The following is a 70,797-nucleotide window of genomic DNA, read 5'->3' as shown; positions in this document are numbered from 1 at the left end:
CCTTCAGAAGGCATTCTCGGCATGCCCCACGCTGAGCAGGATACCCTAACTCTGGGCTCCCCTGTGCCCTTGCTAACACCACACTGGGGCACGTATCCTTTTGTGTGTTCATGCCTGCCGTCCCCATCAGATGGAAAGCCCATTGAGGACATGGACTGTGGCTGACTCAGCTCTGTTTCCCCACTGCTCCTTCCAGGGCCTGGCTCCTGGGAGGCACCAGCAAATGTTTGCTGCATGAATAAAGGGGTGATCATTATCATTGTTTTGCTCAAAACTCTCTATGGCTTCCGTCTCAAAACTGAAGCTAAGCCTATACCCTTTGCTCTTTGCTCTATGCCTCTTTGCTCTTTCCTCCACTCACCCCCACCACCACTCTCCAGCCGCAGTTTGCGCTTGCTGTTCCTCTGCCAGCAATGCTCTTCTTGCAGATCTGCAAGCTCACTGCCTCACCTTGGATAGGTCTTTGCTCAAATGTCACCATCTCCTCAAGGCCTTCCTATCCACTCCACTGTTTTGTGTGGTCTCAGCCTATCGATAACCAATGTTGTGTCTGGACTGACCCTTGTAGTTCTCACGATTGCAAGATGCCCTCAACGATAACCATCAGGAAACTTTAAAAAAATAAAGTCTTTTTTATTGGGGGCCACAGAGCGAGATCACAATGGAGGGTAAGAGTACGGATCTCTGGGTCCTGCTTTAATCAGGGTGCGGGGGTGGGGTACCTAGGGCTTCATGGGCTTGCTTTGTGAATTTAAAACATGAGTGGGGAATTTAAAGCATGAGAAGAGGAAAAGCAAGCTGCTGGGTGATTTTGATTTACGGAAATCAACTGAGATCTCTAAAACAAAGGAGCCTGGTGGAGGGGGAAGGCAGCCTGACTCTTTATCTAGTCGTGTGGCTGGCAATCTGTTTACTGAGATAGCCATCTTTGAAGCAGATGCCTTGGCAAGTAAAGCTTAAGTCAGGCACTTGCATTACAAAAAAGAGAAAACCCAACTGTCAGGGCTTATACTACACTACTTAAATGTTGGCCTGTTTCCATCCCCTGATTTATTACCATCTGATATACTATATATTCAACTTATTTTTTTCCTTTCTTTTTTGGCCTCTCCCATCCGGGCAGGTGTTTGCTCACTGCTGTCACAGATAAAGTGCTCAATAAATATTTGCAGAATGAATGAATGCATGAACATACAGGTCTTGAAGTCAAAGACGGTTTCCAATGGGGCCTTAATATTTCTGCCAGACTGTGCCTCTCGTTCTTGGTGGGCTCAGATCAGGGAGACCAGGGAGGAGGTGGCAGGAGAGAGCAGAGCTTCCACCTGGGCACCAGAGAGAGGCCTTACTTTGCCATCAATGGCCACCTGATGCACAGGTGTGGGTACAGTGACCTCTTGCGGCCAAGGCCTAGGACAGCATCTTCCTAGTTTTCACATGGGGCCCTCATGTCACATATGAGGTCTGAACAGTGCTTGAAACAGAATGGAATGGATGGAGATGGGCTGTAAGTATAACATACACACTGAATTTCAAAGGCTTAGAACAGAAAAATAGACCAAAACATCTCATATTTTTAAAATAATGACATATTAATATTGTAATATCTTGGATATTTAGTTCAGATATATTTATTTGGGTCAAGTAAAATACATTATTAAAAGTTTACCTGTTCCCCTCTCCTTTAAAAAATATGGCTTCAGAAAACTTAAAATTACACATTTGACTCACTTTATGTTTCTATAGGCTAGTGCTGAACCACAGCCAAAATCTAACCAACCACCCACCCACCTCCCAGTGTGGAGGGACAAACTCCAGCTAGGTGACTTCAGGCCAATTACCTGGCCTCAAGTGACAGCCAGTGAGATTGTGGTGTGGATGAAGTCAGCCGGGGCAGCATCCACAGTATGCACAGCACTCAGAGATAAGCATCCTGATTACTGTAAATGAGAGAGCCCATCAAGGGAAGCGGTTTTGCTTTACCCACTCCTGGCAAAAATGACACATAGTGGGTCCTAAAGGAGGGTTAGGACTCTCCCGAGCATGCCCAGAATCTGGCAGAGTACTAGGCAAGCAGCCCTCTAATTTCTACTGGCTCTGGAATGGAAGGTTCTCTCCTCCCTGACACCAGTTCTGGCCTCCAGCCCCTCCTCCCTCAGACCTAGGAGTCCAGGCCCCCAGCTCCTCCTCCCTCAGATCTAGGGGTCCCTGCCTCCTACTCCCTCCTCCCTCACACCCAGGGGGATCTAGGGGTCCCAGCCACCAGCCCCACCTCCCTCAGACCCAGGAGTCCAGGTCCCCAACCCCTCCTCCCTCACACCCTGGAGTCCAGGCCCCCAGCCCCTCGTCCCTCAGACCTAGGGGTCCCTGCCTCCTATTCCCTCCTCCCTCACACCCAGGGGTCCCTGCCCCAGCCCCTCCTCCCTCGCACCCAGGAGTCCTGGCTCCCAGCCCCCTGCTCCCTCCTCCTTCCGACCCTGGCCCTGGTCCCGGCCTCAGCTTCTGCGGGGTCAGCGGGGTCAGCGGCAACCGGTCCCGTCCGTGCCCCTCCCGCAGTCACTCCCGCAGTCACAGGGAGGCCTGGGCGCAGCGCCCCTCACAGGCCGCCCCGCACTCCCCGGCGGCGGCGGGGCCCGGCGCCGAGCCCGGGTCTCTGGGAGGCGGGGGCGGGGGCGGGGGCGGGGGCGGGGGCGGCGGCCCCGGCGGCCCCTCCGCGTCGCGCCCCTTGCCGATGGCCAGGCGGGGCCGGCCGCGCTGCAGGCCGTCCAGGAGGGCGCAGGCCTGGCAGAGCGCGCGGCTGGCCAGCGCCCCGCAGCGGGAGCAGGCGCCGGGGGGCGGGGGCCGCGCGGCCGGGGCCAGGGCCAGGCGCTCGGCCGAGTGCACCAGGTCCAGCGCCGCCGACGGCCGCGCCGCCTCCAGGAGCTTGAGCAGGTGGCGCGCGTGGCCGCGGAAGGCCTCGGGCGCGTAGACGCACTCCTCGGAGAAGTAGTCGAGGCGACGGAAGTGCGCGTACAGCACCACCTCCTTCTGCGAGGCCAGCTGCAGCGGGCGGCAGCGCGGCAACGCGCCCCCCTCGCCCCGCGAGCCCAGGCCCCCGCCCCGGGCCAGCCGCCCCGCGTCGCCCCGCAGGAAGTTCATGAGCACCGTCTCTGCCATGTCGTCGGCGTTGTGGCCTGGGGGAGAGAGGGGGAGCCGGTGAGGTGGGGGCGCCACGCGGGGCAGCCGGGCGGGGAGACGGGGAGGGGCCCGGGGTGTGCGTGCGACCGACCGGCCGTGGAGACCCCAGACCCTGCGCGGCAGCCAGAACCCGGGGAGACCGGGAGGGGGCCCGGAGACCAGCAGGGAGGGCCACACGGGGCCATGGAGACCCCTGGGCGCCCCGGGACAGCCAGGTGGAGGCTGACGGTGGTCACAGTGAGAAAGAAGAGGGAACACACACAGGTTCCCGGGGAGCAATTCGGGGCGCCCTCATCTGGCACCCACTTATCGCCATCCCCGCCCTGTGCTAGTTGCCTTTTCAGGAAGGTAGTAAAAGTGCTTTAGGCTACAAACATTTCAGTCTCAGAAGTGTGCTTTACACTGCACAGGAGCCAAAGCAGCATTTATTTATTTTTTATTTTTTTAAAAGATTTTATTTATTTATTCATGAGAGACACAGAGAGAGAGAGAGAGAGAGAAAGAGAGAAACAGAGACACAGGCAGAGGGAGAAGCAGGCTCCATGCAGGCAGCCCGACGTGGGACTCAATCACGGGTCTCCAGGATCAGGCCCTGGGCTGAAGGCACTGCTAAACCACTGAGCCACCCAAGCTGCCCCAAAGTAGCATTTAATAGTTAATGGAGACTCTCAAGTGAGCCCTTGCCCCAGTGCCTCTGGGAATGCACATCACCACATTCAGAAAGACCAGGAAGAAAGTTAGGGAATATTTATACAACATTCCCCATAAAACAAGTTAAATCTCTATTTATTCTGCATCTTGTTATTTTATATTGGATAGTCCAGACAGTAGAACACTGGTTTTAGGGTTTCTCTAATTGGCCATAACCCTCTTCAGGGCCTTTGCATAAGCTGTTTCCTCTGCTCAGAATTTGACCCTCTGTCTGCCCTTCACTGGTTACAGGGTGGCCTACAGGTCTTGGCTCACTCTGGAAATGCTTCCTAACCCCTACTCTTCTCCCTTCCTGGATACACCTATTATAAGCCACCAGAGTCTATGTGATTTTCCTTAGTAGCACTTCTCAGGTTCTAATTATACATGTGAGAGAAGAGCAGGAAGAGATACCGTCTAGTGCATCATCACAATGGCAAACGTTTCTGCAATACCTACTGGTTTCCGGTCTCTGGTCCAAGTGCTGCACACATAACCTATCTAATTCCCAACAACCCTAGGACCTCAATATTATTAACAACCCCATTTTATACAAGAAGAAACTGAGGTTAGGCATTGCTCTGGGCTATATAGCTTGTATCTGGTACATAGTAAGTGGTCAAGAATTATGTGTTGAAGTGATGACCAGGAGAGAGTAAGGGTCATCAGAGAGGAGAGGCCGACAGAGAAAAGGAATTCAAAGACAGGTGAATTCTAGACTACAGTTGGCTTCTGATGGATGGGACCACTTCACTCCCCTCCTTTTGTGAACAGGGACACAAAGAATGTCCTATTTTTAATGTAGGGAACCAAGCCCCTGGAGACTACCCCTCCACCCTGTAGTTGCCAATGCCATCGATTACAGTGACTCAGAAGCTGGCTGCGCCCATGCCAGGCATGCACGTCCCCTTCTCCATGTGCAGCTCCTCCCCCCAGGGCACACCCAACAGCGGCTCCTTCACCACCTAAGGGCTAGCCCCTCACTGCAGGGCCCGTGCTCACCTGTCACGATGTGCGTGGCTCCCACGAGGCGCGCCCCTTCCTCCAGCGCACGGCGCCGCAGCACCCCGCAAAAGGTGCAGCAGGCGCGGCTGCGGCCGGAGCCGGCGGTGCTGCGGGCCACGGCGTCCATCGTCCAGCCCCCGAAGAGGTCCGCGTAGGCCACGACGGTGAGCGGGAGGTCCCAGAGCGCTGCCTGGCGCCGCACGGCCGCCAGCGCCGCGTCGCGGTAGCCGCCGATGCCCTCGTCCACGGCCACCAGGCGCAGCGAGACGCCCAGGCGCGGCGCCAGTTCGCGCAGCACGTGCGCCAGCACCGTGGAGTCCTTGCCGCCGGAGGCGCCCACGGCCACTACGGCGCCGGATGGCAGCAGGCGGCCCGCCTGCACCGTGTGCAGCACCTCGGCCTCGAAGGCGGTGCAGAAGCAGGCGCCGCACAGCGCTTGGCCAGAGCGCGGGCGGCGGAGGGCGGCGCGTGCCGCGTGGCAAGAGGAGCACTGCGGGGCGGGCATCGCGGGTTCCCGGCGGGCGGGAAGGAGTTGGCTTCTCCTGGACAGGGAGAGAGTGGAGGCAGGTTACATGCGGATTCCGATTTGTGGGGTTGTCGCCTCCAAGGAGGCTGCCAGCTAGCTGCCCTGCCTAGGGCCAGGCATGTGAAGGTAGAAGAGGCTTTTTCTGGAAGTTCTGGCTTAAGGAGGCTTCTCACAATGCATCCCATTGTGCATCAAGTAGAGAAGGAGTCTAAGACTTGGTATCCGGGGGAGAGACAACCATGATACACTCAGAATTAAGTTGTGTCCTCTGGGGGTATAGCAGTTGCATATTAAGACACCGTTTCACAGTTTCCAGGGAGGCCCTCTTTGAGAGCCGGAATCAGAGGGACACGGTGGAGACCTTTGATCTGGACTTCCAGGGCTGTTTAGAGAGCCTGGAAGGAGTCAGCAACCCTAAGGACAGAGGAGGCCTAGGGGGTTGCAGCTCTGCCCAGGGGAAGGCGAAGAAACAGGAAAGATCAACTGGATTTCACTTTGGGGTGAGGGGGATGGGATACTATCTCCAGGAGTGAGTCCATTGCATTCTCTGCAGGACAGGGTAGTCACCTCCTCCGGGGAGACACAGAGGCAGCATGGATCACATCTCCAAGGACACCAACTGGGGCTGCTTCTGTTCCGGAGGTGGTGTGGATGCGCCTCTAGGATTGGACTCAACTCTGCTCTGGTAGCAGAATCTCCCACAAGCTTCTGTGGACTTGTCAAAACATGGATCAGCCCATCTTTGACCCCTTTCTGTCCCTCTCTTCCTACATCGTTCCTCCCCAGCCAAACTCCAATCCTCCACCCACATGTTCCTTGGTTCCACATGCCTGGTAAACCCATAAAAATCCATCAGGCTCAGTACCCCCACCCCAAGCCACTACCGCCTCCAGCCTGGCCTAGTGCAGGGACATCTGAGCAGGTCACCCTGCTTCTAGGATTTGTCACAATATGTGGAATCACCTTATGTGACTTTATTCACTGTCTGTGACTTCCAGACGCAGGGCCAGTGCCATTCAGATGTCTAAAAGGCATCTCAAAATCTGGATTCCTGATTCTTCTTCCCACACCTGCTTCTTTTGCAATCAAGAGCAGCTCCATCCTCTCAACTGCTCAGGCCAGAAGCCTTGGGGCCCAGGACCCTGGCCTGTTCTTCTTCCATCACTCTTCTCACTCTCCCCGTGGGTGACTCCAAATTGCAATGTCAAGTCCCAACCATTTATCCAACATGTCTCACTGAGGCATCCTCTGACCTCAAACCCCAAATGCCATACAGCAAACCCTGTCTGACTGCAGCTTCTATGCAGACCCAGAAACCAACACATCTCACCATCTGCAGAGCTGCCACCCTCATCTGAGCCACCATCTCTTCTCACTTTAGGAAAAGCCAGTGGCCTGTGTGGCTGTCTGTGATCTGGTTCCCTTTTTCCCTGACCTCACCTCTCCCTATCCTCACTCATGCTGCACTCTACTCTCAAATGCTCCAGGACATACCTACTGCAAGGTGTTTGCACGGGCTCTTCCCTCCACTCAGAGTACTCTTCCCTGTCACTGGGCCAGCAAGTAGTCCTTAGGAGCCATCAGCCGTGACTAGCAGGGGCATCTGTCACAGGTGCCCCTTGAAATGTTTTCTCTTTTGACTACTGATTCAACCCTCCCTCTGTTGTGGTTTATCTCCTGCTGAGTCTCCAGTCTCTTCTGGAGCATCCTCTTCATGGTCCTTGGGTCCTGCCCAGCCCATTCTCCTTGTGGGTGACTCTGAATTGTAATGTCCATCTGGCTGGTCCTCCAAATGCCCCACTGAGAATCCTGGCTAGGCCTTTTCTCAGATCCCCAGTGCCCACAAGGGCCAGCTTCCCATTCCTCCCAAGCAGAAATCTGTTCTTTTCCAGCTGTTTCCTATCTCCTGAATGCTACCACTCAACTTCTACCAACTCCTTCACAGGACAGGACAGGACATAAAATCATAAAATCACCTTGGACTCATCCCTCCTCTTGCCCTAAATCTACAGTCACCCAGTTCTGGGGGTCTGCCTCCTGAAGGCGGGAAGACCCTGGCAGGTGTTGAGTCTGTGCAGGTTGTCAAGAGATTCATAGGCCATGATATGAAGTTTGAATTTTATTCAGAGAGAGATAGGAGCCACAGAAGGGTTTTGAGCAGGAAAGAGATACAATCTGACTTATATTTTTAAAGGATCTCATTGACTGCTGTGAGAGGAACATACTTTAGAGGGCAGGAGCAGAGGCAGGGAGGTGACTATGGCAACAGCCAGTGAGAGTTGCAAGTGGCCTGAGTGGGGGTGGTAGCAGTGGAGGTGGGAAGGAAGGGTGGGACTCTGGATCTGTTTTGAAGGTAGAGCCCACAGGATTTGCACAAGACTTGGATTGTGATGAAGACTCAGCTGATGAGAAAAGATGAATGGAGACTGACTTGGAGGTTTTGGCTAGAGCCCCCAGGAGGATGATGGGCCATTTCCTCAGGAGGGCACCAGGAATTCCATTTGGATATACCAGGTTTGAAATGTCTGCTAAAGCATCTGTCCAAGATTTTATGGATCCAGCCTGGGTGGGGAGTCCCCTCCAGGCTCACAGAGCCCCTAGTCGGCTTCCATCCCAGCCTGACCACAACTCTATCCATCATAGTGGAAGACCTGTCCCCTTCGGGGTACTAAAGGCAGGGACTGGGTCTGCCTCCTTCTATCAGAACAGAGCTTTGAGGGCACACTAGAGGCCCCGATGGCGTCGGGGTGGGCAGGGAGATGGTGGAATCCCCGCCTGGGGGGAGGGGTGGGTGGGCAAGAGACAGGATGTAACGCAGCGTCCAAAGGAGGGATCCTGGCCAGAAGGCCTCTGGGACACAGGCGTTAGAGAATCACGGGGGCTAGTGTCACCACTCCCCGAGTCTGTCAACCTCACATGGCACCGCAATAAAGAGCGGCGGCCTTCGGCCCATCCGCCGCAGGAGTTAGTACTTACCTGGACAGGACGCGGTACTAGGACGTCCAAACGGTCCCACACGCGGAAGTCTGGCACGGAAGTGGCTCCAGAGACTACGACTCCCAGAAGGCTTTGGAGGCTGTCTTGCCTACTACACCCAGAGCCCCATGCGGCAACTCCGAAGCACCTGAGGCTGCTGGGCCTACTGGGACTACAACTCCCAGCAACCCTTGCAGTTCCTTCCTCGGCTTGCTAATGTGTACTGCCCTGTTTCCTTTGGGCGCCTGCGCAAGGCCTTGGGACCCGTCAGAACTGTGAGGTGGTTGCTGGGTGGGTGGGTGTGTCTTTGCTGTGGCCGTACCCTGTCACCGTCACTGTGCAAGACACTCAAAAGACGAAGCAACCGTATTCGGATCATTTGCTTTTGTGGGATTATTATAGGCCTTAAAAGCTATTGTAGGGCATTGATTTCTACCCTCGGAGGTGTCATCGCAGATGGGAATGGAAGGTGGGAGTGAAGTGGCTGTTGGCGAGTGTGAAAGGAAGAGGTTGCGCATGCGCAGGGCAGAGTCCGAGAGTCGGGGCTCGGGTGGATCTGTGGGTGCCCTGTGCAGGTGGTTATGGTGCGCATGAGCGTGTCGAATGGGGAGAGGGAGCACTGGGTGTCAGGCGAGATCTCTGCGCATGGCTCAGCTGTTAGTGACTTGGTGTTGGGAGTGGGGGTGTCTCTGGACGTGCTCCTGGTTCTGGGTAGTGGGTGAGATTGAGATCCACTGTGCAGGTTCCAGTCAGTGAACCGGGTAGTAGTACACACTTCCCTTCACGAGGGGGTGGAGCTGGAGGGTGGAGAGCAGGTGAGAAATGACTTGACAGGACCAGGAGACCCTAGAGACCCTGACTTCCGAGACTGAGGGATCCAAAGGCTTAGACCCCAGAAAACCCAGGAGTCCCTATGGCCAGTGTCATGGAGACGCAGACCCTTCTAGACTATTACTGAGAAATTCCACTCTAAAAAATATACCTAACAAAAGTATATATTCATATCAAAGACATGTTTGTAGCAGCACTCTTCCGAATATTTCCAGACTAGAAATAACCCAGGTATCCCTCTAACGTAGGAGGTTTGTGTAGTATACGGCATATGCACACAATGAAATTCTATCAGCAGTAGGGATAAATGAATTTCTGTTATATGTGTGGGTGCCTCTCACAATAAAATGTTAAGCACAAGAAGCCAGACACTGTGGGCACCTGGTGGCTCAGTGGTTGAGCATCTGCCTTTGGCTCAGGTCATGACCCTGAGGTCCTGGGATAGAGTCCCGCATTAGGCTCACTGTAGGGAGCCTGCTTCTCCCGCTGCCTGTGTCTCTGCCTCTCTCTGTGTGTCTCTCATTAATAAATGAAGTGAAATATGAAATGAAATGAAATGAAATGAAATGAAATGAAATGAAAAAGAAGCCAGACACTGAAAGTTCCCAACTACATAAAATTCAAAACAGAAAACTAATTGGTGATGATAGAAGGCATTACAGTGGTTATTTTTCTGGAGGGGAGTAACTAAGAATGGGTGCCGGTGGGACTTCTTGATCTAGGTGGTTATTCCAGGAATGTCATCATCATATGAAAATTAATCAAACTTATCTTTATAATCTGAACTGTTTTCTCTATGTTTGTTTTGCTTCAATGTTTTGATTTAAGAACAACATAAGGGGATGGGTGCCTGGATGGTTCAGTAGGTAAGCATCCTACTCTTGGTTTCAGCTCAGGTCATGATCTCCTGGGTCATGGGGTCAAGCCCTGCATTGGCTTCTGTGCTCAGTGGGAAGTCTTCTTGAAAGATTCTCTCCCTCTGCCCCTCTCCCCTCTTTCCCTCTCTTTAAAAGTAAAGGTTTTTAAAAAGATTTTTATTTATTTATTCATGAGAGACAGAGAGAGAGAGAGAGGCAGAGACATAGGCAGATAAAGAAGCAGTCTCCTCGTGGGGAGCCTGATGTGGGACTCGATCCCAGGACCCCGTGATCATGACCTGAGCTGCAGGTAGATACTCAACCACTGAGCCACTCAGGCATCCCTAAAAATAAATAAATCTTAAAAAAAAAAAAAACAACGTAAGGGGATATTTCACTCAAATATATGCTAATTAATTTTAAAATTCAGATGACATATAACACTTATAAGAAAAACATAATTTACTGAGCCAGTCTCAAGAAGAAATGAAAACCCCAAATAGCCATGTATCCATAAAGGAATTGATTCAGTTGGAAACATCTTTTCCAGGGGGAAAAAAGTTCCGAATGTGCAAGGCAGAAGTAACGACAATTTTTCACAAATCTTTTCATTATGAAGGGCCCATCAGCTAGTGTGACTTTTGGAAGTCTGTGGTGTTCTCCTGCAGAGTAGGGAAGTGGTATGGGCTGATCTCCAAGAAGCTCTCCATCTCTGGCGACTGTGCGTCTGAAGTTTCACTAACGAAGACAATTACTATCCTTTTCATACCTACCCGCTGGCTTCCTTTTGTGGTTTACTTTTTTAAAAATTTCATTTTAATCATTCTTGCTGTAGTGAGAGACCCTGGTGACCAGACTGTCCTAGGACAGTGGCATTTATGGTTCAAGAGATGTTTCTACTGCTGGTAGTGCTGCTATAGTCCATGCTATAGGAAGGCGAGTGGACCAGGAGCCAGAGGACTCTAAGGCAGGGAGTGGGGGAGGGGGCCTGAGTTTCTCTCTCCCCAGGTGCTTTGGTGCAGGGTCTAGAATATGACTTTGAGGTGCAGAAATTGGATCTCCATCCTCCCAGTTACCTGGGTCAGGACTCCTTGACTTACTCCACATGCCTTCTTTTCTTCCCCTGCTCCCCAACCCCAAGTCAGTGAGTCTTGTAAGCTTCACCACCTGAAAATGTCCCAAGTCTCTCCTTTCCTCATCCCCTCTTGGTCCAATTCCTTACCTTTCACCCGTATGGCCTTGACTGTTGCTCCTTCCTCCTCCCAGCCTCCTGGTCTCCAGTGACTCCCCTCAAGTCTGTGTCCCACACAGCACAGTCCCAGAAAGGTTCCCCTGCCCCAAGAGCCCACCCCACCCCTTCCCTGCTCAGAGCCCTCAAGTGCCTCTCCTGGACTTCAGGGCAAGTTCCTCAGCTCATCAGATGTACACCCCAGAGACATTTGCCATTCCTTTCATCTACAAGCCTCAGTGCCTTTGCTCATCACTCTTCCAACCGAGGAGACTTCCTCCACATGTTAGTATGACCAGTTCTCCTCCTCCTTCCAGGCTCAGCTGGACCTCTTTCCCTCCAGGGTCTTTCAACCACTCTGCATTCCTGGATTTGTGTATATATGAGCATGGTTCAAATAGTCGGGCAGCCCAGGGCTGCCTTGGGCTCAGGCCATGATCCTGGGGTCCTGGGATCGAGGTCCGCATCAGGCTCACTGCGGGGAGCCTGCTTCTCCCTCTGCCTGTGTCTCTGCCTCTCTGTGTCTCTCATGAATAAATAAATAAAATCTTTTTTAAAAAAAAGAAAAAGAGGGCAGCCCAGGTGGATCAGCGGTTTAGCGCCGCCTTCAGCCCAGGGCGTGATCCTGGAGACCCTGGATAGAGTCCCACATCGGGCTCCCCACATGGAGCGTGCTTCTCCCTCTGCCTCAGATTCCTCTGCCGATCTCTCTCTCTCTCTCTCTCTGTCTCTGTCTCTCATGAATAAATAAATAAAATCTTTAAAAAAAATAGTCATGCATCTTCTGTGTCTAAGTGATAGGTAGGAGAGACACATTTCTCACCTCCCCCATCCCTGTCTGTCTTTCAATAGATCCTGGTCTGTGTGACCCATAGCAACCCCCTCCCATGCTGAGCTGGTCCCTGGAGGGAAAATCCCTGAGCCCCTCCCAGTCCTCAGCATCAGGGGTCCTGGAGCTGCCCCATGTGGGGGTTGAAGATGAAGGGGAATTCACCTACCAGGCTCAGCACCTGCAGGCTCAGCCTGGTTAGGTGTTTGGGATGTGGAAGGGCCTGGGGCTGGGGCCAGAACTTCATCCTCTGTACCCTCTTCTGCAAGAAACCCCTCTTCCTGCAACTGTGTGATTGAAGAACAGGAGAGCTCCTGGCCCCCAATCCTCACTCTGATCAGAAGGGCTCTCATGGGAGCTGGCTTCCTCCTCGGTTATGGCCTCACAGGGATCTACTACACCAGGGGCATGGGTCTGTCCCTCTCCAGGAAAGTCTGGTGATGGGCCCCTGAGTTCCAGGTGGGGCTGAGCTGTCCCCTCCTGCCTAGAGTTGGAATTAAAGTGGCAGCTCTCTGATCTGAAACCCGTGTCAGTTCTGCAGATGTGGAGGCCCTCAGAGACCGGGGCAGAGCAGCCTGACTGAGCCTCCCTTCTTCTCAAGACAGGACTAAAGCGTGGACCTGGATCCCAGGGGGACAGATATGTGGATGTCATGGTCAGTTTCTTCCTGGAAACACTTGGCTTACACATCCTGTGATTGCTCCTTCATGTTCTATCTGGGCCGCTCCCCATCTACACACCTCCTCCCCCATCCCTGTTCCAGCAGAGGGACTAGCCTTTGGAGCCTTGTCTTCCCACCACTCAAGAGTTACCTAGTTAACACTATACAGTTTTTAACTCAAAATTTGGTTCCTATTATATACCAGATTTGTCACTTCCCCCCCTAAATTTGTACTTTTAATGGTCTGCATTCCACAAGCATTTATTTATTACCTACTGTAGGCAGAGTAAAGCCCAACATTCTCAAAGGTTACGATGAGGTTGAATGAAGGCCGTGCTGTGTTTTGTGACAGGAATCCTTATTGACAGCAGTACTAGATTATCAGTGGCCCCAGACTGTGAGCTTCACTCCAGCTGCCCTTCCAACCCAACCTCCCTAGGGCAACCAGAGAGAACACCTGAAAACACAAATCTGACCATTTCACTCTCCAACTCTAGCTTTAAGCTCATCAGTGCCTTCTATTTCTCATGAAAATAGTGAGAAAGAAGGAAATATGGCCCATGAGATCTGGCTTAGTCTACCTGTCCCCCTTTTGAGTGTATTAGGCAGGGTTCTCCAGAGAAAAAGAACCAGAGATTTGCTATGAAGAACTAGCTTAATTAGGGAGGCCAAGAGGTCCCACAATCTGCCACCTGAAACTTGGAGACCAGGAGTGAAAAGCCAGGGTGTAATTCCAGTCTAGTCCTAAGGCCTGAGAACCAGGGTTGCTGATGCTGCAAATCCCAGTCCAAGGGCAGGAGAAGACCAATGTTGCAACTCACAGGCAGGCAGGAAAGGAATGAGTCTGCTCTTCCTCTGCTTTTTCTTTTCAGGCCTTCAACAGATTGGATGATGCCCACTGGCTTTGGGGAGGGTTATCTACTTTACTGAGTCCACTGATTCAAATGCTAAACTCATGTGGAAACACCCTCACAGACATACCCAGAAATAATATTTAATCTGGGCATCTCATGGCCCAGTCAAGTTCTCACATAAAATTAATCATCACACTGGTCTAGGAAACCAACTTTCAGCGCGCGCGCGCGCGCGCGCGCACACACACACACACACACACACACACACACACACACATACAGCTGGACACTGGTTGTTCTGAGTATTGAAATGATTAGCCATATCCTGTCCTTTGCTCAGGCAAGACAATGGGGCCCTGTGAATAGGCAAATGGCCCTTGTTCTCAAGTTAAAGAGATCCTGAGACAATGTCTTAGTAGGAGACACTGTTTTCCTGGATCCTTTGCATATCACTGTAAACTTTTCTCTGGGCCACCTGCATCTACCTGGGTCACCCATCCATGTACCAGGGGTTGATAGTCCTTGCCCCCAGAAATTCAGCCAGGTTTCCCCAACACCCTCCTTGCCTCCCAGCAGCTGAGCAGCTGTTATGTCACGCTGACAAGGTGAGTCGCCAGAGCAGCCACAGGGTGTGGGAGCTGCAGTAATAACTGCCTCTCCACTGACCTTTGGAGCCTCATGGCTGCTGCTTCCACTTCTGCCTTCTCTTGTGGTCAGCTTTAATCTGGAATCAAATAAGGAAGGAGATTCTTGGAAATGTAGTTCTCAGATCAAATGAAGGCCTCAGATCACCATTTTAGTACTGTCCTTGAAATATAGTATGTGGAAAAATTCATCTGGCCAGTGAACCTGTTACTTTTTCCCTATTAGCTGTGACTTGCATGGGCTACTGTTTTGGTTATTTATTGCTGCACATCATGCCACCCTACAACCTGGTAGCCTGAACAATCATTTTATTCTTTCTCACAGTGCTGGTGATGTAAACTGGCCAGAGCCCAGCTAGGCAGTTGCACTCTTAGCTTGCTTTGGGCTCTTTCAGGGAGTTGTGTTGAGATGGTGGCTGGAACTGGGGCTGGGTGTCTGACCCTCAGATTCCTCTATGCATCCTCTGTCTTCACCAGAGTCTCTGAATTGCTTACATAAATGCCCAGGAATCTGCAAGGCAGGAAACTACCAGGCCTTCTTAATTTATGAGGTCTCAGAACACCTTGTCCTCCACACCCCGTTGATCAGAGCACTTGTGGAACAAACCTTGATTCAAGAGGAGATAGGGACACCTGGGTGGCTCAGTGGTTGAGTGTCTGCCTTTGGCTCAGGGTGTGATCCCAGGGTTCTAGGATTGAATCCCAAATCGGGCTTCCTGTAGGGAGCCTGCTTCTCCCTCTGCCTGTGTTTCTGCCTCTCTCTGTGTGTCTCTCATGAATAAATAAATAAATAAATAAATAAATAAATAAATAAATAAATATTTTTTAAAAAAATAAAAAAGAGGAGGAGATAATAATAAACTTTATATCATAATGAGAGGAGCTCCATGTTTGTATTGTTTGGGGTTGTCTTTGGAGCTAGTTCCTTCAGCTATTCAGTCTTCGGTGTTGACTGCCTCCCCTTGGGGATTACCTATTTCTGCTAGGGATGTTCAGAAAATGACATGGAACCAGATATGTAAAAGAGCAACACAGAACCTTCACTTCCCTTGATCTTGGACCACTGACAACAGCCTGGCATTGTCTGTAGGACATTTCTGAGGGTAGATAGGATAAGGAGGAGAGACTCAGGTCTTCCCTTCCCCTGAAATTCCCCTCCCAGGTAGACCCGAGTCCTCCACAGCACATCTAACATGCTGACTGTCCAGACTCCAGACCTAGCATCCCTGTTCTGTGTGATTGGGCCACTCTACAGAGCTGTGGACATGCCCGAAGTCAGCACTGCCCTCTGAATCAGCACCACAGACAGCACCACCGTGCTTTCTAAGAGCTACCCATAGGTAAGTTCTGCACAGAGAAAGCACCCACTGTGGGTGGTGACCTCACCTCTGCTGGGGCAGAGGTGATGTTGGTCACAGAGCACAAAGCTTAGTAGCTGGAGGAGGATTTGCAACACAGTGGAAGATTGAGTGGGATTGAGAACACAATACTGGAGAGTCCAGAAAGTCTTGGGGTCCAGAAAGATCATCTGTGGAATTCGCATCCCTTGAGATTGCCTGAAACTCCCTACCATGTCTACTTGTTCCTGAAAACTCACCTTGCAGAATTCACCTTGCAGTCCAGAAGAGCAAGAACCCCGCCCATCCCAGCCTGTGCCTCTCCCATCCCAACCATCTACCCTATGGCATTGGAATCATCAGATAATCTGTCTTCGAACTAGATGATGCTCCCCTCAAAGAGCTAGGTCTCTCATAATCATCCCTTTACTGGAAATCTGAAGGCACAATGTAGATGCTTGTTGAATGAATGGTTGAAATTTCCTCTCTCACCTCATGGGAAGAGTTGATAATTCTTCACTGTCAGATTAACATAAGCTACCCATCTCCCACCTCAATGAATCCTGGGCTGACAAAGATTGATGAAGGGGGTTCCTATAGACAGTGGTGCCTAAGACAAAGTATCCTTATGATTTGTGCAATTCATTTGCCCACTCTGGACCTTGGTGTCTTCTGAAAGTTGGACAAGTGGGGCGAAAAGGCTCTGACAGCGTGTGGGTTGTAAGTTCCTTTTTTGCACACTGCTAGATTCTCTGTGACTTCCCTATATCTCCTCATTCTTGCTTTTCTTAGCAAACTGGGGACCATGGAAACACACTGGGCCTGACCCAGCCTTTCTAACTCTGATGCTGCAATTGACCCTGCTGGGAGAGAATGGGTTGTCTGAGACAGGGGGCTGGGAAGGGGCGTGGGGCTGCAAATGCAGGAATCATTGATGGTGTGGGAGTGCATAAATGTATGCTCAAATCCTGCCCCTTTCCTTCTCAGTGACCCCAGTGCTGACTGTACCCCTGGTTATGTGTAATGGTTCTAGGAAGGGGTTATATAGGACAGGAAGATTCATGAAGTTAAATGGAAGAAAACAGACAGTAATTTTTTCTGCACATACAAAGTCTTAAGAAAACATGTGCAAAGCCATAGTATTGAAGACATTGTGCTCAGGTGATAAAACTGTGAAGAAAAGCAAGAGAACAATTTGCATTAAAGTGATGCTCGGGGATCCTTTGTGGGGGAGCAGGGTGTGTGATAGGGATGAGGACCAAGGGGGGAGGTCCAGGGTGCTCTATTTCTATCTAGTGATGAATCACTGAGTTGTTTTTGTGGGCGCCCTTCTTTGTGTGTATAATTCTCCCCAGAAAATGAGAAACAACATCAGTGGAAGGGAGTACCACCTACCAGGGTTCCCAGAACCTTTTCCCAGCCTCCAGCCGCATAGTTAAAACTTTCTGTGAATTCAGTGTACGTCTCTTCTCTCACAAAACCAGCACCATCTGAAGGGTGGATGACACTTAGCTGGTATTATTCAGTCCATGTCTCCTGCAAACCTGACTTCTGGGAGCAGAACCTCCACTGGCAAAGCCCCATAGATTGCCAGGCCCTGCATGCTCTGCAGCATTGAAGAGGAGTATGGCCCCCAGAGATAGCAATGGTGAAGAAATCGTCTTGGTACCAGACAGCTGCAAGGAAGAGGGAAAGGGGAAGTTTTTATCCATTTCTAAATCTGCCCCTTCTCTTCTGCACTTCTCCTCATCCCAACCCCATGTACAATCATAGCCTCAAGTTCCCTTTTCTCCTTTGAGTGGGGCTCCCCTCAATATCCTTGGAGTCTTTGCCTCACTGCCTGAGTGTCCCCCCTGCCCAGGCTTCCTATGACATGACCTCCCACCTGGGGAGAGAGCAGCACCTCACCCTGCCTGTGTGTCCTCTGTCACAGGGAGCTCCAGGTGCTGGACAATTACTGTCTTCTCACGGGACAGTGACTCTGGGGCAGTGGCCAGGCTAGTGTGTGACCTCATGAGCAGGGAGGGGATGCCCACCACCTTGATGCCAATGGAGGGAGGACAGTTTGTCTCCTACACCCCCAACCCCTCCTCCCCCATCTCCCATGTCCCTATGTTCCATCCCTTGCAGGACTGACTTCTTCCACAGACGTGCACAGCCTGTGACTCAGGAGGTCCAGCCAGAAGGGACTCGTTTTCATTTTGCAGAAAACAAGCCCAGAAGGGGACGGTATCATCAGGGAAGCAGGAGATGGGGCTTGAGTCCTGTGCAATGTATGAATTTGAGTGAGGCTCTCACCTTCTCTGGCCTCTAGGCCCAGAGTCCCCAGGAGTGGATGTGTAGTGGTGGATGGCTTATTTCCAATGGCTGTCCTGGCCCTGACAGCATCTGAAGTTCCTTCTCTGAGGAGGGTGACTGTCTGACATCACCTTCATCTTCCTGTCAGGGCTTCCTCTGAATCTTACAACTTTTAGTTTCTGAGAGACCAACCTTAAGAAACAGACATCCTGGGGACACTGGCACTGCCAAGCCCAGACAGACATGCTCCTGCTGCTACTGGCCCTGCTCTGGAGGAGGGAGGGGGCTGACTGCCAGAGGAGGCCCAAAAGGGAGCTCTAGGGGGATTACAGGCTGCAGGTGAAGGGCTTGATGGCAGTGCAGGACGGCTTGTGTGTGCATGTGCCTTGCAGGTTCTCACACCCCCGGGGCAACTGGTCTCACTCTACCCCAGCTCTCAGTTACTGGTTCTGGGAAAGGGTCAGTGTATTCCAGGATGCTCCAGTGGCCACAAACAACCCAGGTCCTAAAGTGCAGGAGGAGACCCAGGGCCGATTCTACCTCTTTGGGAACACCCGGACCTATGGCTTCTCCCTGCACATCAGAGACTCCAGGAGTGGGGATAGTGGAAGATGCTTTTTTCAGGGGGGGAAGGGAGAGTACAAATGAAATGAAGTTACACATCTAACCAGTTCTCTGTGCATGTGACAGGTAAGGGACAGACTCCAGGAAAGACCACAGGGGAAGGACAGGGGTCTTGGGACATAGCCAGGATAGGACACACTTCCCAGGAGGCACTGGAGGTAACCCATGTTGGGGCTCAGAGCCAGGAGCTGAACCAAGCCTGAGGCTTCTCTCAGGGCCACACCTTGAACCTTCTCCTGATCCCTGTGTCTTCCCCTCTCCCCTGTGACAGCCCTGATCCACACACCTGACATCCTTATCCCGGGGACCCTAGAGTCTGGCCATCCAAGGAACCTGCCCGCTCTGTGCCCTGGACCTGTGAACAGGGCATGCCTCCCATCTTCTCCTGGATGTCACCGTCCCTCACATCCCCAGGACCCAGGACCCTCCTCTCCTCAATGCTTACCCTCACCCCACAGCCCCAGGACCATGGATGGCATGCCTCTCACCTGTCAGGTGACCTTGCCTGGGGCTGGAGTGACTACGATGAGGACCATCCATCTCAACATGTCTGTAAGAGCCAGGCCAGGACCCCTCTGCTAGGTCCCTGACTGGGTCCTGAGGGCAGTGGGGTAGGGGGTCAGGGTCTGGGACACTGGTACTGGTTCCAAAATCTGGGCTGAGAGGGGTCAGGTGGACACCTGTCTCTACTTTTTCCCCATTTATGCAGCTCATGGGGACAGAGGGCCAATGTCCACCAGCCCCCTCCATTTACATGAATCTACCATGTCTTTCTGTCCCAGACTCTCCACAGAGGTTTTTTTTTTTTTTTTTTTTTTTTGTGGATCCTGAATTTATTTATTTATTTATTTATTTATTTTATTTTTTATTTTTTTAATTAATTTTTATTGGTGTTCAATTTACCAACATACAGAAAAACACCCAGTGCTCATCCCGTCAAGTGTCCGCCTCAGTGCCCGTCACCCATTCCCCTCCAACACCCGCCCTCCTCCCCTTCCACCACCCCTAGTTCATTTCCCCGAGTTAGGAGTCTTTATGTTCTGTCTCCCTTCCTGATATTTCCCAACATTTCTTCTCCCTTCCTTTATATTCCCTTGCACTATTATTTATGTTCCCCAAATGAATGAGAACATACGCTGTTTGTCCTTCTCCGATTGACTTATTTCACTCAGCATAATACCCTCCAGTTCCAACCACGTTGAAGCAAATGGTGGGTATTTGTCGTTTCTAATGGCTGAGTAATATTCCATTGTATACAGAAACCACATCTTCTTTATCCATTCATCTTTCGATGGACACCGAAGCTCCTTCCACAGTTTGGCTATTGTGGCCATTGCTGATAGAAACATCGGGGTGCAGGTGTCCCGACGTTTCATTGCATCTGAATCTTTGGGGTAAATCCCCAGCAGTACAATTGCTGGGTCATAGGGCAGGTCTATTTTTAACTCTTTGAGGAACCTCCACACAGTTTTCCAGAGTAGCTGCACCAGTTCACATTCCCACCAACAGTGTAAGAGGGTTCCCTTTTCTCCGCATCCTCTCCAACATTTGTTGTTTCCTGCCTTGTTAATTTTCCTCATTCTCACTGGTGTGAGGTGGTATCTCATTGTGGTTTTGATTTGTATTTCCCTGATGGCAAGTGATGCAGAGAATTTTCTCATGTGCATGTTGGCCATGTCCATGTCTTCCTCTGTGAGATTTCTCTTCATGTCTTTTGCCCATTTCATGATTGGATTGTTTGTTTCTTTGGTGTTGAGTTTAATAAGTTCTTTATAGATTTTGGAAACTAGCCCTTTATCTGATATGTCATTTGCAAATATCTTCTCCCATTCTGTAGGTTGTCTTTTAGTTTTGTTGACTGTATCCTTTGCTGTGCAAAAGCTTCTTATCTTGATGAAGTCCCAATAGTTCATTTTTGCTTTTGTTTCTTTTGCCTTTGTGGATGTATCTTGCAAGAAGTTACTGTGGCCGAGTTCAAAAAGGGTGTTGCCTGTGTTCTCTTCTATGATTTTGATGGACTCTTGTCTCACATTTAGATCTCTCATCCATTTTGAGTTTATCTTTGTGTATGGTGAAAGAGAGTGGTCCAGTTTCATTCTTCTGCATGTGGATGTCCAATTTTCCCAGCACCATTTATTGAAGAGACTGTCTTTCTTCCAATGGATAGTCTTTCCTCCTTTATCGAATATTAGATGACCATACATTTCAGGGTCCACTTCTGGGTTCTCTATTCTGTTCCATTGATCTATGTGTCTGTTTTTGTGCCAGTACCACACTGTCTTGATGACCACAGCTTTGTAGTACAGCCTGAAATCTGGCATTGTGATGCCCCCAGATATGGTTTTCTTTTTTAAAATTCCCCTGGCTATTTGGGGTCTTTTCTGATTCCACACAAATCTTAAAATAATTTGTTCTAACTCTCTGAAGAAAGTCCATGGTATTTTGATAGGGATTGCATTAAACGTGTAAATTGCCCTGGGTAACATTGACATTTTTACAATATTAATTCTGCCAATCCATGAGCATGGAATATTTTTCCATCTCTTTGTGTCTTCCTCAATTTCTTTCAGAAGTGTTCTATAGTTTTTAGGGTATAGATCTTTTACCTCTTTGGTTAGGTTTATTCCTAGGTATCTTATGCTTTTGGGTGCAATTGTAAATGGGATTGACTCCTTAATTTCTCTTTCTTCAGTCTCATTGTTAGTGTATAGAAATGCCACTGACTTCTGGGCATTGATTTTGTATCCTGCCATGCTACCAAATTGCTGTATGAGTTCTAGCAATCTTGGAGTGGAGGCTTTTGGGTTTTCTATGTAGAGTATCATGTCATCGGCGAAGAGGGAGAGTTTGACTTCTTCTTTGCCAATTTGAATGCCTTTAATGTCTTTTTGTTGTCTGATTGCTGAGGCGAGGACTTCCAGAACTATGTTGAACAGCAGTGGTGAGAGTGGACATCCCTGTCTTGTTCCTGATCTTAGGGGAAAGGCTCCCAGTGCTTCCCCATTGAGAATGATATTTGCTGTGGGCTTTTTGTAAATGGCTTTTAAGATGTCAAGGAAAGTTCCCTCTATCCCAACACTCTGAAGGGTTTTGATCAGGAATGGATGCTGTATTTTGTCAAATGCTTTCTCTGCATCTAATGAGAGGATCATATGGTTCTTGGTTTTTCTCTTGCTGATATGATGAATCACATTGATGGTTTTACGAGTGTTGAACCAGCCTTGTGTCCTGGGGATAAATCCTACTTGGTCATGGTGAATAATTTTCTTAATGTGTTGTTGGATCCTATTGGCTAGTATCTTGTTGAGAATTTTTGCATCCATGTTCATCAGGGATATTGGTCTGTAATTCTCCTTTTTGGTGGGGTCTTTGTCTGGTTTCAGAATTAAGGTGATGCTGGCCTCATAGAACGAATTTGGAAGTACTCCATCTCTTTCTATCTTTCCAAACAGCTTTAGTAGAATAGGTATGATTTCTTCTTTAAACGTTTGATAGAATTCCCCTGGGAAGCCATCTGGCCCTGGACTCTTGTGTCTTGGGAGGTTTTTGATGACTGCTTCAATTTCCTCCCTGGTTATTGGCCTGTTCAGGTTTTCTATTTCTTCCTGCTCCAGTTTTGGTAGTTTGTGGCTTTCCAGGAATGCATCCATTTCTTCTAGATTTCCTAATTTATTGGCGTACAGCTGTTCATAATATGTTTTTAAAATCGTTTGTATTTCCTTGGTGTTGGTAGTGATCTCTCCTTTCTCATTCATGATTTTATTAATTTGAGTCTTCTCTCTCTTCTTTTTAATAAGGTTGGCTAATGGTTTATCTATCTTATTAATTCTTTCAAAAAACCAACTCCTGGTTCTGTTGATCTGTTCCACAGTTCTTTTGGTCTCGATATCATTTAGTTCTGCTCGAATTTTAATTAACTGTCTTCTTCTGCTGGGGGTGGGGTCTATTTGTTGCTTTTTCTCTAGTTCCTTTATGTGTAAGGTGAGCTTTTGAATTTGAGTTCTTTCCAGTTTTTGAATGGATGCTTGTATTGCGATGTATTTCCCCCTCAGGACTGCTTTTGCTGCATCCCAAAGATTTTGAACGGTTGTATCTTCATTCTCATTAGTTTCCATGAATCTTTTTAATTCTTCCTTAATTTCCTGGTTGACCTTTTCATCTTTTAGCAGGATGGTCCTTAACCTCCACATGTTTGTGGTCCTTCCAAACTTCTTGTTGTGATTAAGTTCTAATTTCAAGGCATTATGGTCTGAGAATATACAGGGGACTATCCCGATCTTTTGATATCGGTTCAGACCCGATTTGTGACCCAGTATGTGGTCTATTCTGGAGAAAGTTCCATGTGCACTTGAGAAGAATGTGTATTCAGTTGAGTTTGGATGTAAAGTTCTGTAGATATCTGTGAAATCCATCTGGTCCAGTGTATCATTTAAAGCTCTCGTTTCTTTGGAGATGTTGTGCTTAGAAGACCTATCTAGTATAGAGAGAGCTAGATTGAAGTCACCAAGTGTAAGTGTATTATTATCAAAGTATTTCTTCAGTTTGGTTATTAATTGGTTTAAATATTTGGCAGCTCCCACATTCGGGGCATATATATTGAGGATTGTTAAGTCCTCTTGTTGGATAGATCCTTTGAGTATGAGATAGTGTCCCTCTTCATCTCTCACTATAGTCTTTGAGGTAAATTTTAATTTATCTGATATAAGGATGGCAACCCCTGCTTTCTTTTGAGGACCATTTGAATGGTAAATGGTTCTCCAACCTTTTATTTTCAGGTTGTAGGTGTCCTTCTGTCTAAAATGAGTCTCTTGTAGACAGCAAATAGATGGGGTCCTGCTTTTTTATCCAGTCTGAAACCTTGCGCCTTTTGATGGGGTCATTAAGCCCGTTCACGTTCAGAGTTACTATTGAGAGATATGAGTTTAGTGTCATCATATCTATTCAGTCCTTGTTTTTGTGGATTGTTCCACTGGACTTCTTCTTAAAGGGGAATTTTAAGAGTCCCCCTTAAAATTTCTTGCAGAGCTGGTTTGGAGGTTACATATTCTTTCAGTTCCTGCCTGTCTTGGAAGCTCTTTATCTCTCCTTCCATTTTGAATGAAAGCCTTGCTGGATAAAGTATTCTTGGTTGCATGTTCTTTTCATTTAGGACCCTGAATATATCCTGCCAGCCCTTTCTGGCCTGCCAGGTATCTGTGGAGAGGGCTGCTGTTACCCTAATATTCCTCCCCATAATAGTCAGGGACTTTTTTTCTCTTGCTGCTTTAAGGATCTTCTCCTTATCTTTGGGATTTGCAAGCTTCACTATTAAATGTCGAGGTGTTGAACGGTTTTTGTTGATTTTAGGGGGGGATCTCTCTATTTCCTGGATCTGAATGCCTGTTTCCCTTCCCAGATTCGGAAAGTTTTCAGCTAGGATTTGTTCAAATACATATTCTGGCCCTCTGTCCCTCTCGGCGCCCTCGGGAACCCCAATTAAACGTAGGTTTTTCTTCCTCAGGCTGTCATTTATTTCCCTTAATCTATCCTCATGGTCTTTTAATTGCCTGTCTCTTTTTTCCTCAGTTTCCCTCTTTGCCATCAACTTGTCTTCTATGTCACTCACTCGTTCTTCCACCTCGTTAAGCCTCGTCGTTAGGACTTCTAGCTTGGATTGCATCTCATTTAATTGATTTTTAATTTCTGCCTGATTGGATCTAAATTCTGCAGTCATGAAGTCTCTTGAGTCCTTTATGGTTTTTTCTAGAGCCACCAGTAGCTGTATAATAGTGCTTCTGAATTGGCTTTCTGACATTGAATTGTAATCCAGATTTTGTAACTCTGTGGGAGAGAGGGCTGTTTCTGATTCTTTTTTTTTTTGAGGTGAGGTTTTCCTTCTAGTCATTTTGCTCAGTGCAGAGTGGCCAAAAACAAGTTGTATTGGGAAAAGGAGAAAAAGAGAGAGAAGGAAAGAAAAGAGAAAAAGAAAAAAGAGGTAGAAGAAAAAAAGGGGGGAAAAGAGAAGAAAAAGAGAAAGAAAAGAAAGAAAGGAGAAAAAAGAAAAACAAGGGTGGGGTGGGGTGGGGGAAGCAATCAGAAATCAAGAAGAAAGAAAGAAAAAAAAGCACAAAATAAAACAAAAACAAAAACAAAACAAAAAAAACACGGGGGAGTATCTTCCGATTCTGTATACTTTAAGTCCCTTGACTTCCCCTTGGAACTGGTCCGTGTCGCTGGTCTTCTGGGGGAGGGGCCTGCTGTGCTGATTCTCAGGTGTTAGCACTTGGGGGAGCTGCTCTGCCCCTGCCTGCTGCAGGGCTCAGTGGGGGTTGTTCACCCCGTGAGGCCCCGGGAGGAAGCCACAGTGGCGGGGGCAGCTCTGGGAACCTGGAGTCAGCTCCCGCAGTAGCTCCGGGGCTCTCCGTCTGCAGGGTCTGGGGGCTCCGAGGCGGGGCCGCTGATCTGCTCAGTTCCAGGCAGGAGCGTCCTTGCGGTCCTGGGCCCTCCCGGCCTCTGCCTGTCCCGGGGGAGGCCGGATCCTGGGCTGTGTTCCGGCGCCCTGTGCTCCGGGGCCTGCGCTGTTGGATTCGTGCTCCCGCCCCGCAGCCCCCTCCGCGGAGCCGCCGCCCGAGCCCCTCCGAGCTGTTCCTGGAGCCGCGCCGCCCCCTCCGCGGAGCCGCCGCCCGAGCCCCTGTGAGCTGTTCCTGGAGCCGCGCCGCCCGCTCGGCGCGGAGCTTCTTCCTCCGCCCGAGCCGCCGCCGCTGAGCTGCTCCTGGAGCCCCGCAGCCCCCTCCGCGGAGCCGCAGCCCGAGCCCCTCCGAGCTGCCCCGGGTCCCGCCGTGCGCGCTGCAGCCCTTAGGGAGCTCGGCGCACTCTCCCGGGGCGCAGTTCCTCTGTTACTGTCCCAGGGAGCCCGAGGGCATCCCCGCCTTTCTGGGGATCCTGCTCCAATTCCCCGGGAGGCCTTTCCCCCGGGAAGGTTGGTGCAGCTCCTGCTCCTCCAGGACGGGGCTCTCCTGTCCTGGGGACACTCGCCCCGGCCTCAGCCCGGCTCCTCGCGGGGCCCCTCCCCCTTGGAGGCCTTTTGTTTCTTTATTTCTTTTTTCCCGTCTTCCTACCTTGATAGAAGCGCGAACTCTTCTCACTGTAGCATTCCAGCTGGTCTCTCTTTAAATCTCAGGCCGAATTCGTAGATTTTCAGGATGATTGGAAGGTTTTCTAGGTAATTTGTTGAGGACAGGTGACTTGGGGACCCTACTCTTCCGCCACCTTGCCCCTCCCCCTCTCTCCACAGAGTTTGATGGCAACTGTCTCCCAAGGAAATGGCATAGGTAGTTTGGAACCTCCTCCTGGGGTGTGGGGAGTGAGGGCAGGGCGGGGTCCCCCCTGTGGGTGAACCATTGGTCTTCCCCCTCCCCAGCCCCCATGGCCTTGTCCCTCTCAACCTCCCCTTCCCCCACTTCTGCCCTTCCCACTGTTATCAGGAGAACAAGGAGAACAGGGCAACAAGCAGCCCACAGATCTGCCCCTTATCATGCATCTCCTGATGACTCCTCCTGCCCTGTCTTATTTTCTCTAACAACTGCTTATTTAGGTACTTCTGAACAGGTAATATATTCACATGGACAAACATTCAGAATGCACAGCAGAGTCTGTCCTCAGACACCCAGTCCCCTCCTGGGAAGTGACACTTTTTTTTTTTTAAATCCATACAAACATTTATTCTGTCCCTATCTGGGGTTGGGGGGCTCGGCTCCGTGCCTTAGGGGGGCTGCAGGCCTTTACAGACAGCCCCTGGGGGAGGTCCGGGCTCTGGCGGGAAGATAGGGTCCAGAGGCTGATGGGCCCTGGAGGGGTCCCGAAGGCAAGGCCCTGGGGGGTGGGGGGCAGGGGGGCTGGCTTGGTTCCCAGAGGTCACGGAGTCCAGGAGGGTTTGGGGAGGCCAGTTCCCACCCATCCGACCCAGGCCTGGCTGGACTCTCGGTCCTGGTGGCTGCCAAGGTGCCAGCTGGCGGCACCGGTCCTCCAACTCCTCCCCCTGCCCCGCCCCCCACAGGGAAGGCAGCACCAGGGCTTCTCCAGCTGGGGAAAGCAAGTAGTCATCGGATTTAAATTACAAATAATAAAAACAACAATACAAACACACACACACACACACACACACACACACACACACACACACACACAGGAAAAGCCTGCCCGGCAGGAGAAGGGGCCGGAGTGGGAGGCTTGGCTGCCTGGGACTCAGCAGGGCCCACTGGGCGCCGGGTGGGGTCTGACCCGGCCTCTTCGGGCGTCAGCAGGAGTCTCCAGAGGACAGAAGTGGGGGGCAGGGAGGCGGGGCCGCGCAAGGGGCAGGGGTGTCGGGCCTCCAGGTGGTCTCGGGCTCATCCGCTCTCTGTTTCTGTGTCTAGGCGACGTGGACAGGGCTAGCTCTGGAGATTTACTGCACTGTTTTGGAAGAGGCCTGGGGTAGAGGCCCGGCCGGGGCTGCGGGGGAGGCGGGCAGGCGGCAGCCGTCGCCGCTTGGTCTGGGCGTCTTCTTGGAACTTCCAGATCACCAGGTGCATGAGGCGCTGGCGACCTCCCCGGAGCTGTGCCCGTCCACGTGGTCCTGGATGATCTGAGGCTGTCAGCCATGAGGTTCGGCAGGGAGCGCTTGTAGGGGAGGCCCAGGCCGTGCGGGAAGAGCACGGACGTGTCCACCACGGTGCTGTGGATGACCTTCAAGGCCAGCGGGCCACTCTCCAGGCTGTGTCCAGTGAGGACCGTGTCGGCGCTGAACATGCCCAGCAGGACAGCCTGGACGTCCCGGAGCGAGATGCTCATGTGGGCGAGGTCAGCCTCAGTCACCCCCGAAAACCTGGTGCTGTAGTCCACATCTCATTGTCCGGCTTGACGAAGGTGTCCTAAACCACCCGCATGTCCGTGTCCACCACCGTGACACGCGTCAGCTCCAGGCCATACGTGGTGTAGGACATTTCACAGTCAGGGGTGTAAATCCCCGGGTGGGCGTCTTCCGAAGGTTATTATTTTTTTAAAAAATTTATTTATTTTTTAATTTATTTATGATAGAGAGAGAGGGAGAGAGAGAGAGAGAGAGAGAGAGAGAGAGAGAGAGAGAGGCAGAGACACAGGCAGAGGAGAGGGAGAAGCAGGCTCCATGCCGGAGCACGACGCGGGACTCGATCCCGGGACTCCAGGATCGCGCCCTGGGCCAAAGGCAGGCGCGAAACCGCTGAGCCACCCAGGGATGGATCCCACCCCCCCGAAGGTTCTTTATCGAAAGTCTTCACAGAGCCTGCGCAGTTTTCCTTCCCGCCGTCCTGCACGTGTCGCTTGGCCGCAGCCCGTGGAGCACATGGCAGCCGAGCAGCGCGTGGACGGAGTCTCCCAGCCGCACTGTGTGGTAGTAGCTCTCCTCCTCCTCGGCCCGCAGCCCCAGGCCGACGCAGACACGAGGTACTCCCTGCCACACCGGCAGCAGATCCTGCAGGTGGAGTCCTTGGGCTTCTCCTCCGCGGTGAAGATGACTGCGCCCCCCCCCCCCGCGGGGGGGGGGTGGCCGGAAGGGGTATCCGTTCTCCTTGAGCTGGTCCCCCCTGAGCAGGTACTCCTTGAGGCGCCGTACAGGGCGGCCCCTTTCAGATCCCCCCCCCCCCCCGCTCGGGGCTGCTCGGGAGGCTGAGCCAGAAGCTGGCTTTGGTGGCCAACCTGCCTCCCAGCACCAGACCAGGCACGGAGCTGGGGACCAGGCCCCGCAGCTTCTTGAGGATGGTCACAGCGACGTTCAAGTAGATGTTCTTGCTGGGACTGTGGTCATAGGCCACCTTCTCCTCGTTCGGTGCCTTCTCTATGGCTTCGTGGTTTGAAGAGCAGAACTTGAGGCATTCCTCAGTGAACAAGTTCAGATACTGCTGGCGGATGACTGTGGGGACTTTGCCCCCAAACTCTTTCGGAATAATGGGCTTCTTTAAACTCTGTAAAGTTGGGCTGTGGGCAACGCACTTGGGGGTGATGGTGGTGGTGGTCTTGGACGCCATGCCTGACAACGTGTGTGCCTTCAGGGGCTGGCTGCCCCACTTGGGGCCATTGGGTGGCTGGCTGCTGCTGGTGGTGAGGGTCTTCTTGGCACCTGTGGGGGCTGCAGCCAAGCAGGGGTTGGGGACATCGGCGATCCTCCTCTTCTCACCAGGAGCTGAGATGTGGATGGAAGATGGCTTCTCTGTTGGCTGCTGGGCAGCCTGGAGCCAGGTGGCTGAGTCCCTCTGGGCCTGCTGGGCACGCCGATAGCACACTTCAGGGATGTGATGTCCATAGGCTGCTCTGAGCCTCACTGTGTTCTCCTAGAGGGGTCCTATGCTATCAGTAGTACAGACTGTCCACCTTCTTCTCTGTGACTGTGCACTGTTCCTTCCCACGGATGGATTCTGCTTCTGTGTGCATCTTCTCCTAATGGAAAATCATGGCGGGACCCCTGGGTGGCTCAGGAGGTTGAGCGTCTGCCTTTGGCTCAGGGTGTGATCTGGGATCGAGTCCCGCATCAGGCTCCCTGAGAGCCTCTCAGCTTCTCTCTCTGCTTGTGTCTCTGCCTCTCTCTGCCTCTAATGAATAAATAAATAAAATCTTAAAAAAAAAAAAGAAAATCATGGCATTCATTTTATTCTATTAGTCAAAATGCTGTGATAAGTAATCTTGTGTCTTCTTTCACAATGATGTATGCATGTCTGTGGGATACATTCCTAAAAGCAAAATGTAGCTTTTATGTTCTTTTCAATTGAGTTATGTGGCCAGTTGTCCTACATGGAGGGTGGACAAGTGAGCATTCCCACCAACAAGGGGAGAAAGTGTGCCTTTTCCTGCACTTCAACCTACTTCTGTTTCTCTGTCCCCTCATCTGGTCTGTTTTCAAGTCCTTCTGCTTTCTCTCTATCTTTTGTCTCTCTGACCCTCTGTCTCCTTTTCTCTAGCATCCATAGCCCTGGAGAACGGCTCATCTCTTTCTGTCCTGGAGGACCAGTCCCTGCGCCTAGTCTGTGCCATCAACAGCAACGCCCCCCCACCAGGCTGAGCTGGGCCTAAGGGAGCTTGACCCTGTGCTCCTCAAATCCCTTGAACCCTGGGATGCTGGAGCTGCCTCAAGTGGGAGAAGATGAGGGTGAATTCACCTGCCGAGCTCAGACCATGGTGGGCTCCCAGCATACCTCCCTGAGGCTCTCACTGCAGAGTGAGTGCACCTGTAGGGTGGGGCTGAAGATTGACAGCACCACCCCCAGCACCCTTAGCAGCCCCTGAGCCTTGCAGGGGAGCTCAACTTTGGTCTGTGCTTCCCTGTGAGGCCAGGATTTTCCCTGCCACATACAGTATCACTGTCTTCTTCCTGCCAGACCAGGACTGTAGGGTGGGGTGAAGGCTGGGAGGCGAAGCCAGGGGAAGGACATAGGTCTTGAAAGAGGAGCTGGGGTCTGCTCAGGCGTGTCTGGGGACACAGGTCCTTGATTTCTAGGGCAGAGAGGAGGGTGAGACAAGTGAAGCACTCACCATGAGCACACAATTTAAGGGGAAGCCAAGAAACCTCAGTAATGAGAAGTAATACTGCAACACAGTGTTTTTAAAAATAAAAGTAAATGCAAAATAAATATTACCATGAACAAAATATCCACATTTTAAATAAAGATAGACTGCAATCCAGCCTCTGTATGCCTCCCTCACTCAGCCCTAATCCCCTCCCCCAGACCCAGGTACCTGTGTTTGGAGTCTGGCAGGGGGGCTACAAAACAGGAATCTGGGCTCCTCCAGAGAGTGGGAGAAGGTACCAAGTTCTTGGAGAGGAATCACCAATAATCCAGTCTGTCTGCAGGAAAAGCATGGCCTTTATCAGAAGGGGTGCTGGGGGCAGTTGGGGGAGCACCTGCTATGGCTTTGCTCTTCTTGTTTCTCTGCATCATTGTCATCACATGAGCATTGACCCTGGGGAGGGAGGGATAGCCTTGGGGTGGGAAGGGAAGGGGGACACAGAATGGAGGGACTTGGGTGGGTCAAGACCCTGAAGCAAGGGAAGGAAGGAAGTTGATGGCACCTGGCTGAGTCTGTCACAGAATTCTGGCCCAATTGTCCAGGATGGATAACACTGGGGTCTCCAGAACGGGACCACCACCCTCGCACCTCCATCACCCTCCAGCCCCTTAAGAGAGGGGCACCCTCAGCACCCTGAGCTGGCCAGACTGAAAGGCTCCCTGTTCTCTTCTCTCAGAGTGAGATCCTGCAGGAAGAAAGCCACAAGGCCAGCAGTGAGCACCAGGAATGTGGGTATGGAAGATGCAAATGCTGTCACAAGGTCAGTCTCTCAGGTGAGTGACCTGGACATCTTGCCATCAAGCTCCTCCCTAAGGATCCCCATCTTTATTACAGCACAACCACCCCCTCTTCTTTCTTTAAGTCCAGGCATGGAGGAGTCACCTTCTCATTGTCCTCCCTTTCTTCTCCTACAGCTCCAAATTCACCATGTCTTGTCTATTTTTCCTTTAAGAACAGCTAGTGTCAGCCTCCCCCCATTCATGACCCCCACCATTGCCAAGTCTTCATAATCTTTTCCCTGGACCCCCTCATCTTCTTGCTTCTCACCTCCCTTGTCCTACACCAAACAGTTATCTAAAAACCATCATTATACAGTTCTTGCATTTGAACTGTTTACCCTCATTGTCTAGACTGGAGACTGGAGACTTTTTATATCTAGGGCCAGATAGATATTTTTGGTGGATGGTGGATATTTGCAGGTATTACAGTCTATTGTAAGTACCCAACTCTGCTGTTGTTGAGTTAAAAGCAGCCATAGGCCATATGTAAATGAATGAGCACAGGTGTGTTCCAATAAAAGTTTATTTACAGACACAGGCAATGTGCCATATTTGATCCATGGGCTATAGTTTGCAGACCCCTTACCCAGAGAATAAAGTCCAAACTCCTTACCTTGCAGCCCTGCAGATTCTGACCTCTCAAGCATCTACCTCTCCAGAGGAACTAGGATTAAGGTGAAGTGAGGGAGAAACTAGCCCTAGATGCAAAACTGAAGGGAGTGCCCAAAAATCTAAGTGATCCAGATAAATGTTTTAATACACCATTTAAAAAATATCAAAATTAAGGCAAAAAAATCCACGATGAGGAAAATATAAAACATCTAAACAATGACAGAATCAGTAGACTTAAGTTAGTTACAAATTATTTAAGATCATCACTGAGTCCAGAGAAATTGTCAAACATGGCAACATTCTCAACTGAAAATGAAAGAAGCAAAGAGGGCAGCTCTGGTGGCTCACTGGTTTAGTGCTGCTTTCAGCCCAGGGCATGATCCTGGAGACCCGGGATCAAGTCCCACATCAGGCTGCCTGCATGGAACCTGCTTCTTCCTCTGCCTGTGTCTTTGCCTCTCTCTCTGTGTCTCTCATGAATAAATAAATAAAATCTTAAAAAAAAAAGAAAGAAAGAAGCAGAGAAATTGATTTTGAAAATGTTCTCTCTGCATTTGCTTCCAGTAAAATAAGAAAAGCAAAATTATCATAAATTCTAATTTGGGTATAAATAAAATCTTTAAACAGATTTTATTTAGTGTGCAATATTTCAGTTATTTTAATGTTGTGGGAAAAAATGACCATTAAAAACACACAGAAACATTTTTTTAGGGACTCACAGAAACATTTTTTAGGGATACACATGTTTTTTTCTGTCTCAAGCTCCAAATGGTTCAGAAAGTCACTTTTACTTTCTACTCCATCCACTCCTCTGGACCTTTGCATGGGCTCTGCCTCTTTCCTCAAATGCTCTTCCTTCCCTTTTCTACTTCTTCATTCCCGTTAGCCTTCATGCTCCATTGTAAACCTCACATTTTTCATCCACTTATATTGAGTGTGACTGGAAACCTTTGGAGGATCTTGAGCAAAGTACCATGTGTGCTTTCATTCATTAGTTGTTCAGGAGATGTTACTGAGCATCTGCCAAATGACAGGCATTTCAGGTGCCAAAGATTCATCTATGAAAAAAATTTTTCTTCTTTTTAAAAGATTTTATTTATTTACTTATTTGAGAGAGAGAGAGAGAACATGAGTGGGGTGAGGGGCAGAAGGAGAGGGAGAAGCAGATGATCGTGCTGAGAAGGGAGCCTGATGTGGGGCTGGATCCCAGGACCCTAGGACCATGACATGAGCTGAAGGCAAATGCTTAACCCATTGAGCCACTCAGCTGCCCCTTTAAAGATTTTAAGTAACTTCTACACTGTGGGTCTTGAACTCATGATCCCAAGATCAAGAGCACATGCTCCACTGACTGACCCAGCCAGCTGCCCCATCTATGAAAAAAAAATTTTTCATCTTGTGCTCAATGAACTTTTAGTCTAGACAGAGGGATACAACCAAACCAACCAAACAAACAATTGAACAACAAATAAGTGACTACAATAAATATGAAAGATAGACATGTACTTTGGGGAAAATATAGGGTGCAGAGACTGAGAGTGCTGGGGAGATGGCTTATGCTTTTTGTTGTTGTTGTTGTTGTTGTTATTCTTTATTTATTGTGGTAAATTTACCACTTAGGTATCTTTAAATGTGCAGTTGTGCAACAGATTTCTAGAACATTTTCATCTTGCAAAACAAACTCTACATCTACCTATCGAGCAGCAACTACCCACTTCCTCTGCCACTCCAGTCCCTGACAACCACTATTCTACTGTCTATTTCTGTAGATTCAATGACTTTAGATACCTCCCATAAATGAAATTATGCAGTTTTGTCTTTTGTGCCTGGCTTATTTCACTTAGCATAATGTCTTCTACGTTTATCCATGTTGTAGCCTGTGATAGGATGTCCTTCTTTCTAAAGATTTATATATTTTTTATTTGAGAAAGAGCAAGAGAGCACAGTGGGGGTGGGGGAAGTGCAGAGGGAGAGGGAGAGAGAATCTCAAGCAGACTCAATGCAGGATTCAATCCCAGGACCCCAAAATCATGACGTGAGCTGAAATCAAGAGTCAGAGGCTCAACTGACTGGATCACCCAGGCGCTGCAGGGTGCCCTTCTTTCTAAAGGCTGAATAATATCCTGTTGTATGTATACAGCACATTTTCACCTGCTGATGGATATTAGGGATGCTTCCACCTGCCACCATTTTAAATAATGCTGCAATGAACATGGGTATGCAAATATATTTTTGAGATCCTGCTTTCTACTTTTTTGGATAAATATTTGTAAGCAGAATTACTGGATAATGAGAGTTTCATTTTAATTTTTTTGAGGAACCACCATACTATCTTCCCCAGTGGCGGTACCATTTTACTTTCCCACCAAAAGTGCACAAAGGTTCATTTTTTTCCCCAAATCCTCATCAGCATTTGCTATTTTTTTATTTTTTGCCTTTTTTTTAAAAAAAGATTTTTTTAATTTATTTATTTGAAAGAGTGAGAGAGAGCACAACTGGGGGTGCGGGAGGGTCAGAAGGAGAGAGAGAGAGAGAGAGAGAGAGAGAGAGAGAGAGAGAAGCAGACTCTCCACTGAGCACAGCCTGACTCGAAGCTCAATCTCAGGAAACTGAGATCATGACCTGAACTAAAGACAGATGCTCAACTGACTAAGCCACTCAGGTGTCCCTATTTTTTGCTTTTTATAGTGGGCATCTTCATGGGTGTGAGATGATACCTCATTGTAGTTTTGATGTGCATTTCTCCAATGATTAGCAGTGAGTCGTGTTTGTCTTTGCATAGGCTTGTTAGCCATTTGTATATCTTCTTTGAAGAAAGGTCTGATTCAAGATTTTTTACCCATTTAAAAAACCGAGTTATTTGGGTTTTTGTTGTTGACTTGACTTCTTTATATATTCTGGATATTAACATTTTTCCAGATATATGATTTGCAAACATTCTCTGCCATTGCATAAGCTACTGTGTGGTTTTTGTTAGTGATGATTAAGCAGAGACATGAATGAGCCTCAAGAGCTTGCAATCTATCGTGATCAAAGAGCACTCTAGTTAGAAGAAATAGCAGGTGCAAATGCTCACATAGCAAACCAGTGAGGGGTGGACCATCAGTAAGTCTGTGTAATTAGAAGAAGGTAAGTGCCAACAGGCAGGAAATGAGTTTGGAGAAGTCAGGGTATGTGTAAATCATGTCTGTACATGTAGTCTATTGTGGGCATCTGGAGATGTTTGAGCAGAAGAAGGACATGATCTAGCTTTCATTTTCACAGATCCCTCTGGCTGCTGTGTGCAGAAGAGACTGCCTTGTCCAGCTTCTGGAGGCAGCTGTATAGTCCTGTTCTCTGTCTTCAAGGCCAGAAGCATTGCATCTTCAAATCCCACTCTTGTAAAGATAAAGACCCTTGTGATTACATTGACCACACCCAAAAGATCCAGGGCAATCTCCCCATTGCAATATCCTTAATTTAATCCCATCCCCAAAATCCCTTTTGCCATATAAGATAACACAGTCACAGGTCCCAGGGGATTAGAGTATAGGGCAGCTTTGAAGAGCTACTTTTCTTCCTGTTTCATAGAGATATAATTTCTCTGACTGACTGTTCTTCCACCAAACTGTGAGCTTCCTAAGAACGGGTGCTGTACCCAAATCAAGGCTTTGTAATTCTCTCTCCCTTACCCAATTCCTGTCCATTGTATCATAATTCACAATTAGGTACTTATTCTTTTAACTCCCTTCTTGCCTCCTCCCTCAGTTAAAAAGTAAGCTGCAGGGGGGAAAAAAAGAGTAAGTTGCGAGAGATCCGGGCCTATGTCTGCTGTATCCACTACAGTATATATGCAGTGTCCAGTTTCGGGCCTAACTCACAGGGAGCCTCAGCAGGGCACCAGGCTTTGGTTTCACCAGAGACTTTGAGCACATTACTTCCTTGGTTCACCCTCTGTTTTCATAGCATTAAAATGAGGACAATAATAATATATTCTTTATGGGGTTGTTGTGGGAGGTTTACGAGATTCATAAGGACCAAATAAAGTGCTATGTATTAAATATTTGAGGAAAGTATGAATGGAGGAGATTCAACAAAAACGTGCATGGGATGAATGGATAAAGGAATTCATGGGCCTCCCTCCTGGATGCTCTCTGATTTATCCTGTCCTCACTCCTTTTTCTCTCCCTCCACTCAGAGTCCCCTGATTGAATCCCCAGCAGTCATCCTTCCCTCAGATGCGGCTACCCAGTCCTCAGGGGAGGAAGAAGAGCTCCATTATGCATCCCTCAGATTTGTGGGAAGGAGCCTTGGGGCAGACAGGAACAGGTGGCCCCTAGTATTGAGTACTCAGAATCAAGATTCACAAGTGAGAGACTGCTGAGACCCAGCCCTGGCTTGAGCATCTGACCCCTTGGGGATGGGATGGGGGTCAAAGAAAAAGTCAGAGGCTGATTCCTGTAGAATCAGAAGCCCTCCAGGTGATGAGTTGTTAAGTACAGTGGAAACAACACAGGCTTTGGAAACAGTTTCAAGTGCAAAGCCACATGCTGCCCCTTTACTAAGACACAGACCTTCCTGTGCCTCAGTTTCCTGCTCTGTGAAACAGGGATGAGAAGCCCTAGCTGCAAATTCATGGTGAGAATTAACAGTAGGAAAATCCTGTCAGAATTCTTGGCACAAAGTGTATGCTGACAATATGCAGGATCCTTGTGCTTTGAGCATAAAAGCCTTCCTGAGAATTCTCTTGACTCTGGAGGGTTCCAGCAGCAGTCCTCACTCTCACTCTGCCTTCTACTGGAACACCCTCTCACCAGGCCTTCCTCTGCCTCTGTCCTTGAAAGTCAAGTTCAAGAGGTAGATTTCAGAATGGAGTCAAGCAGCAGGACATGATCTTCCCCAATAGAGACAAACCAAACTTATGAGGAAGGTTCTCAAACATAAAAGTACATATATATGTATACCCACATGAATTGACAAGTTGGTTCCCAAATTTACATAGAAATGTGAAGGACCTAGAACAGCAAAACAATCTGATGAAAGAAGAACACAGTTGGAGAAATAAGATTTTACTATAAAGCTAGAGTAATCAAGACACTGTGGTATGGAACAGAATAGAGTCCATAAATAAAGTGTGTATATATCGTTAATTGAACAAGTCCAAGCTTATTCAATTGGGATAGGAGGGACTTTTTAACAAATGGTGGTATAACAAGTAGATCAAAATTTGGAAACCATAAGCCTTGACCCCTTTCTCATGTCACATGCAAAAAATTAGTCTGAGATGAATCATAAACCTAAAAGTAAAAACTATAAAGATTTTATAATTGTGTTGTTTAGCGTGATAGTCACTAGCCACACATGGCATTTAAGATGTGCTGTACTAGGGGTGTCTGGGTGGCTAAGTTGTTTGAACATTTGAGTCTTGGTTTTGGCTTTGGCTTAGGTTTGGCTCTGGGTCCTGGGATAGAGCCCTATGTCTGGCTTGCTCAGTGGGGAGTCTGCTTGTCCCTCTCCCTCTTCCCCTCCTTCTGCTTGCATGCTCTCTCGCGCTCTCTCTCTCAAATAGATAAGTAAATCTTTTTTTTTTAAGATGTGCTACACTTACTGTGCAAAAAAAGAGAGATAAAAGACCTCAGTAATTTTTAATATTGATCATCTGCTGGAATTATATTTTAGATATATTGGATTAAATACATCATTATTAAAAAGTAATTTCACCAGTTTCTTTTTACCTTTTTTTATTATAGCTACTAGAATTTTGAAACTACATATTTAACTTGCATTATATTTCTATCAGACAGAATTGCTCTAGAAGAAAAATTTAGGAGAATATCTATGGGTATGCAAAGATTTCTTACAGGGCATCCACAACAGTCAGCATTATATATATATTTTTTTCATTATAAGCTCCTGTTCATCAAAAGACATGATTGAAATGAAAAGGCAAGTCACAAAGTGGGAGAAAAAATATATATGTATCCCTGAAAAGGGGCTTGAACTTAGAATATATAATTACCAGTTAATAACACAATAACCTAATTTTTTTAATGAGAAAAAAGACTCATTCATATATTTCATAAAAGAAGAGATCCAAATGGCCAGTAGGTACATGAAAGGTGGTCAACAGCACTGGACATCAAAGAAATGAAAATTCATCACAATGAAATGCCCTATCACATCTGCTAGAATGGCTAAAATAAAAAAGCCTAAGCACACCGAATGTTGGAGAAGGTGTGGAGGAATTGGAACTCTTGTATATTTCTGGTGGGAATGTAAATAGTACAACCATGTGTTCTGTACAACAATGTAGTGGTTTTGTATACAATTAAACATAATATACTTATTATGTAAGTCCCAGCAATTCCACCCCTAGTTTTTATCCAAGAATGAAAGCAAAGGTCCACACAAACATTTGCACATGAATGTTTATAGCAGCATTATTCATAATACTAAAGGTAGAGACAATTCAAATGCCCATCAACAACAATAAAACAACAACAAAAACAAATGCTCATAAATAAGTGAATGGATAACCAAAGTGCTATAGCCAAGCAACAGAATACTACTAGTCAACATAAAAAAAACATTTAACATTAATGACTTTCAAAAGCATATTGAGTGAAAGAAGCCAGATACAAAAGAATATACTCCAATTCCACTTAGATGAAGTCCAAGAAAAGATGAAACTAACCTATTGGAACAGAAATTCACAAAGGCACCTGCCTCTCTTTTGAGTGTGTGGCTGGTGCACTAACTTTAATGGTGCACAAGGAAACTCTGGGATGCAGGAAATATCATATATCTTGACTGGGATAGTAGTTACATGAGTGTATGTATTTATAAAAACTCATTGAATTATACATGTAAGATTAGTGTATTTTACTATATATAAATCTACCTTTAGTTAAAAAATAATAAAAATTTAACAATAATGGAAAGGCTTTAGATAAAATTCAACAGCCATATCTCCTTAAGACTGTAAGGTGGGGGGATGATGCCTGGGTGGCTCAACGGTTGAGCATCTGCCTTCTGCACAGGGTGTGATCCTGGAGACCCAGGATCAAGTCCTGTCTTGGACTCCCTACATGGAGCCTGCTTCTCCCTCTGCCTATGTTCTGCCTCTCTCTTTGTGTGTCTCTCATGAATAAATAAATAAAATCTAAAAAAAACAAAAGACTGTAAGGTGGGGAGATGCAGGTTTAGATATAGAAATAGTATAATGCCCACCTCTGTCGATGGGTATATGCAGTGGTTAACTCAGGACGTGTTTGGTTTTCTATCAGGCAAATGAGATGGTTTCGGAAATATCTGTGAATCTATGCATTTTGACACACAGATATAGTGATTAAATAAGTGAGTGCAGAGATCACAAAAGGGCAAATCCATGAGAAGAACATAAGCATGCACACATCTATTTTCAATCTGCCTGTGCACATTGAAGATGATTCAGAAGACAATGCTGGTCAGCCCATATGAGGCATGCTGTTAGCTGGTGGAAATGGGACAGGAGGTACTAAAAGCCGTAGCTGGTTCTTCCTGCAGGTGATATTTTATTGTGTTTTAGCACAGCAGAGTGGTGCCAGGAAGTGCGCTGGGCCCATAACTTTATTGGGTTTTCTTTTCCTGATTATAAAAACAGTTTATACATTTTGTAAGAAAAAAAAACACTTTAGAACATACAGTAAAGTGCAAAGAAGGAAATTAAGAGATAGGACTGTTAATAGATAACATTTTCTGTATTTGTACAGGTGTGTATATATGTGTGTGTATGTACACACATATATGTGTATATATGTACATATATAGGTATATATATGTGTACATATACAACTGTAGAACAAATACATACATACTATACATATTATATCAGTCAATTAATCTATCCTTTTCATAATGATGGTCCTAGCAGGTACAACTTTACATTATGCTTTTCTAACAATGAATTATAAGCATTTGCTGCATCAGTGAGCACCCTTCCCCAGCATGGTGTCTAACGATGACAGTTAAGCTCAATTTGTGCCATGTTCATTTAAGCCATTCCTGGTTGTTGGGCATTTATAGTTTGTTCAGTTTCCCGGTCACTGGCAATGGTCGTCTTTGCATCTTCTATGGTGTTGCCATGGTGTCAAGCTAAGGAAAAGGAGAAGTCAGAAGTGCATTTGTTGGTGGAGAAGAGGCCTTGAAATTACAGCACAGTGCACCGCATATAACCCACCCCAGCCTACTCCCCATTGCCCATTCCCCCTCCTTGTTATGGGCTCCAGACTTCCTACAGGAGCCTCCATCTTCCAACCTCAGGGCAACTGGGCCAGTTCCTTCTCTTGACTGTCTCCTCCACCTAGGCTCTGGACTGTCTCCAGCCTAACCCATCCCTATGGGAACTCTCTCAGCCCTCCTCCCTCATTCCACCTCACCTCCTTGCCCACCTGGTCTTGTCCTCATGGTCTGAGGTTAACACTCAGTTTAACTGGCTCCGCCTATGGGGAGAAATCAGGGAAGATGTCATATCTCAGGTCTGTAAGAAACAGAGAATGCAGCAGAGTCCTGGGGAGATGCTGGTGTGGTAAGCGTCTTCTTTCCAAGCCCTCCTTGTGAAGGACCTCAGGAGTAGCAGGGGACAAATCTGAGAGCTTAACTTCTACACCAAGAGTCCTTCCTCCACATTCCCCATATGGTTCATCATTTCTGATGTCTTAAGGTCGCTGAAGGAAGATGTCATGGGCCAGCAGAGGTAGGGAGGTAAAAGGGGCTGAGTGTGCCTGGGGAAGGAGTTGGCACTACCTGGCCTAATTACTAGTGATAATAATAGTAAGTTATTTCACACCTATTATATTCCAGACACTATGGTAAATGATTTACAGACATTATATTGAACGCTCTCAATAGTCACACAAGGTAGAAATTTTAACCTCGTATTATGGATGAAGAAACAGTTCAGAAAGATAAAGGTACTTGCCTAAAGTCACACAGCTAGAAAATGACAGAGGCTAATATCTGAACCTGGCCACTCTGACTCCCAGCCCATTGTTCTCATGCATGCTGGACTGAAGAACTAAGATCAAGGAGAATGTGGCACCTCTAAGGAGAATGAGGCAATGGAGATGTTGGGTTCACTCCTGGCTGTGATGAGGGAGTTATGACTGGCTAGTTATCTTCTTTCAGGCTATAGAAGAAAAAGCAACCTATATGTATATCCTAGAACCACTCTTAAACTGCCTAGGGTTTAATCATGACTAGTTTGGAAAAGTACATTGGATGACGATATTATTAATAATAATACCTCAGATTTTATTGAGCCCTTACTGTGTCCCATGCTTTGTTCCAAGCTATTTATCAGTGATACCTTACTTTATTCCTATAGTAGATATCCCTGTGAGGTCAGCACCAGTATCACTTGCATTTTACACATGGCAAACTAAAGCACAAATGGGCTGTCATCCTGATGGTCAATACTGTAGGCTTCTTGATAGAGAAATTGTGCAATGATCATAGATAGGCTCCATATCAAAATACTAAAATTATTTGAAAAAAGAATGCATCTTCTAAAACCTTCACCATCGTCACCACAATCAATACCATCACCATTACCATCATTACCACCACCACCACCACCACCACCACCACCATCACCACCATCACCACCATTACCACCACCACCACCACCACCACCACCACCACCACCACCACCACCACCACTTTAGCATCACCAATATCATCAGTGTCAGCATCATTTCCATCATCACTGCTATCTGTAACATCTACTGCAATAGTTCTCAAACAAGACAATTTTGCCCTCCTTGGGACATTTCTAATGCCTACAGTCATTTTTGGTGGTATAAACTGAGATTGAAGAAGGTTATTCCTACAGATATCAAGTGGGTAGAGGCCAGAGATGCTCATGCTACAGTGCACAGGACAGCCTTATCCCCTTCCCCTGAAATAATTATCTGGCCCCAAATATCAATAATAATGAGCTTGAGAAATTCTGATCTACTCTGTACTGAGAATACTGATAATTGCTTCATCCTCCAAGAATTGTGTGTAGCCCCCATATCTCCCTTCAGGGGGGTGTTACCCTTCATATCCTCCAAACGAGCTAAGAGGACCTGAGGGGAGTGTGATCTACTCAAGGTCACACTCAGACAGCTAGAGGCAGAGCTGGGATTGGAACCCTGATTAGAATCTTCCTCTGCCCAATCTCTTCCCCTGCATAGTTGACTCTACTACCTGTTTCCCTGACTTCATGTGGTAACTAGTAACTACCATGTACCAGACACATACTGGATGCTTGACACCCACCCTGTTCATTCTCATGGATGCCCCTCCAGGTCAACTTCCATACCAACATCATAAACACAAAGAAACTGGGCTGAAAAGAAGTCACTGGGTGAAACCCTATTGCTGTGTAGAAGCATGACTGCCTCTACACCCTCCCTCTCTGCCACTGGCTTCTGGTCTTCCAACTATCTGTCTGCCCCAAATGATTCCTGACAACCCATTCCTGCCTTGTCCCTTCCCCTCCTGGATCTGCCTTCTCCTGTTAGGGGAGTGCTCTTGAGACCCAGTCCTGAGCCAGCACCCAACCCTCGACCCAGGGCAACAGGCACCTGATGGATAAATTGCTGATCAAGCCGTAGATCAGGATTCCACAGATGTAGAGGCTGCCCAGGACTATCATCACAATGAGCCACACCACTTTGGCTCCTGAGATGTAGAAACCTCTGTTTACAACAACAGGAATGTTCCCTGGAGAAGAGGATACAAGGGGGTCAGGAGTACCACCACTCAACCCTTCGTTCACCACACATCTGTTCTTCAGAGATTTATCAATCAACATCTGCTATGTTCTAAGTGCTAGGAATTCAGTGAACAAAACAAACTTCTTGCCCTCATGGGGCTGACATTCCACCTGGGAAGTGGACAGTTGACAAAGCAAAGAGATGTCTGATATGATTGCAGGCTGCAAGAAGTACTCTGAAAAAGAATAAACCCACTCAAGGGGATAGAGTGACAGGATCAGGGGTGCATTACACAGGGTCATTAACCTGTTGCACAGGTATTCACTGAGCGCCAGCAATGTGCCAGGCACCATGCTAAGCACTGGGGACAAAAGGTGAGCAAACAGCTCTCCCAGCTTCTATCCTCCTGAAGCTCACAGTCCAGTGGAGTAAGAAAGGTGTAAATCAGTTGGTGCATAATCATTCACAGTTGGTTGGTCATGTCTGGTGTGTAGCAGATGCTTTAGTAAACAGTGTGGAGTGACCAGAATAAATGTCTCCAGCTCACATTCAGTTGTGTATGTGGCTTTCTCTAGGACAAGCCAGGCTGATAGATTCTCATGCATTGTCTGATTTAATTCTACCAGAAACCCTGTCATATAGGGACCCTTTTAATCTCGACACTACATATAGGGAAACTGAGGCTCAGAGAGGAGCTCTTCCTATATACACATTCATTCCCAAGCTAAGTTCCAGACATCACATCCACAACAGATCTCTGCTTCCCCTGCACCACCTACCCCCCTTGACCTTTCTACTTTTTCATATTGAGGCAATCAAGCAAAACAGCTGTGGACATAGGCTGTGAGGTTGGATTGCCAAAGTTTGAACCCAGCCTTCTCTGTTGATTGGAACTGGAATCTTGAATAAAACACTCCAACTTCCCATAGCTCAGTTTTCTTATCTGTAAATGGAGGTGGTGTTAACAACAGTCGCTGTGAGGGCCATACAGGTTAGAATGGTGGCTGGCACACAGTAAGTGCCCAGTGAATGTTGGCTGACCATATCTTCCAGGGATCCACCCTTGCTCTGACCTGAGGTCTCTGAGGGCTTCATAGAGGAGGCAGCTCTGGATGTGGACCTTAGAGGATGGGGACATTTTACTCAACCATTGTGAGCATGGCATTGCAAGGTGGAGATGGCATTCACAATGACAGGCACTATTTAGGCAAAAGCATGGAGTTGAGGTATGCCTGGGTGGCTCAGTGGCTGAGCATCTGCTTTCAGCTCAGAGCATGATTCTGGGGTCCTCAGATCAAGTCCCGCATTGGGCTCCCTGCAGGGAGCCTGCTTCTGCCTCTGTCTATGTCTCTGCCTATCTCTTTGTGTCTCTCATGAATAAATAAATAAAATATTAAAAAAATAAAAGCATTGGGAGGAGAAGATTTGGGGAGCATGAGCCCCAGAGGGGAGCTTCTGTACTCACGGGGTGTCTGGATCTGGAATTCTCTGTACATCGTCAGCTGGGTCACGGGGTTGTCCACGATGCATCTGTATCTGCCCATCTGTTCCCAGGCCAGACTTGGGAGAGTGATGCTTGCATCTGAGAAGCTTAGGAGAGAGCCATTGTGGCTCCAGTGATACTTGGGACTTGGAACAGAAAAGGCAGTACACGCCATATCCACCTGGGAGCCTATCTTAGCAGATAGGACACCTTTGGAGATACTGGGACTGGTACTCAGCAACACTTCATCTGGCCCATCTGCAGAGACAGAGCAGGAGACCAGAGCTATGTTTCTGACCTTGGGGCCTTGTCTCTTTCCCTCAGTCCACATGTAGTCCTCCTTGACCAGGAGGTGCCCCTTCGCTGCACCCCAAGCATCCCCTAGACCCAACACACACAAGGCAGCTGTGCCAACAACACAACTATAATTACAACATCTTCTGTTATCAAGCACCTACTATGAGCCAGCCCCATAATAGCTCTTCATGTCACAATAAAATACGAATAGAAGCAACACATCAGATTCTGTGTGTTTTTAAATTTAGGTGTGAAAACCATTCAAGACTTGTGCTTTTTCACAGTGGAAAGATGTGAAAGAGTTTGGTAAATGTGAAAAGTCCCAGAATGTTGGAAAGACCCAAGGTTCATTGTGTTTATAAGTCAATGTCTTTGACTTACAAGACCTGTTTGAGATTTTGGGGAGGTCTGGCTAGGTTGTATACTTGCCTTGGCAGGCAATCAAAGGATTATGGAGAAAAGAGAATGTGTGAGACTGTCATTTAGCTTTAAAATAGAACTGTCTGTTTAAGAGAGTGTAGTCAGTTCAATCTGACTACAAAGGAAAAATGAAGGAGATTTTACCAAATTTAGAAAACCAGAATAAAAAGATCAATAAATCTGAAGGCTCAAGGGAATGTGGGATTTGAATATTTAATAAACTGTCATTTTTAAGAGACTATTAGTTGTAAGCAGTCTCCTCTTTACAAAAGCCAGCTCTGAACAAATTTCGCACTATTTCTAATCTGAGGAGTAGGAATTAGGGTCCCTGTTTTAAATAGCAGATTGTTCTGTGCAGTGAGGGTGATTCTAAGTCCAAAGAGCTGAGATTCAAACCCAGATCCAGTGGTCCATGGGCTGGCTCATGGTATTTCCTCTCTCTAGTTCTGCCTGTCTTATTGCTATGTCACTGGAAGGCCCTGTGCCCAACACTGGCATCACTCTCATGGCCCCAGACCACTCACAGGCCACAGTTAGAGAGAGAATTTCACTCCTCCGAGGAATCTCCATGATAGTATCTATCTCACAATAAAGTTGTCTGTCTCGGCGGGTGACCCTGTGGATGATGAGGTTCTTGAGGTCCGGGGAGATTGTCATCCGGTCATTGCTGGATACCAGTGTGTAATCCACGTACCACCTGACATTGGTGGCATTGGTGTAGCAAATGGCAGCCACAGAATCCACGTCCTCTACCACAGAGCTGGTGTTGACCCAGATCTCTGGGTTGCTTTCCAACTCTGGGGGAAATAGGAAGAAGTCATTAGGGTGGGGTCTGCCACCTTAAGCTCTGCTCCTCTTCAAAGGGGACTCTGGGGTAGGTTGATGAGAAGCCAAGAGTTGTAAGATGGGGTGTGGGGTCTTGGCAAAGGAACACCCTTAGAGCTGAGAGGGACAGAAAAGTAGAGAGTGGGCATGAGTAGTTGAGATGTGGGCACTAGTCTGAGTGCACCATCCTATGCTCTGGGTCATCACTGTGGCATCCACTACAGTAATGGTGAGCTCCTGGGATGGGTATGTAGCCTAATGGTAGTTTCTGAACCCAGAACCTAAAATCAGAACACCCCCGACTGAGGAACCATGGGTAGAATTCAAAGTGACAGGTGGTATTTGGATTCTCTATAATAATTGCTCCCATTATCTAAGTCCCATTCACTTTACAAATACTCCACCCAATCATACAACAGACAATGGTAGATACTATCCTCAGGCTACAGATGAGGAAACTGAGAACACCACGGAAGAGAAGACAAAGGCTCAGGGCCATGTGACATATACACAGTCAGAGGTAAACATAGGGCTTCCTGTCTCCAAGTCCACATTCTGCCCCCTAGACCTATGGAGCCTCCAGGAGCTGTCTGTAGTAGACAGAACTCCAAGATGGCCCCATGATCTCCAGGCTGTATAATCCCTGCCCTTCAAATGTGGGAGAAACCCATGATTTTCTTCTAACCTACACAACATGGCAAAAGTAATGGGCTGTCATTCTAAGTGTTACCTTATGTCATATAAGACTCCTACTTAACAGACCAGAGAGAGAGAGAATTCAGCTGACCTTGAAGAAGCAAAGAACCATGACGTGAAATGCCCATGGACAGAGCCACACATGAGCCCACAGCCCTGACTCAACACCTTGTGAGTCTCATAGCATAGCACTGTCCCAGACTTTTGACCCACAGGAACGTGTCATAATAAGTGGGTGCTGCTTGAAACTACTGTTTATGGCTCTGTGTTATGCAATGATGCATAACTGATACCCTGATGGAGCATGTAAAGGAAATGACTGACCCATCTCTGCGGGAGAAGCTAGCCTACCATCTGCTGAGGCCCACTGTCACCTTGGGGTAGAGGAAGCTTAGATAGTATGATCTCTAAGGGACCTCACTCCCAAAGCCCCCAGGTCCGATGGAAATAGGGCAGCCTGCCAACTCACCTTGAATTTCAAGCCAGCCAGTTGCTCTCTGGGTCTCATTGCCTGTGTCCACCCTTACAGTGTAGTTCCCTGTGTCACTAAATGCAGATCTCCTGATCACCAGGTCACCCAACTTGGTCACATTCTCCCGGCCACTGAACATAGGCCCAGATAGCCAGGAATTGGAGGGAGGTTTGTAGCTGACAATCATATTTTCCACAGTGTCCTCTGCACCGCGGTGCCAACTGTATTCCTGAGCATCTTGGCTGGCATTCTCGAGGACCAGGACAGTCCGAAATCCCTTGACTCCTATAAGTGAGTCTGGGCTGATGAACATTTGGCCAAAGGCTTGGTGGATCCCACAGGCCAGCAGACTGGCTGAAGAGGACAAATAGAATACACATACATGAGAGAGAGAGAAAAGAGAAAGTGAGAAGAGAGATTGATTTACACCATCCAGGCAATGATCCCCAGGGACAGTGGTGAACAAGCCATGAGTTTTTAGCTCCCCTGCTTGTCTCCTCCTCCCCATCCCCTCAGCCTCTGCCCTGGCCCATTCCATCCTCATCCTCTTCCAGCCTGGCTTCCTCCTTGGACACTCTAGTCTCCAACCCATCCTCATATGACAGTTAGGTGGATCCTTATAAAGACCCAGTTATGACCCTGCTCTCCCCCTGTTCAGGTACCTTCCATGGCTCCCTGGCACTCCACAGATAAAGTTCGAACTCAGCATGGTGTATAAGACAGTCTTACAGTCTTAGAGAGAGCTAGTCTTTATGACTCTCATCTAGCCTCCTTTTGGATCACACTCACCCCACCTCATTATCCCATGAACTCCCTTATTCATGTGTGCATTTATGCATTCATTTATCAGAAGACACAGTATCTATACTGTGTGCCCCAGACATAGATAGCTCTCTTGATACCACATTCTCTCTTTTGACTTCAGGCTTTCACACATGCTGTTCCCTGTTTCTGGCACACAGATCCCTGCTCCCTCCTCCCCATCCCCATCCCCTTTGTCAGCTCACTTCTACTCATCTTTAAGTTCTCAGGTCTGATATCCCCTCCTCCCTAGTCTGGGTCAGGTGGCCCCTTAGGGCTCCCCCAGCCTCCTGGGCCACCTTATCCCCATCCCTGTCACTCTGAGTCATCAGAGTCTGGAGATAGATCTCATCTCACTCTAGACTCTGAACTCTATGAGGCTGTCTCAGCCACCACCACATCACAGCATCTCTGAGCATGGGGCAGAACCTAGTGAGAGTGCTTGGCTGATATCAAGGGTGGGTGGATAAAGCCCCCCAAGACTATCTACACATGTCTTTGACTTAGCATCTAAATTCATTGGAGTGCATGTGAATGTGGGTAATAATCTGTCATCATCTAAGATGTGGAGATCCATTGTCTGTGTAGCCAGACACAGACTGGCTACTTCTGTGGCTGCTTTGAGGCAAAGACACCTGAGACTCTCCCCTCTTCCGACTCCAGGCCACAGGGTAGCCAGCAAGACATGAGAGTTGTCCCTGTCAGTGGGGCTGAGAGGTTCCTGGAGAGAAGTGAGGGGTTTGGAAGGAGTCCAGCTAGAGAGGTGGGGGAGGGAATCAGGGCAGACTAGGCACCCAGAGGAGATGTTTTCTGAGTGGGGGTCCAGGTTCATCACTCCTGAGGGTGGATGGGGATGAACACTGTGCGTACGTGTGTGTGTGTGTGTGTGTGTGTGTGTGTGTGTAAGAGAGAAAATGTTTCTATAGGTGAAGTACGCCCAGGTCTGTGAGCTCATGAAAGTCCCGATGCCAGCCCTGCCCCCCTCTCCTCTACCACTCCGCTGTCCTGTGGGTTCAGCTCTCTTACCTAGGAGAACCAGCTTCCTCCATGGTCTGCATCTGGGTCTGGAAAGATCCATGGGTTCCACAGGTCCTCCTGGGCTAGGTGTCTGTCCAGGGGCTGGACAGCCTCCTCTGCTTCTTCACAGACCTGCATCTCTGGCTTTGGGCTGCTAGTCCCCACCCTCTTCCTGTGCCCCAGGGTGGACTCTGAACCATGGTGCAGGCAGGACTAGGTAGGAGATGCTTGGGGAGTTGTTATCTTTATGACTCTAGGGTGCTTTTAGCTTACTATTTACTCACCTCATTTTTTTAAAGCTTATTTATAGCATTATTTAAGCTTATTTATACTTGGTTAAAAAAAGAAACCCTTATGCTCACTGTTAGGAAAACTGGAAAATACTGAAAAGCACAATAAATATGAGACATCAGACTTTTTGAACATGGACAGTTATTCATTTTCATTTTTCCTGATCCCTGCAAAACTCAAATTTTAAATTGTGTTGTCTCATTTGATGAGGGGCTGCTTCTCCCTCCCTAAAACCAACAGCTTATTCTAAGTCTCTCTCCAGGTCAGCAGATCTTCCTCCACCTTGACATTTGGAGTGGCTGCTGGGTGTGCTATTGTGTGCCTAGGCCAAAATGTATAGAACCCATTCCCTTGTGTTGGATCTTCAAAGTTAGTAATAGAAGTACTACAGAGACAGAGCAGAGTGTGCTCATGGGGGCGAGGCACTGATCATGTGGGATGTGTCTGCATCTGGATACTCCACGGAGAAAAGGGAAACATGGGGACACAGAGATCCAGACAGGCTAACTGAGAAGGCAGGCAGAGGGGAGACCCCAGAATTAGTAAATCGACAAGTCTTTCAAGCTGGACTTAGGAGTATCCGTCTTTCATTTTCATCACAACTACTTTTTTTTTTTTTTTTTTAAGATTTTATCTATTTATTCACGAGAGACACAGAGAGAGAGAGAGAGGCAGAAACACAGGCAGGCGGAAGCAGGCTTCCTCCAAGGGCCCAATCCAGGACCCCAGGATCACGACCGGAGCCAAAGGCAGCGCTCAACCACTGAGCCACTCAGGTGCCCCAACAAATACTATTTTCATTTCAAAATCAATGCATGGGTCATACAAGTTTTGGAAATTTCTTTTTTTAAAAAAGGTTTTATTTACTTATTTGACAGAGAGAGAGAGAGAGCATGAGCAGGGGGAGCAGCAGGCAGAGGGAGAAGCAAGGAGGCTTTCTGCTGAGCAGGGAACCCAATGTTCAATCCTGGGACCCTGGGATCATGATCTGAGCCTGAAAGCAGATGCTTTACTGACTGAGCCACCCAGGCGCCCCTGGAAAATTCTTAAGAAAGAAAAATAGAATTAATACTCTTTTAGGGGGCGCCTGACTCAGCCATTTAAACACCTGCCTCTAGCTCAGGTCATTATCTCAGACTCCTGGGATCAGCCCTGCATTGGGCTCCCTGCTCAGCAGGGGGTCTACTTTCCCTCTCCCTCTGCCCCTTCCCCTTTGCTCATGCTTTCTCTCTCAAATAAATAAATAAAATCTTTTTTAAAAATACTCTTTCAATTGTTTTAAACTATTATGAATACTTATCCAAATATATATGTGAACATATTAATATTTATAATAAATATTTAAATATACCTACACATATTTATACATTCATAATTTTTACATTTATAAATTTATAAATAAATAAAACACTTTATAAATAAAATATATAATTATTTATCAGAATTTAATTAGTACTATTAAAAAGTCACCTGTAACAGATCACCCAGAGATAAAACCAGAGTTTTTATCTGAAACTTTTCAGGTTTTTAGATTTTATTTTTAGTTTATTTTTTTGTATATTTTTTTATTGGAGTTCTATTTGCCAACATACAGTATAACACCCAGTGCTCATCCTGTCAAGTGTCCCCCTCAGTGCCTGTCACCCAGTCACCCCATCCCCCCACCCACTTCCTCTTCCACTATCCCTTGTTCGTTTCCCAGAGTTAGGAGTCTCTCATGTTTTGTCATCCTCTCTGATTTTTCCCACTCATTTTCTCTCCTTTCCCCATAATCCCTTTCATTATTTTTTTATATTCCCCGTATGAGTGAAACCATATAATTATAGCCCTCCAATTGACTTACTTCACTCAGAATAATACCCTCCAGTTCCAACCATGTCGAAGTAAATGGTGGGTATTCATTGTTTCTAATGGCTGAGGAATATTCCATTGTATACATAGACCACATCTTCTTTATCCATTCATCTTTCAATGGACACCGAAGCTCCTTCCACAGTTTGGCTATTGTGGACATTGCTGCTATAAACATTGCAGTGCAGGTGGCTCAGCTTTTCACTGCATCTGTATCTTTGGGGTAAATCCCCAGCAGTGCAATTGCTGGGTCGTAGGGTAGCTCTATTTTTAACTCTTTGAGGAACCTCCACACAATTTTCCAGAGTGGCTGCACCAGTTCACATTCCCACCAACAGTGCAAGAGGGTTCCCCTTTCTCCACATCCTCTCCAACATTTGTTGTCTCCTGTCTTGTTAACTTTGACCATTCTCACTGGTGTGAGGTGGTATCTCATTGTGGTTTTGATTTGTATTTCCCTGATGGCAACTGATGCAGAGCATTTTCTCTTGCGCTTGTCAGGCATGTTTATGTTTTCCTTGGTGAAATTTCTTTTCATGTCTTTTGCCCATTTTATGATTGGATTGTTTGTTTCTTTGCTGTTGAGTTTAAGAAGTTCTTTATAGATCTTGGATACTAGCCCTTTATCTAATATGTCATTTGCAAATATCTTCTCCCATTCTGTAGGTTGTCTTTTAGTTTTGTTGATTGTTTATTTTACTGTGCAGAAGGTTTTATCTTGATTAAGTCCCAATAGTTCATTTTTAATTTTGTTTCCCTTGCCTTCATAGATGTATCTTGCAAGAAGTTGCTGTGGCCAACGCATTCAAATTGGCAAAGAAGAAAGCAAACTCTCCCTCTCCACAGATGACATGATACTGTACATAGAAAACCCCAAAGACTCCACCCCAATACTGCTAGAACTCATACAGCAATTTGGCAGTGTGGCAGGATACAAAGTCAATGCCCAGAAATCAGTGGCATTTCTATACACTAATACTGAGATTGAAGAAAGAGAAATTAAGGAATCAAACCCATTTACAATTGCACCCAAAAGCATAAGATACCTAGGAATAAACTTAACCAAAGAGGTAAAGGATCTATACCATAAAAACTACAGAACATTTCTGAAAGAAATTGAGGAAGACACAAAGAGATGGAAAAATATTCCATGTTCATGGATTGGAAGAATTAATATTGTGAAAATGTCAATGCTACCCAGGGCAGTTTACACGTTCAATGCAATCCCTATCAAAATACCATGGACTTTCTTCAGAGAGCTGGAACAAATCATCTTAAGATTTGTGTAGAATCAGAAAAGACCCCGAATAGCCAGGGGAATATTGAAAAAGAAAACCAGAGCCAGGGGACATCATAATGCCGGTTTTCAAGTTATACTACAAAGCTGTGATCATCAAGACAGTGTGCTACTGGCAAAAAAAATAGACACATAGATCAATGGAACAGAATAGAGAACGCTGAAATGGGCCCTCAACTCTATGGTCAACTAATATTCGACAAAGCAGGAAAGACTATTCACTGGAATCAGTCTTTTTTTTTTTTTTAAGAAAAAATTTAATTTATTTATTTAAGAGAGAGAGAGCACGAGCAGGGGGAGAGGCAGAGGGAGAAGCAGACTCCCCGCTGAGCATGGTGTCTAAAATGGGATTCAATCCCAGGACCCGGAGATCAGGGCCTCAGCCAAAGGTAGACACTTAACCGACTGAATCACCCAGGCACTCTGAAACTTTTCAGTTTTGATATGTAATACATACTCATGCACACATGCAGATTTTTACCAAGGTGGTATCATACCATTCAATACCCTTCTTTATTTTGGCTTCTCTAATATTAAACCCAAGTTTAGTCAGAGGAGGGTAAATACACACCTCAGAGTGTCCAGAGGTTTATTCAGTATCTCTGAAGTCTCCTGCTATGTTCTGAAAACCCATATGAATATTTGCAGCATACTGCAAAACACATCTGTATTTGTTTTTTTGTTGTTTTTGTTTTTTTTTTTTTTTTTTTGCGGGTTAAAACAAGTTTATTCTCTCGCGGTTGGGGAGGTCGGAAGCCCAAAATCCCATCGGTCGGCCCCAGAGGTCAGCGGAGAATCCTTTATTGCCTCTTCCGTGTCGCGGGGCTGCTGGCATTCCTTGACTTGTAGCGACATCATCACCATCATCTCTGCCCTCTTGGGTACACTCTCCCTCTTCTGTTTCTCTCGAATGTCCATCTGCCTCCGTTTTCAAAGGATGCACGTGGCTGCACGTTCTGATAATCCAGGATAATCCACGTGCAGATCTTTAATCTGCAAAAGAAAGGACAGAGGGAGGCTGCATGTAAGCGCGGAGCATGCGGCCCACGCTGCGGAGCGCTGGTCCCTGCGGCTCCCGGAGCTCAGGTGCGCGCAGGCTCTCCCCAGGGATGCCTCAGGCCACGCCCCTGTATTTGTTTTAATAGGAAAATAATACATTATGTATCATTGAAAGTGTTAATTGGTCCTCCTTAGTATTTGACTATAGCTGATGCCCCCGAAAATACATGAAGTTGTTTTTCTGCTTGTAGCTCATTTGAAGCCCTTCCTCCTATGTCTTCATTGTAGTTCATGGCTGTATAGTATTCCATTGCATTGGCCATGGATTGATTTGTCCAACCAATATCCATTTGGGAGCATTTAGGTTCTTTCAATGTTTCCTCTTTCTTTTTTTTTTTAATTTTATTTATTTATGATAGGCACACAGTGAGAGAGAGAGAAGCAGAGACATAGGCAGAGGGAGAAACAGGCTCCATGCACCGGGAGCCCGACGTGGGATTCGATCCCGGGTCTCCAGGATCGCGCCCCGGGCCAAAGGCAGGCGCCAAACCGCTGCGCCACCCAGGGATCCCAATGTTTCCTCTTTCTATACAAACATCTGTATAACAACTTTTAGCCAGTACCATTTGTGGAGGTAGATGGGTCCCAGAAATGGGTTTTTGAGGTAAAGAATTTAACCTTAGAGGCACCTGGGTGGCTCAGTGGTTGAGCTTCTGTCTTTGGCTCAGGTTGTGATCCCAGGGTTCTGGGATTGAGTCCTGCATTGGGCTCCCTGCAGGGAGTCTGTTTCTCCCTCTGCCTATGTCTCTGCCTCTCTCTGTCTCTCATGATTAGGTAAATAAAATCTTTAAAAAAAATAATTCATCCTTAGCCAAGACACACCCGACTTTGTCCTTGGCTCCTGGAAAGAATGTCTAAGTCCTTAGAATGCCCTGTCTGATAAGAGTGTCTTTATCTGGGGGCCTGGGAGCACACTAGATATTCCACAAATGAAATTAAGATAAAGGCTTTGGGTCACATGGTATCAGCTCTGCTCCTGGAGAGATTGGAGACTGAGGTCATCTACGTGAGCCGTGAATCATATCAATGTGACAGAGCCCCAATAAAAATTCTGATGTCAAGTCTCAGGTGAGTTTCCCTGGTCAGCATGCTGTCACACACTAGTGCTGGGAGAAGCTAACGCGTCTGTGCCTCATGACTCCACTGGAAAGACAAGTGGAAGCCCCATATTTGGGATTCCCCTGGACCCTTTCCCATACCCTTCTCCCTTTCACTGACAGTAATCTGTATCTTGAAGCTATAACAAGCCCTAACCACAAGGATAATAGCTTCTGGTGTGTTATGTGAGTCCTTCCAGTGAGTGATCGAAACTGAGGGTTGTCTTGGGTAATGTCACAAGTGAAGGTGGTCAAATGGATGCCCCCTAACTCCACAGAGCCGTTGGGACAGAGACACTGGTTACAGGAAAGAATCCCAGACCAAGTCATTTTCCTCAATAAGCCTCACTGTCTCCACCTGTAATGTGAGGATATGAAATGTTTCCTTTCCATAGGGCTCCTGTGAGCTTTCAGGAAGGTGATATATGTAAATGACTGCCATTGATGCTTCCTACATAGATAATTTCAGGACATGTTAATTCCCATGGGCATATTCAAAAATCTTTTTATTATGTTTTACTAAACTTTGGAGCAAAGGAATTTAAACTGCATTTAGATGTTTATTTATTTTAAATATTGTATTTATTTATTTGACAGAGAAAGAGAGAACAAGTAGGGGGAGTAACAGGCAGAGGTAGAGGGAGAAGCAGGCTCCTCACTGAGCAAGGAGCCCAATGTGGGGCTTGATCCCAGGACACTGGGATCATGACCTGAACTGAAGGCAGACGCTTAACTGACTGAGCCATCAGGCACCCCTGCATTCATAGATTTTTAAAAAGCACTTTAATTACATGACCTAACTACAAAAATCTGCAGGTACTTAAATTACCCTATAAATCTCATTAATTAAGGGCTTGTATCCTAATTAACCTTTTTTTCCTTATTAAGGAGAAATGGGGTTGATTAATGGGAGAAGACCAGCAATCTGTGGCACAGAGACCTTCTGACTGAATCTATTTGATATCACCCAACATGAAGCATCCCTATCCAGCAGAGCTTCGTGCTGAGTCTATACAAGACTCAGGAGACTGCAGGAGAATGTTCCTCCCTTGTCTCCAGACTACTTGGCCAGTCATGCTTGGTCCAATCAATCAAGACCAATATGGCAGAACTGGTTGCATTCAGAGCCCACAGCAAGAATCCAAGCATTTAATGCAGTGAGAGCCTCAGGAGGCCCCTACCCTCAGGGGGAAACTGCAAGCTTGGAACAAACTTTGGGCTTCAGAGACTCACTCTCATGCCCTAAGCCAACCCCAGAGCTGGACCTGACCCACTCCACCCTGGATCCCCCATAACATGAAGCATCTCATCTGAAACTCTGTCTCTTTATTCAGGAGTGGTGGACTTCCTACATTGTCAGCCGGTGAACATCCCTAAACTGCAAAGTCTGACAGATGTTGACATGTTAATACTGGGCATAGCTCCCCTTAGCCTGCTCCAGTGCTCACCTGGGCACAGGTGGCAGCCTGAGGAGTGGCATCAAGGAGCCCTTGATCTTTTTCTAGAGCCCAGACTTGCACTTTTTTATCAAGACAGTGAAACATTACAGCCCCTCCCAAGGCAAGGTTCTACCCAGTGCGGCCACAGTAGGCACTAGGAAACAACCACTCCTTCCTGCTTACAAGCCTGAAGACCACACAGAATGCTAACCTGGAATCTTTGTAGAACTGTAAACCCTGCAACACCCAGCTTGGTCCCTGTGGCCCTGTGTGGGCAAACCTATCTCCCCAAGTACATCAGACCACCAAGTGGAGGTACAAACTTGTGAATTGCAGCAACCCTGATCTTGATCTATATCCTCATGGGGGTGCCACAAGAACTGGATAGAGAAGATAGGAGGCAGGACCCCCCCATCAGCTCTGAGAGAAGAAGGGAGTGAAATAGGAAAGTAATATTAACAATAATATGGGTAATAACAACAGTGATAATAGTGAACAATTTTTTGCCTTTTATCATTCCCGTGTAGCGAGACTGTCAGACAGATTGGCTTCTGAGTAGCAGGGTGGGAGCCAGGAGTCAGGGCGCAGCTGGTGTGAAAGTGGATGGGTTGAAAGAGGGTGATGGAGGGAAGATGTGTCTGGTGCAACAATCTGGGTGAGCAGCTCAGGGGGCCAGAATGGGGCAGAGAATGTTGAGAGAGATGCACCGCCACCAGGGGGCACCATGGAAGTAGCGGGTAAGTGCAGAGACTCCAGTTTCTGTAGGAAAATTATCTGATCTCTGTAGGCCTCAGTATCCTCATGTGTAGACTGGACATCACAACTCGTACCTGTATGGTTTTGAGAACAAAAGCCAGGCTGATTAAAATTAGCAACCACACCATCAAAGAAAAGCAAGGAGAGTGATAGGGCCTCTCAGTGGAACCCTAGAACCAGCCACACCTAAAGCCAGATCAAATTATGTCCTGAATAATAAAGGGTGGCTTAATCAGTTAAGCGTCTAACTCTTGATTTCGTCTCAGGTCATGATTTCAGGGTTGTGAGATAGAGCCCACAGCTGGGCTCCTCACTCAGCAGGGAGTCTGCTTGATTCTCTCTCTCCCTCCCCTTCTACCCCTCCCTGGGTTCACACTCCAATTTATTTATTATTTATTTATTTTGAGAAAAAAGTAGGGGGGCTCAGAGGCAGAGACATATAAGACAGGAGACCCAGACCTGGTGGTCAAGTCAATAATTACTCCATATTAAATAATCCACATTGTGTCCTCCATTATATATTTTCCATTTGCGGGTTTGGGGATTTGGAGTATACAGTTAAAAAAAAAAAAAAACAATTTAGAGACAGGAAGATGAATTCAAGCCTGGCTCCAAGAGGAGTGTGATCTGCTCTCCAGAAAGCAACATCACGAAATATCTAAATGTTGTGACAGTCTGTCATAACCTGATCACAGCTTAACTTAATTGTACATAAAACTCTACACTTGAACTCCCCAACACTTTATATTGTTGATGTCACAATTTAGATCTTTTCATATTAAGTATCCATTAACAAATTGTTGTAGTTATAGTTATTCTTAACACTTTTGTCTTTTCACTTTTATACTAAAATTAAAAGTGATTCATATACCGCCATTAGAGTTACCATGTTCCGTATTTGTCTGTGTACCTGCCATTCCCAGTGAGTTTTATACTTCCATAGGCTCACGCGGATGGTCTCACAACCTGAAGCACTCCCTTATGCGTTTTCTGCTAAGGCCTTATACTAAATGGAATAAGCCAATGGCAGAAGGACAAATACTCCACAATTGTACTTAAGTGAAGTATCTAAAGTTGTTGGGCTCATAGGAGCAGAGAGTATTGTGGTGGTTGTCAGGGCCTGGAGCTATGGGTCAAAAGATAAAAAGGTATGCAGGATGGATCAGCTGTTCTGCATGGTGACTGTAGCTACTAATACTGTATTGTGCACTGAACAAATTTGTTAAGAGGGTAGATCTCATGTTAAGTTTTCTTACTACAACAGCAAACAAACAAAACAAAACAAAAAAAGCAAAAAAAGGCACAGGGAAACTTTAAGTTGTGATGGACATGTTTGTAACATGATTGTGGTCATGATTTTACAGGTACAACGCATAAGTTCAAACTCATCAAATTGCCTACATTAAATATGTGCCATTTTTCTGTACAGCAATTGTACCTCAATAGGTCTTAAAAAAAATAAATATGTGCCATTTTTCTGTACAGCAATTGTACCTCAATAGGTCTTAAAAAAAAAAAAAGGAAAGAATATCACATCTATGAACTTCATTGTTGCTTATAAAATTGAAAGGGATCATTACTCAGCAGGTCTACATGGGGCTCAAAGGCTGTATTACAGGTAAAACATTTAGCACAGTAATTAGTTGACACCAATGCTCACATTAACACGCTTCCCTCAGTCAACTGGACTACTTCCTTGGAATCACAAAAATCTCAGACGACCTTTCACCTAATTCCTTTAGTCTTTTAGTTTAAACGAGGAAATTTGAGGAATCGCTACTGCCACCTGGTGGCCACAGCCTCCATTTCTGCCTCTGCAGATTTCCACAGGAAGATGGTCTCAGCAGTCAGTCAAGAACACACTTCTTCCTCCTCTGTTGGTGTGCTGAGATTTTAGGGCAGGTTCTGTTTTGGTTTGCTCAGCACTGGATGGGAGGTTTCTTAAAAGCACCATCCCATAAACTTCTGCACAGAGAGAGGACAGCTTTTGATTACAGGCTCCACAGGATATTTTGTAACAAAACCTAATACACCATTTCCTACATTCACACAGAAACACAAATTGCTCTTCCAACTGCAGAATAGACACGACTCAGCATGTTGTCGGGCAGATCTGGACGCACATGTACAGGCTGCTGAGAGCATGTGAAAAGCAAGAGAAAGAGCCCACACGTGTGAGGGTGGACAAGAGGAGGTGTTGCCTGAAGCGAAAGCATCCATAAGGAAAACCTCCCTCACCAAGGGGTGAAGAGGGAGTCACTAAAAGGTCCTGGAGGGCCACACCTGAGCTGCTCCCAGCCCTCGCTGTCCAGGGTAGGAGCTGGAGACAGAGGGGAATCACTCACTGAGCATGGCATCTACTGGGCACTCGGGTCTCCCTGACTCTACTAGCAGAGTTTCAGGAAGCTGGTCCCTGGGATGCGCCTCCCAGCAGGTATGAGAGAGGATGGTAGGAGGGACAGGGGTAACTCCACACAGGTGACCTCCAGCTCAGCTGGGACAAGACCCAACAGCTCAACTTTATTCTCAGGTTCAGCCTCGGGCATTCCCAGGGACACAGACCAACTCTGTTTTCTGTGTTGCTGTTACCAGGACAGGGGTATGTGTGATGCCTGTGCTTGGGATCCTGGATCCTAGAGGTGACGGGGCCTCAAGGGAAGGGCCTGGGGCCTGTCCAGCTTGTGGCTGGGGCACAGAGGTCCTGGGAATGAGAGATGTGGGAAAGGACGACATGAGAAGGACAGGGAGGAGTGACAGCAGCTGAAGATCCCATCCTCCATGCAGTCTCCCTGAGCCATCCATGGGAAGGATTCGAACACTCCCTGCACCTCACCTCATGATAGCCCAGTCAGGCAGGATTGGGGGCTCCTTGAGGTTAGAGTGTGTCTGTTCACCTCCCAGCCCCAGCACAGCACAGCACTGGGCTCACAGGCATATCCAGTAGAATGTGGCGGAATGGACAAGCCGGTCTCCCCACAAGGGAAGTCAAAGAGCTGATGGCAAGGAGCAGAGCAGCCACAAGTCTGGAAGGCAGCTAGGCAGGCATCTGCACTGCCTGAAGCTAACTCCTCCAGTGGGTGCAGGCATGGCCTCCCCCAGGGCTGGCAGGAAGACCACATGGCAAGGCAGGAGTAAGGGAGTGGGAAATGAGAGAAGACTCGGAGGCCCTTGAGGGTGTGGGGAAGTGCCACCAGTTGCAAGAGCAGGACCACCACAGGGAGGTGCAAACAGCTCTTCCTACTGCTGGGCCTGATTTGCCTCGACCTTGCTCTTGGGCCCATGGCAGTGTCCTATTGCTGGGAATCTTCCTTCCTGTCCCCTGAGAGTGCAGGCCATGTCCACTCTATTCACTCGTGCCCCAAAGTACTCGCCAACAGAGCCTCCAGCCCCATGGCCCCAGCCTGTCTCTGCCCTCGTAGTCTCTACCAAGCAGATGCCTATAGACTGTATGTCTCTCCCCTGGATGGGGATCATCTCAAGTACATGGACCGGCTCTTCTGTGTCTCCTCTATGCCTCCAGCCCCAACACAGAACAGACACCCACTCTGTGCCCAAGACCTTTCCTCATCTTTCATGGGTTGGACCCCCACGCAGAATCTCCGAGATCCCATATCTGGAAAAAGTGACTGCCTTTCAGCTCTCAACTGGGCTTTCTCAACTTCAGCACTATTGAACCTTGGAGCTGCATGATTTTAGGGGTCATCCTGTGCATCAGAGGAGGTTTAGAAGCTTCCCTAGTCTCAACCCACTAGATGCCAGACGTACCCTCCTCCCAAGCTATGATGATCAGATATGTCCAGACACTGACAAATGGCCCTCCAAAGGTGGGGGTCGGGGTGGGGGTGGGGCAGGCAGACACCCCTGTTTAAGAATTGCAGGTCCAAACACCATAGTGGCTAACTCAGCCCAGACCAGGAAGTGACCATTTCCGCAGAGCATGTGGAGGACACCAGTGGTACCACAGTTTGGACAGCAGGACTCAGAGCACCCACCTACCCCTTTCTCATGCTTTGGGGGTCTCAGACACATCTGCTGTGTTCCCCCTCCCCCTGCCTTCAGGACAGGCCTCCAGTAAATTTGAGGCCTGATGGGCAAGATGCACATCCCTGGTCCAGGCTCTGGTGCTGGAAGGAAGTGTAGAAATATGCAGGCAGGACACAGGGTCTTTTCCTGGTCTCTCCTCCCTGGGGAAGGGGTCTCCTGGGTCTCTGGCTGGGGAATATGCCCGACTCTGTGCTGAGAGGGGGTCAGATCTGGGGCTGCAATTGCTCTTCTGAGAATCACCAGGACTCAGGCTCCTCCCCAGCCTCCCATGGGTCCTCCCCAGCACCTCTCCCACTGCCTTCCACCTCTCCTTCACCCCCAGGAAGCCCACATACCCTCCATCTCAAAGGTGCTGCTGCTGTTCCTGCTGTGGGCAGGTGAGTGGGCTGAGGGAAAGAGGCCTGGCAGAGGGTGACTGCTGCTGACCTTCCTTGCAGGACGCCCAGTTCAGGGTTCTAGATACTGGATGCAAGTTCAGGAGTCCCTGACGGTGCAGGAGGGCCTGTATCTCCAGGCCTGCAATATCTTCTACCCCAAGATGGCTGGACTGACTCTGACTCCGTTCATAGCTACTGGTTCTGAGAAGGGGCCCTTATATTCCAGGATGCTCCAGTGGCCACAAAAAAAAAAAAAAAATCTGAATTGAAAAGTGCAGGAGGGGGGATCCCTGGATGGCGCAGCGGTTTGGCGCCTGCCTTTGGCCCAGGGCGCGATCCTGGAGACCCGGGATCGAATCCCACATCAGGCTCCCGGTGCATGGAGCCTGCTTCTCCCTCCGCCTGTGTCTCTGCCTCTCTCTCTCTCTCTCTCTCTCTCTCTCTGTGACTATCATAAATTAAAAAAAAAAAAAAAAAAGAAAAGTGCAGGAGGGGACCCAGGGCCAATTCCACCCCCTCAGGGACCTCAGGCTTACTGCGGATCCCTGGAGATCAGAGATGCATAGAGAAGGGACTCAGGGACATACTTCTTTAAGGTGGAGAAAAGGTCTTATGTGGTATATAATTACCTACACAACCAGCTTACCGTGCATCTGACCAATAAAGAACAGATTTCACAGGAGGCCACAAGGGAAGGACAGGATCCCAGGACAGAACCAGGATGGGACACTCTTCCTGGGAAAGGCTAGAGGTAACCCATGTTGGGGCTCAGAGGCAGGAGCTGGACCAAGCCTGAGGCTTCTCTCAGAGCCTCACCTCAAACCTCCTCCTGATTCCCATGTCTCCCCATCTCCTTACAGCCCTGACCCATACACCTGACATCCTCATACCAGGGACCCTGGAGTGTGGCTACCCCAGGAACCTGACCTGCTCTGTGCCCTGGGCCTGTGAGCAGGGCACACCCCCACCATCTTATCCTGAATGTCAGCTGCCCTTACTTCCCTGGGCCCCAGGACCCACCTCTCCTCAGTGCTCACCCTCACCCCCAGGCCCCAGGACCATGGCACCAACCTTACCTGTCAGGTGCAGTTCCCTGCAGTTGGTGTGATAGTGGAAAGGACCATCCAGCTCAATGTCATCTGTGAGTACAGAGCCAGGACCAACTGGGTATGTTAGGGATGAATTGAGGGAAGGCCAGCCTCAAGATGCCTGGTGCTTAGTCCTGGATGCCTGGTTGAGTGTTGGACTTGTAAGGACACAAGCACTGTTCCTTCTGTGTTTCTGAGGTTTCTGGGGTGAGGGAGATGCCCACATGTATCTGACATAACTCCACCCCACTAAAGAGGGAAATCTCCTCTTCCCATAGTAGGTGTCACACAGAACCCAACAACTAATGTCTGCTTGGGACATAGCACAGGTAAGGAGTGTCTTCCTGGGGTATAGGGAGTGGGGCTTCTTCAAAGCTCAGGGTAGAGCTGGGCCCCCGCCTCTTTCTGGACTCACTCTGGTGACCAGGATCCCCTGCAGGTGAACCCTGTGTTTACTCTCCCTCCCCAGCCCCCTTGTCCCTGTGGGCAGCTGTCCCCTTCAGCCATTGCCTCACTCACTTCTGTATTCCCCCCTACACCCCACGTTATCAGGAGAACAGGACAACACACACCAGGCAGATCTGCCTCTGGAGGCCCCTCATCATGCATCTCCTGATGACTCCTGCTTCCCCATCTTTTATTCTCCCTAACAATTGCTTATTTAGTACTTGTGAACAGATATATTCACATGGACAAAAATTCAAAATTCACAGTAGAGTCTGTCCTCAGATGCCCAGACTCTCCCAGGAAGTGACAAGTGTCCATAGCTACTCTAAGCCTTGGTGTGTTCCCTCTAGAGGATCTGGGGGGTCCTTTGATATCAGTAGTACAGACCATCCTCAATTTTCTCCATGGCTGTGCAGTGTTCCTTCCCATGAATGGATTCTGCTTCTGTGTGCATCTTCTCCTAATGGAAAATCATGGCATTCATTTTATTGTACCAACAGAAGCACTGCAATACTGCAATTGACAATCTTGCATCTCATTCCATGTGTGTGCATTTGTCTCTGGGATACATTCCTAAATCCAAAATACCTGGATCACAGGTTCTTTCTAATCTGGAGAGATGGGGCCAAGTTTTCTCTGCAGAGAGTGAACAAGTTTGTGTTCCCAGCAGCCAGGCCTCAAAGTGTGTGTGTTCACCAACCCTGCGTGGGATGAAAGTGCTGATCTTTGCCAGTACCACGTGGGAACTGATATTTCCTACGGTATTTCTTATGCATATGCATTATTGTTATTTGACGAAAAATTCACCTCAAAGAAAACTGGCCATTTTAGCCATTTTAAAAAGCACAATAGGTGGTTCTTAGTAGATTCACAATGTTGGCCATCACCACTACCTGATTCCATCCACCCTGCATTGTCATCACCCCTAATAGGAAACCCCAATCCTGTTAGGCAGTCACTGTCAATTCCTCCTTCTCTTGACCCCCTGCAACCACTCATCTGCCTTCTATCTCTGTGGATTTGCCTACTGGGGGTATGTGAGCTAAATGAAATCCCACGAATTATGGTCTTTTGTGTCTGGCTTCCCTCATTTTTTTAAAAAAGATTTTATTTATTTATTTATTCATGATAGACACAGAGAGAGAGAGGCAGAGACACAGGCAGAGGGAGAAGCAGCCTCCATGCAGGGAGCCCGATGCGGCACTCGATACTGGGACTCCAGGATCATGCCCTGGACCAAAGGCAGGCGTCAAACTGCTGAGCCACCCAGGGATCCCTGGCTTCCCTCATTTTAACAAAATGTTTTCAAGGATCATCCATACAGCATGTATGAGTCTAATTCCTTTTTGTCTGGGGACTACTTTTTGAATTTATTTTTATTTTTTTAAAGAGTATTTATTTATTTATTTGAGAGAGAGAGAGAGCAGGAGCAGGGGAAGAGGCAGAGGGAGAAGGAAAAGTAGACTCCCCACTGAGCAAGGAGCCAATGCAGGACTGGATCCAGGAGCCACAGGGTCATAACCTGAGCCAAAGGCAGACGCTTAACCAATTGAGCCACCTCAATGGCTCCCTGAGGCACCCCTGTCTGGATATTGTTTATTGTATGGAAGGACCACATTCTGTTCATCTATTTATCAGTCAATGGACATTTGGGTGATTTCCTTTTGGGGTTATGATAATGCTACTATGAACACTAGAGGATGGGTTTTTTTTTTTTTTTTGAGCATTTTTTTTTTTTCAGTTCTCTTGGGCATATGTCCAAAAATGGAGATGCTGGGTCACAGGGTAGTTTCTATTTTTTCATTTTTTGAGGATAATATCAGACTGTTTCCCACAGTGGCAGCACCATTTTATATTCCCACCAGCAGTGTGTGAGGGTTCCAATTTCTATACATTCTTTCCAACACTCTTACTATCCATTTAAAAATAATTACAGCCTGGGCAGCCCAGGTGGCTCAGTGGTTTAGCACCACCTTCAGCCCAAGACATGACTCTGGAGACCCGGGATCGAGTCCCACGTCAGGCTCCCTGCATGGAGCCTACTTCTCCCTCTGCCTGTGTCTCTGCCTCTCTCTTTCTCTCTGTGTCTCTCATGAATAAATAAATAAAATCTTTTAAAAAATAAATAAAAAATAAAAATTAAAAAATAATTATAGTCTACCAGTGGGTATGAATGACTATCTCAGTGTGGTCTGATTTGCACTTATGTAATGTCTAATGATGTTGTTCATTCTTACATGGACGTATTTGTCCTTTGTATACCTTCTCTAGAGAAGCTTTTAAAGTCCTTTGCCCATTTTCTTTTAAAGATTTATTTATTTGAGAGAGAGAGAGAGAACAGGAATGGGGAAGGGCAGAGGGAAAGGAAGAATCTTAAGTGTGGAGTTTGACATGGACCTCGATCTCACCACCCAGAGATCATGACCTTAGCCAAAAACAAGAGTCAGAATTTAGAGCCCCACAGGTGCCCACATTTGCCCATTTTTAAAGTGGGTTGATTGTCTTTTTGTTGTTGAATTGTAAGTGTTCTTTATTTGTGCTGGATACTATGCCCTAATCAGATCTATGATTGGCAAATATTTTCTCTCCCTACATAGGCTGCCTTCAAACTTTCTCAACCTGGTCAATAGGCAAATAAAAGGATTCATTCTGATGAGGTGCAACTTATGCATATTTGTCCAGGCCTACTGCTGGAAGGACAGTGCATGGGGTAGGGTGAGGGCCCAGGCACAGGTAGTCCCACATCCAGTGATGCAGGAAGTCCTGGAGAAAAAAAATGTCCAGAGCCATGCTAGGAGTGAAGGACACAGGGTTGTGTTCAAGCACCGGAATCTGTCCTCATCCCATATCCCTACAGAAAAATATGGGCCTGTGGCAGAGGTGCTTCTGGTGGTCATTGGGGAAGTGGCTGTCAAGACTCTGCTCTTCCTCCTTTACCTCATCATCCTCATGTGAGCAGTACCCCAAGGAAAGGGGAGGCATAGGAAGGGCGGGGACATGTGGCTGAGTCCCAGAACCAGTGAGGAGGGACTGAACAGGTCAGAGAGCAGGGCAGGCAGGAGGCCCACCAGGGGAGAGGATTGCACACTGAGTGTGCAGATGGAATGTGCCTGCTGGGCTCAAGGTGATCTGTGGGACCAAACCTGCCCTCTCCTACCTCAATCACTCACTTCCAACCCCTTAACTGGGAACACGGGTGAGTCAGTTCACCCTGCACCACCACAGGTAGACTGAAAGACCCTGGTCTCTTCTCTCAGACTGAGGTTCCTCAGGAAGGAGACAGCCAGGCCTGCAGGGGACATGGAGGAGGCAAACACCATCCCCAGTTAATCCCTCAGCTGAGCGATGTGGGCAGCTCACCATCCAACATCCCACCAACACCTCCCCCAGGATGGCCCCAGGATTGTTCCACTCAGCGTGGCCAGAGCTGAGCTGCCACATTCCTCCCAAGCCCACTTCTCTACTGGGTTTCCCTCACATGGCTGACGTGGCCCCCATCTCTAACACCAGAACCGGGGTGTGGCTCTCCACCACGACCTCCCGCCTTTCTGCCTGATCCAGTACCTCACTCAATCTTGCCCATCCTCCCTCCTAAGCTCATCCTGATGCTGGTCTCCTCCCCATCCTGACCCTGCTTATTCCTGTGGCCTCCTCTCTTCTCTGGGCCTCTAACCCACCTGCCTCCTGCCTCCCTCTCTCTCCTCAACACACCAAGCCCTTGGGAGATGTTTAGCGTCCACTTCCTCCCCATCATGAACAGCTATGATTCTTCTCCAGAGCCAAGACTGAGGTGCAAACAGTGGATTTGAAGGCCAGGCTTGGTCCATCCTCCACTGGACCCTCCACCCAGATCTCTACCTCTCCCTGCATCTTGCAATGTCTCCACAACAAGCCAGGCTAAGGGTTATCCTGACCCGAGACTTTGCATGTGCCTTTCCTTCTCCTGAAGTTCCCTTCCCTCTCCAATCCTGCATCTCCAAGTCCTAATCATCTTCAAGCTCAGTCTTAAGTGCCACCTAGCTCTGTGTGTGTGTTTGTGTGTGTGTGTCTCAAATGGTTTTGAGTGAAGTAATATCCAGTTATTTATAGACTCCTTGAACAAGTACTATTGAACACCTACTATGTACCACCTTGTTGTAGATGATGGGGGGCTTCAGTGAACACATCAAAAAGTCTGTCTTCAAGGCCTGTCATTCTGGAGAAAAGAAATCAAAAGAAATAAATAAGAAATTATATTAGAGCACATTAAGTAGAATATGTGTTTGCAGATAAACTATGCAGACTAAGCAGCTCATGACCATGTTCTGTAACCAAGAGAATGAGGAAGTGACATTTAAGTAACAACTTGAAGGCAGGTGACACAGCAGGTTCTGTATTTGCCTGAGAGACAACTATCCCAAGAAATGGAAAATGGGAAATAGTGAGTGACGTAGCTCTGAGGTGGGAGCAGTTCTGCTGTGCTGTGAACACAAGAGGTTGAAGTTGAGAACACAGGAGTGCAAGGTGGGGATGCTGGGACAATGATGCTGACCCAAGGTGGTGCAGACTCGGGAAGGTGTGGAAACCCCGAGGAAGGGGTGACCTCATGGGGGTGGAGACACAGTGGTGGGAGTGCAAACTTCATAGATAGAGTGCAAATGTTCTCCTGGTGCAGACTATGTGAGCCGTGCAGAACATGCAAGAATCTGGAAGCCTTTGAGGAGAGCAGAGATATGACTGAACTTTCCTTTCAATAGGATCCCCAAGATTATTTTGCTCAGGACCAGCCAGAGTGGGTCCCAACAACAACACAGAGATGGAGAAGGGCACTGCTGGCTATTCCAGGCAGGAAGTGATGCTGACTCAAACCAGAGAGAGTGGGGACTTCTTTTTGGATATATTATGAAAATAAAATGAACAGGATTTTCTAATGGATGTGGCGGGTAGAAGGAAGGAGAGGAGCAAGAGTGATGCCCGGTGTCTTCCCTGAGCATCTGGCAGGGTGGAGTCAAGGACTTTAGAGATGCTCATTCTGAGAATGTCAGGGATGGAGCAGGCTGTGACTGTCTAGAGTCAAGAGAGGGGTCCAGGAGTTGTAAAATCCTAGCAGAGCTAGTGGAAGGAGATAATCATTGGGGAGAAAAGGGGCTGAGAGCACACAGAGGAGACATCTGGAGGCAGTTTGTCACTGGGATGACAGATCTGACAGGAGGGGCAGGAAGAGGGTGAGGAAGTGGTTGGAACAAGTTCAGGAGAATCAGTGAGGAGAGATAGCAGAGGGGGCACAGACAACCCTGTGAGGACTTTGCTGCAAAAGAGGAGCAGAGCAAGGGTCTGGAGAAGAGTTATTCCTTGTCTTTCTCTGCACTCTCCCTGGAGGGGGCATCTCTGATTTCCTGCCTGTATTAGCTTCCTGGGGTCACTGTGGCAAATCTCACACTCTTGGGGTCTTAAAACAAAAGAATTGTAATCTCTCACTGGGAGACCAGAAAGCTGAAGGAAACATGTTGTATTCCTCAGCCCTGCTAAGATCTCCCTTGGGACCATGTAACAAGAGGGAGGTGAATCAGAGGAAAGTACACAAATATATTTAATATGAGAGTCATGTGGCACAGGAGCCATCATAAGGAAATAAAGATCCGAATAAATGGTTAAACGTGTGGGGTTATTTTGCTAGATCTGATGAAGAGTGGAAAGTTGGAGCCCCTCCTAGGGGTTCCTCAAAGTATTTGAGCATGGGTAGTAACTGGAGGGGCTTGATGAGACCTGCCTGCCCAATCTGTCTCTGCCCCTCCGTCTTCAGACATGTGGTGCTCCTTCCTCTGGGTAGAGAGATGGAGGGGAAGATCACAAAGCCCTTCCTCCACTTGCCATTTCTCAAATCCCTTCAGCCTGAAAGGGTCACGATGTCAAGGTGACACATCTTGGGTGCCCTGTCCTGAACCCCAGAATCCAAAATCAGCTTAACTGCACAGAAAGCAAGAGTGGTTGAGCTCCACGCCCTCCAGAGGCTCCAGGAGAGAATCCTTCTGGTTTTTGCAGGTGATGGGGCTGCCACCATTCCTTAACCCATGATCTCACTGCTCCCCAATCCATCTCTGTGGCCAAGTTGCCTCATGCTGCTCTGTGTTCAGGAAGTCACCCTCTGCTTCTCCTTTAGAAGGACACTGATAGATTTAGGACTCAATCCAGATAATCTAGGATGATCCCCACAGTCCAGATCCCTAACTTCCTCACACCTGCAAAGACTCTCTTTCTGGTAAGGTAACATCTACAGGATCCAGGGATTAAGACCTGGGTATGTTGGAGGTCATGATTCAGTCCACTGCACCACTCAAGTGATTTTTTCCACCCCTAAATGCCCCCATCTGGCCCCCAGACCTTCTTTACTCTGTTTTCCCACATCCTGATACAGTAGTGGGTCATCTCAGGTGTAACACACATTTTGGGGCACAGGGACTTCTGTTCTGTAAAAGCCACTATTTTTTTTCTCCAGAAAAATATTGGGTTCTTCTTTTATTTCAGTCAATTCTCACAATGCTTTATAAAACATGATTTTATTATTCTTTTTTGGTACATGTAAGAAACTGAAGTTCTCAGTTGTTAAAGTTTTGACTAAACTTGCCAGGAAATGGCAGATGCGTATTTGATTCTAGATTGGTCGGCCTCTGGAAGAGCACTGACCAAAGGAAATATAATGCAGCCAAGGTGTGAGTCACATATGGAATTTTAAAAAAAGAAAGAAACAAGACCTGTATATACACACCTCCAACACAACCTTAGTCAATTACTGTGTAAAAGCCACTATTAATGGAGCTAAGAGAAAAGCGGCAGAAGAGGGAAAATAGTACATCCATCTATCAGACAAAAGACTTCCTTCTAGAATATATCAAGGACTCTTAAGGCAAAACATTAAGTGCACAAACAAAACCTAATTGTACAAAAAATTGGGACTCAACAACAAAAAAACCAAATGACCCTATTTTCAAATAGGCAAAGGATTTGAATAGCTACTTCTCAAAAAGTATATAAATGGCCACTAAGCACATGAACACAGGTTCAACATCTGGTATCTGCAAAATACAGAACAAGCACACAGTGAGAAAGCCCTCCACGCTCATTGTGATGACTATCATAAAAAATAAAATGAAACAAAAAGCAGGAAACAACAAGTGTTGGTGAGGAAGCTGAGAAAGTAGAACTCCTGTGGTTTGCTCTTGAGATTGTAAATGGTGCGTTTGCTGTGGAAATCAGTATGGTGGTTCCTCAAAAAAATTTAACACTGAGTTACCATAGAATTCAGATTTCACATGTGACCATATACCCAAAGGATCAAAGGCAGGCACTTGAATAGATACTTCTACATCCATGTTCATTGCAGCATTTTTCATAAGAGCTAAAAGGTGGAAGCAACCCAAAGGTTTATCAACAGATGAACAGATGAACAAAAGGTGGTATGTTGAATCAATGGAGTATTATGCCATCTTAAAAAGAAGGAAAGTTTGGGTGGCCCGGGTGGCTTAGCGGTTTAGCGCTGCCTTCAGCCCAGGGCATGATCCTGGAGAGCCGGGATTGCGTCCCACATTGGGCTCCCTGCATGGAGCCTGCTTCTCCCTCTGTCTGTCTGTCTCTCTCTCTGTGGGTCTCTAATAAATAAATGAAATCTTTAAAAAAATCAAATAAAATAAACTCTGTGGAAAAATCATTTAAAAAATAAAAAGAAGGAAAGTTTGACACATTCTAGTATGGGTTGAGGATATTATTCTAAGTGCAGTAAGCCAGTCACAAAAGGACAAATCCTGGATGATTCCATTTAACATCAAGTATCTAGAGTAGGCAAATTCATAGACACCAAAGATAGAATTATGATTGTCAAGGTCAGGGGATGGGTAGGGGACAGCAGGGAGTGGAAGGTTACTAATTTAATAGGCATAAAATGTCAGATGGGGATGATGAGAAAAGTCATGGAGATGGATGGTGGTGATGGCTGCAGAGCAATGAGAATGAGCTTAATGCCACTGACCTGGACAATTTTAATGGTTAAGGGGTAAAGATTTTTGCTATGCATATTTTGCTTAATAAAAACAAAGCAGCCAAATATTTAATCAGCCACACTTCACCCAGGAAGCAAAATGGAGGGCAAATGAGCACATGAAAACATCACCAACCTCACCAGTCCTTAGGAAATCCCAGATTAAAATCAGTGCACACCTCTTAGAATGGTGAAAAAAAAAACAATCACAAAACAGAAAAATCCTCCTAATGTCAAATACTAAAGAGAATGTGGAGTAACCAGAACTCACTACACTCTGCTGGTGGAAAACACCAAATGGTACAGCCACTGTGGAGGACACTTTGGCAGGTTTGTCCTGTTAAACATACACCAATGAGGGACCAAGCAACTGGATGCTTAGATATTTACCCAAGGGAAATCAAAACTCATTCCCACAGAAATGTGTGGATTCCTGTATGTGAATATTGACACTTACTTTATTCATAGCCACCCCAAGCCTAGAAACTACCTCAATGGTCTCCTAGAGGTAAGTGTATACAACATGAGAGTTCAGTGAAACAGTGAAGTACCAGTAGCAAGTACAGGATGGAGTAATTGGCAGACACACCCAACAACATGGAGGACCCTCAAATGCTTTACGTCCACTGAATGAAGCCAGACTTTGAGGCTACTTTTGGTATTATTCCGTTTTTGTGACATTCTGGAAATAACAAAACAATAGGGATGGACAACAGACCAGCATTTTTGCAAGTTTATGGGTGGAGGGAGGATTTGGCCACCAAATGACAAAAGGAAAGAACGTTTTGGGGAATGGCATGCTTCAGTCTCTTGACTCTGCTTATGGT

General features: G+C 47.5%; 2 protein-coding genes and 2 pseudogenes across 5 annotated transcripts; 2 read left to right on the top strand and 2 right to left on the bottom strand.

Annotated features, from left to right (window-relative positions):
• Nucleotides 1–617: 617 nt before the first annotated feature.
• On the bottom strand, nucleotides 618–8,432 carry CTU1 (cytosolic thiouridylase subunit 1). The gene is made up of 3 exons (XM_041732470.1): nucleotides 8,372–8,432; nucleotides 4,867–5,411; nucleotides 618–3,170 (listed from the first exon to the last, which is right to left on the bottom strand). Exons 2-3 carry the CDS (start codon nucleotides 5,372–5,374, stop codon nucleotides 2,566–2,568), a joined length of 1,113 nt encoding a protein of 370 aa, XP_041588404.1. The 5' UTR covers nucleotides 5,375–5,411; nucleotides 8,372–8,432; the 3' UTR covers nucleotides 618–2,565.
• An 8,806-nt stretch (nucleotides 8,433–17,238) lies between these two features.
• Nucleotides 17,239–31,553, top strand: LOC121478880 (annotated as a pseudogene).
• A 5,654-nt stretch (nucleotides 31,554–37,207) lies between these two features.
• On the bottom strand, nucleotides 37,208–48,356 carry CEACAM18 (CEA cell adhesion molecule 18). 4 transcript variants are annotated; one of them, XM_041736001.1, is made up of 7 exons: nucleotides 48,223–48,356; nucleotides 46,393–46,749; nucleotides 44,927–45,199; nucleotides 43,668–43,943; nucleotides 42,071–42,209; nucleotides 39,878–39,940; nucleotides 37,209–39,593 (listed from the first exon to the last, which is right to left on the bottom strand). In XM_041736001.1, the coding sequence occupies exons 1-6, from the start codon at nucleotides 48,272–48,274 to the stop codon at nucleotides 39,922–39,924; spliced, it is 1,116 nt and encodes a 371-aa protein (XP_041591935.1). In that variant the 5' UTR covers nucleotides 48,275–48,356; the 3' UTR covers nucleotides 37,209–39,593; nucleotides 39,878–39,921. The 4 variants fall into 4 exon arrangements, with proteins under 4 accessions (XP_041591954.1, XP_041591935.1, XP_041591945.1 ...); XM_041736011.1 differs by having other exon boundaries at nucleotides 39,890–39,940; XM_041736020.1 differs by lacking the exon at nucleotides 42,071–42,209 and having other exon boundaries at nucleotides 37,208–39,593.
• Nucleotides 48,357–55,971: 7,615 nt separating this feature from the next.
• LOC121478873 lies at nucleotides 55,972–64,914 on the top strand (annotated as a pseudogene).
• Nucleotides 64,915–70,797: the final 5,883 nt, after the last annotated feature.

This window comes from Vulpes lagopus, chromosome 2, assembly GCF_018345385.1.
Source record: "Vulpes lagopus strain Blue_001 chromosome 2, ASM1834538v1, whole genome shotgun sequence".
NCBI lineage: Eukaryota > Metazoa > Chordata > Mammalia > Carnivora > Canidae > Vulpes > Vulpes lagopus.
This window is presented reverse-complemented; position numbering and strand designations above follow the sequence as displayed.

Bases quoted from the DNA above. Each gene is read 5' to 3' on its own strand.
- CTU1 (XM_041732470.1), bottom strand. From the start codon at position 5,374: ATGCCCGCCCCGCAGTGCTCCTCTTGCCACGCGGCACGCGCCGCCCTC. The intron at 3,171-4,866 runs GTGAGCACGGGC...TCTCTCCCCCAG, and splicing joins AGCCACGCACATCGTGACAG to GCCACAACGCCGACGACATG.
- CEACAM18 (XM_041736001.1), bottom strand. From the start codon at position 48,274: ATGGATCTTTCCAGACCCAGATGCAGACCATGGAGGAAGCTGGTTCTC. The intron at 45,200-46,392 runs GTGAGTTGGCAG...TATTTCCCCCAG, and splicing joins TGGCTGGCTTGAAATTCAAG to AGTTGGAAAGCAACCCAGAG. The intron at 42,210-43,667 runs GTGAGTACAGAA...CCTCTTCTCCAG, and splicing joins ATTCCAGATCCAGACACCCC to GGAACATTCCTGTTGTTGTA.